The sequence below is a fragment of the Oncorhynchus gorbuscha genome, linkage group LG08 (genome assembly GCF_021184085.1).
Source record: "Oncorhynchus gorbuscha isolate QuinsamMale2020 ecotype Even-year linkage group LG08, OgorEven_v1.0, whole genome shotgun sequence".
NCBI lineage: Eukaryota > Metazoa > Chordata > Actinopteri > Salmoniformes > Salmonidae > Oncorhynchus > Oncorhynchus gorbuscha.
This window is the reverse complement of record NC_060180.1, coordinates 43,238,412-43,310,500: the sequence shown is the minus strand read 5'-3', so window position 1 is coordinate 43,310,500 and position 72,089 is coordinate 43,238,412. Positions and strand designations below refer to the sequence as shown.

General features: G+C 46.3%; 1 long non-coding RNA gene and 1 pseudogene across 1 annotated transcript in view; one reads left to right on the top strand and one right to left on the bottom strand.

Moving 5' to 3' along the window:
• Positions 1-30,314: 30,314 nt before the first annotated feature.
• LOC124040653 lies at positions 30,315-63,482 on the bottom strand (annotated as a pseudogene).
• Positions 63,483-71,287: 7,805 nt separating this feature from the next.
• The window catches only part of LOC124040872, a 2,208-nt gene continuing 1,406 nt past the window's right edge, over positions 71,288-72,089 (top strand). The window contains exons 1-3 of the long non-coding RNA XR_006839813.1: positions 71,288-71,410; positions 71,761-71,841; positions 71,951-72,060. This is a non-coding gene — a long non-coding RNA (uncharacterized LOC124040872). The remainder of the gene's footprint in view (positions 71,411-71,760; positions 71,842-71,950; positions 72,061-72,089) is intronic.

Genomic DNA, 72,089 nt, shown 5'->3' with positions numbered 1-72,089 from the left:
CATATGACCCACTGAAGAGATGAGTCTTCAGTAAAGACTTAAAGGTTGAGACAGAGTTTGCGTCTCTGACATGGGTAGGCAGACCGTTCCATAAAAATGGAGCTCTATAGGAGAAAGCCCTGCCTCCAGCTGTTTGCTTAGAAATTCTAGGGACAATTAGGAGGCCTGCGTCTTGTGACCGTAGCGTACGTGTAGGTATGTACGGCAGGACCAAATCAGAGAGGTAGGTAGGAGCAAGCCCATGTAATGCTTTGTAGGTTAGCAGTAAAACCTTGAAATCAGCCCTTGCTTTGACAGGAAGCCCTTGTAGAGAGGCTAGCACTGGAGTAATATGATCAAATTTTTTGGTTCTAGTCAGGATTCTAGCAGCCGTATTTAGCACTAACTGAAGTTTATTTAGTGCTTTATCCGGGTAGCCGGAAAATAGAGCATTGCAGTAGTCTAACCTAGAAGTGACAAAAGCATGGATTAATTTTTCTGCATCATTTTTGGACAGAAAGTTTCTGATTTTTGCAATGTTACGTAGATGGAAAAAAGCTGTCCTCGAAATGGTCTTGATATGTTCTTCAAAAGAGAGATCAGGGTCCAGAGTAACGCCGAGGTCCTTCACAGTTTTATTTGAGACGACTGTACAACCATTAAGATTAATTGTCAGATTCAACAGAAGATCTCTTTGTTTCTTGGGACCTAGAACAAGCATCTCTGTTTTGTCCGAGTTTAATAGTAGAAAGTTTGCAGCCATCCACTTCCTTATGTCTGAAACACATGCTTCTAGCGAGGGCAATTTTGGGGCTTCACCATGTTTCATTGAAATGTACAGCTGTGTGTCATCCGCATAGCAGTGAAAGTTTACATTATGTTTTCGAATAACATCCCCAAGAGGTAAAATATATAGTGAAAACAATAGTGGTCCTAAAACAGAACCTTGAGGAACACCGAAATGTACAGTTGATTTGTCAGAGGACAAACCATTCACAGAGACAAACTGATATCTTTCCGACAGATAAGACCTAAACCAGGCCAGAACATGTCCGTGTAGACCAATTTGGGTTTCCAATCTCTCCAAAAGAATGTGGTGATCGATGGTACCATACACACAAACCATACACACAAACATACGCACACACTGTCTGTCTCACTACCCAGCCAACAGAGATAGTGACCTTGTCCTTGAGACGTACTCCCTGTTCTCTCCCAAATCTCTAGTCAGGTCGGCACCAAGCTCAGACAGTCTGTGTTTAAAATACCATAAAGACATATTATTTTACCCTAATTCTGACTAGGACTACACATTTATTGATTATGATTTTATACATTCTAATCAATTCCATACAGTTATATGTTTCAGGGTGGAATATTCTAATCATTCAATTAACAGACAATTCTCACCTATCAGGTTCCAAATCAGAGGCAGCTGTCTATCGTTGTCTCTGATTGGGGATCATACTTAGGCAGCCCTTTCCCACCCTAGATTGTGGGATCTTGTTTTTGCATAGTTGCTGTCTAGCCCTGCAGAACTTTACATTCGGTTTTGTATTTTGATGTTTTGTCGGAGTTCAGTATTAAAAATAATTTCCCACCCTGTGCTTTGGTCTCATTCATCCAACTACGGACGTAACAGTATTGTTTACGCTTTTCCAAACTGGCAGATACATTATATTGTAATCTTACAGCACCTGTTAGGCATACCATGTGAATTAGGCCTCATGCAAAATAATTTATACTGTTGCATGACCAAAATACTTATATACAAAAGGCTAATAAATAATCACATTTTTAGCTGACTCTATAGCCACTCCTATCTGTCATATCTTTAATCTGAGCCTAGAGGAAAGTCCTTGTCCTCAGGCCAAGAGCGGTAAAGCAGCCTTTACTGGTTCGAACAGCAGACCAATCAGCTTGCTGCCAGCTCTTAGCAAACTGTTGGTAAAGTTTGTGTTTGACTAAATATAATGATACTTCTCTGTAAACAAATTAACAACAGACTTTCAGAATGCTTATAGAGAAGGGCACTCAACATGTACTTCACTGATACAAATGACTAATAATTGGTTGAATAAATTGATAATAAGAATATTCTGGGAGTTGTACTGTTAGATTTCCGTGCAGCCTTTGATATTATTGACCAAAACCTAGGGAGAACAAGTATTTGATACACTGCCGATTTTGCAGGTTTTCCTACTTACAAATCATGTAGAGGTCTGTCATTTTTATCATAGGTACACTTCAACTGTGAGAGACGGAATCTAAAACCAAAATCCAGATAATCACATTGTATGATTTTTAAGAAATTAATTTGCATTTTATTACATGACATAAGTATTTGATACATCAGAAAAGCAGAACTTAATATTACTGAAACCTTTGTTTCCAATTACAGAGTTAATACGTTTCCTGTAGTTCTTGACCAGGTTTGCACACACTGCAGCAGGGATTTTGGCCCACTCCTCCATACAGACCTTCTCCAGATCCTTCAGGTTTCGGGGCTGTCGCTGGGCAATACGGACTTTCAACTCCCTCCAAAGATTTTTTATTAGGTTCAGGACTGGAGACTGGCTAGGCCACTCCAGGACCTTGAGATGCTTCTTATGGAGCCACTCCTTTGTTGCCCTGGCTGTGTGTTTCAGGTCGTTGTCATGCTGGAAGACCCAGCTACAACCCATCTTCAATGCTCTTACTGAGGGAAGGAGGTTGTTGGACAATATCTTGCGATACATGGCCCCATCCATCCTCCCCTCAATACGGTGCAGTCGTCCTGTCCCCTTTGCAGAAAAGCATCCCCAAAGAATGATGATCCCACCTCCATGCTTCACGGTTGGGATGGCGTTCTTGGGGTTGTACTCATCCTTCTTTTTCCTCCAAACACGGCGAGTGGAGTTTAGACCAAAAAGCTCTATTTTTGTCTCATCAGACCACATGACCTTCTCCCATTCCTCCTCTGGATCATCCAGGTGGTTATTGGCAAACTTCAGACGGGCCTGGACATGCACTGGCTTGAGCAGGGGGAACTTGCATGCGCTGCAGGATTTTAATCCATGACGGCGTAGTGTGTTACTAATGGTTTTCTTTGAGACTGTGGTCCCAGCTCTCTTCAGGTCATTGACCAGGTCCTGCCATGTAGTTCTGGGCTGATCCCTCACCTTCCTCATGATCATTGATGCCCCACGAGGTGAGATCTTGCATGGAGCCCCAGACCGAGGGTGATTGACCGTCATCTTGAACTTCTTCCATTTTCTAATAATTGCGCCAACAATTGTTGCCTTCTCACCAAGCTGCTTGCCTATTGTCCTGTAGCCCCTCCCAGCCTTGTGCAGGTCTACAATTTTATCCCTGATGTCCTTACACAGCCTTCTGGTCTTGGCCATTGTGGAGAGGTTGGAGTCTGTTTGATTGAGTGTGTGGACAGGTGTCTTTTATACAGGTAACGAGTTCAAACAGGTGCAGTTAATACAGGTAATGAGTGGAGAACAGGAGGGCATCTTATAGAAAAACGAACAGGTCTGTGAGAGCCGGAATTCTTATTGGTTGGTAGGTGATCAAATACTTATGTCATGCAATAAAATGCAAATTAATTATTTGAAAACTGTACCTTAGATAAAAAATTACAGACCTCTACATGCTTTGAAAGTAGGAAAATCTGCCAAATCGGCAGTGTGTCAAATACTTGTTCTCCTCACTATATGTGTTTTGGCTTTTCAACCTTTTATAAAAAAAAATATTCACCTTTATTTAACCAGGTAGGCTAGTTGAGAAGAAGTTCTCATTTACAACTGCGACCTGGCCAAGAAATTGAAAAGCAAACAACAACACCGAGTTACACATGGAATAAACAAGAGTACAGTCAATAACACAATAGAAATACAAATAGTCTATATGCAGTCTGTGCAACTGGCGTGAGGAAATAAATAGGCCATAGTAGCAAAGTAATTACAGTTTAGCAAATAAACACTGGAGTGATAAATATCAGACGATGATGTGAAATTAGAAATACTGGTGTGGAAAAAAGCAGATAAGCAAATTAAAACAATATGGGGATGAGGTAGGTAGATTGGGTGGGATATTTACAGATGGACTGAATAGGAACAGCAACGGAGCAGGAATGGAACCTTGATGGAGCTCATCCAAGAGGGAGTGAATGGAACGGTCAAGACACAGCTGCAGCGATCGGTTAGCTGCTCAGATAGCTGAAGTTTATAGTTAGTGAGGGAAATATAAGTCTCCAGCTTCAGCGATTTTTGCAATTCGTTCCAGTCATTGGCAGCAGAGAACTGGAAGGAAAGGCGGCCAAACATGTTGTTGGCTTTGGGGATGACTGCTGGGGTGCGTGCTACGGGTCGGTGTTGTTATCGTGACCAGTGAGCTGAGATAAGGCGGCGGAGCTTTACCTAGCATAGATTTATAGATGACCTGGAGCCAGTGGTTCTGGCAACGAATATGTAGCAAGGGCCAGCCGACATACACCGGCGCCGACAGAGATGGCCACCTCGCTTCGCGTTCCTAGGACACTATGCAGTTTTTTTTTTTTTTACCTGTTATTTCTTACATTAGTACCCCAGGTCATCTTAGGTTTCAGAGCAGCGTCAACTCCCCATCAGTACGACCAAGAATACGGCTTTCGCGAAGCGGATCCTGTGTTCTGCCTTTCACCCAGGACAACGGAATGGATCCCAGCCGGCGACCCCAAAAAACGACTTCGTAAAAGAGTAGCGGGCTTCTGGTCAGACTCCGGAGACGGGCTCATCGTGCACCACTCCCCAGTATACTTCTCGCCAATATCCAGTCTCTTGACAACAAGGTTGATGAAATCTGAGCAAGGGTAGCATTCCAGAGGGATATCAGAGACAGTAACGTTCTTTGCTTCACGGAAACATGGCTCACTGGAGAGACTCTATCGGAGTCGGTGCAGCCAGCTGGTTTCTCCACGCATCGCGCCGACGGAAACAAACATCTTTCTGGTAAGAAGAGGGGCGGGGACGTATGCCTTGTGGCTAACGAGACGTGGTGTGGTCACAAAAGCATACAGGAACTCAAGTCCTTCTGTTCACCTGATTTAGAATTCCTCACAATCAAATGTCGACCGCTTTATCTACCAAGGGACTTCTCTTAGATTATAATCACAGCCGTATATATTCCCCCCCAAGCAGACACATCGATGGCTCTGAACTAACTTTATTTGACTCTTTGCAAACTGGAATCCATACATCCTGAGGCTGCATTCATTGTAGATGGGGATTTTAACAAGGCTAATCTGAAAACAAGACTCCCTAAATTGTATCAGCATATCGATTACACAACCAGGGCTGGCAAAACCTTGGATCATTGCTATTCCAACTTCCGCGACGCATATAAGGCCCTGCCACGCCCTCCTTTCGGAAAAGCTGACCACGACTCAATTTTGTTGATCTCTGCCTACAGACAGAAACTAAAACAAGAAGCTCCGGCGCTGAGGTCTGTTCAACGCTGGTCCGACCAATCTGATTCCACACTCCAAGACTGCTTCCATCATGTGGACTGGGATATGTTTCCTATTGCGTCAGACAACAACATTGACGAATACGCTGATTCGGTGTGCGAGTTCATTAGAACGTGCGTTGAAGATGTCATTCCCATAGCAACGATTAAAACATTCCCAAACCAGAAACAGTGAATTGATGGCAGCATTCACATGAAACTGAAAGCGCGAACCACTGCTTTTAATCAGGGCAAGGTGACTGGAAAGATGACCGAATAGAAACAGTGTAGCTATTCCCTCCGCAAGGCAATCAAACAAGCTAAGCGTCAGTATAGAGACATTTACATTTACATTACATTTAAGTCATTTAGCAGACGCTCTTATCCAGAGCGACTTACAAATTGGTGCATTCACCTTATGACATCCAGTGGAACAGCCACTTTACAATAGTGCATCTAAATATTTTAAGGGGGAGGGGGTGAGAAGGATTACTTTATCCTATCCTAGGTATTCCTTAAAGAGGTGGGGTTTCAGGTGTCTCCGGAAGGTGGTGATTGACTCCTCTGTCCTGGCGTCGTGAGGGAGTTTGTTCCACCATTGGGGAGCCAGAGCAGCGAACACTTTTGACTGGGCTGAGCGGGAACTGTACTTCCTCAGTGGTAGGGAGGCGAGCAGGCCAGAGGTGGATGAACGTAGTGCCCTTGTTTGGGTGTAGGGCCTGATCAGAGCCTGGAGGTACTGAGGTGCCGTTCCCCTCACAGCTCCGTAGGCAAGCACCATGGTCTTGTAGCAGATGCGAGCTTCAACTGGAAGCCAGTGGAGAGAACGGAGGAGCGGGGTGACGTGAGAGAACTTGGGAAGGTTGAACACCAGACGAGCTGCGGCGTTCTGGATGAGTTGTAGGGGTTTAATGGCACAGGCAGGGAGCCCAGCCAACAGCGAGTTGCAGTAATCCAGACGGGAGATGACAAGTGCCTGGATTAGGACCTGTGCCGCTTCCTGTGTGAGGCAGGGTCGTACTCTGCGGATGTTGTAGAGCATGAACCTACAGGAACGGGCCACCGCCTTGATGTTGGTTGAGAACGACAGGGTGTTGTTCTGGATCACGCCAAGGTTCTTAGCGCTCTGGGAGGAGGACACAATGGAGTTGTCAACCGTGATGGCGAGATCATGGAACGGGCAGTCCTTCCCCGGGAGGAAGAGCAGCTCCGTCTTGCCGAGGTTCAGCTTGAGGTGGTGATCCGTCATCCACACTGATATGTCTGCCAGACATGCAGAGATGCGATTCGCCACCTGGTCATCAGAAGGGGGAAAGGAGAAGATTAATTGTGTGTCGTCTGCATAGCAATGATAGGAGAGACCATGTGAGGTTATGACAGAGCCAAGTGACTTGGTGTATAGCGAGAATAGGAGAGGCCTAGAACAGAGCCCTGGGGGACACCAGTGGTGAGAGCGCGTGGTGAGGAGACAGATTCTCTCCACGCCACCTGGTAGGAGCGACCTGACAGGTAGGACGCAATCCAAGCGTGGGCCGCGCCGGAGATGCCCAACTCGGAGAGGGTGGAGAGGAGGACCTGATGGTTCACAGTATCGAAGGCAGCCGATAGATCTAGAAGGATGAGAGCAGAGGAGAGAGAGTTAGCTTTAGCAGTGCGGAGCGCCTCCGTGATACAGAGGAGAGCAGTCTCAGTTAAATGACTAGTCTTGAAACCTGACTGATTTGGATCAAGAAGGTCATTCAGAGAGAGATAGCGGGAGAGCTGGCCAAGGACGGCACGTTCAAGAGTTTTGGATAGAAAAGAAAGAAGGGATACTGGTCTGTAATTGTTGACATCGGAGGGATCGAGTGTAGGTTTTTTCAGAAGGGGTGCAACTCTCGCTCTCTTGAAGACGGAAGGGACGTAGCCAGCAGTCAGGGATGAGTTGATGAGCGAGGTGAGGTAAGGGAGAAGGTCTCCGGAAATGGTCTGGAGAAGAGAGGAGGGGATAGGGTCAAGCGGGCAGGTTGTTGGGCGGCCAGCCGTCACAAGATGCGAGATTTCATCTGGAGAGAGAGGGGAGAAAGAAGTCAGAGCACAGGGTAGGGCAGTGTGAGCAGAACCAGCGGTGTCGTTTGACTTAGCAAACGAGGATCGGATGTCGTCGACCTTCTTTTCAAAATGGTTGACGAAGTCATCTGCAGAGAGGGAGGAGGGGGGGGGGAGGGGAGGAGGATTCAGGAGGGAGGAGAAGGTGGCAAAGAGCTTCCTAGGGTTAGAGGCAGATGCTTGGAATTTAGCGTGGTAGAAAGTGGCTTTAGCAGCAGAGACAGAGGAGGAAAATGTAGAGAGGAGGGAGTGAAAGGATGCCAGGTCCGCAGGGAGGCGAGTTTTCCTCCATTTCCGCTCGGCTGCCCGAAGCCCTGTTCTGTGAGCTCGCAATGAGTCATCGAGCCACGGAGCGGGAGGGGAGGACCGAGCTGGCCTGGAGGATAGGGGACATAGAGAGTCAAAGGATGCAGAGAGGGAGGAGAGGAGGGTTGAGGAGGCAGAATCAGGAGATAGGTTGGAGAAGGTTTGAGCGGAGGGAAGAGATGATAGGATGGAAGAGGAGAGAGTAGCGGGGGAGAGAGAGCGAAGGTTGGGACGGCGCGATACCATCCGAGTAGGGGCAGCGTGGGAGGTGTTGGATGAGAGAGAGAGGGAAAAGGATACAAGGTAGTGGTCGGAGACTTGGAGGGGAGTTGCAATGAGGTTAGTGGAAGAACAGCATCTAGTAAAGATGAGGTCGAGCGTATTGCCTGCCTTGTGAGTAGGGGGTGAAGGTGAGAGGGTGAGGTCAAAAGAGGAGAGGAGTGGAAAGAAGGAGGCAGAGAGGAATGAGTCAAAGGTAGACGTGGGGAGGTTAAAGTCGCCCAGAACTGTGAGAGGTGAGCCGTCCTCAGGAAAGGAGCTTATCAAGGCATCAAGCTCATTGATGAACTCTCCGAGGGAACCTGGAGGGCGATAAATGATAAGGATGTTAAGCTTGAACGGGCTGGTAACTGTGACAGCATGGAATTCAAAGGAGGCGATAGACCGATGGGTAAGGGGAGAAAGAGAGAATGACCACTTGGGAGAGATGAGGATCCCGGTGCCACCACCCCGCTGACCAGAAGCTCTCGGGGTGTGCGAGAACACGTGGGCGGACGAAGAGAGAGCAGTAGGAGTAGCAGTGTTGTCTGTGGTGATCCATGTTTCCGTCAGTGCCAAGAAGTCGAGGGACTGGAGGGAGGCATAGGCTGAGATGAACTCTGCCTTGTTGACCGCAGATCGGCAGTTCCAGAGGCTACCGGAGACCTGGAACTCCACGTGGGTCGTGCGCGCTGGGACCACCAGATTAGGGTGGCCGCGGCCACGCGCGGTGTGGAGCGTTTGTATGGTCTGTGCAGAGAGGAGAGAACAGGGATAGACAGACACATAGTTGACAGGCTACAGAAGAGGCTACGCTAATGCAAAGGAGATTGGAATGACAAGTGGACTACACGTCTCGAAAGTTCAGAAAGTTAAGCTTACGTAGCAAGAATCATATTGACTAAAATGATTAAAATGATACAGTACTGCTGAAGTAGGCTAGCTGGCAGTGGGTGCGTTGTTGACACTACACTAATCAAGTCGTTCCGTTGAGTGTAATAGTTTCTGCAGTGCTGCTATTCGGGGCTAGCTGGCTAGCTAGTAGTGTTGTTTACGTTACGTGTTGGCAATAGCTGGCTTGGCTCTAGTTGCGTTAAAAGAACGACAATAGCTGGCTAGCTAACCTAGAAAATCGCTCTAGACTACACAATTATCTTTGATACAAAGACGGCTATGTAGCTAGCTATGTAGCTTGCTACGATCAAACAAATCAAACCGTTGTACTGTAATGAAATGAAATGAAAATGTGATACTACCTGTGAATGCGACCGGGTTGTGAGTCTATTCGGTAGACGTTGGCTAGCTGTTGGCTAGCTAGCAGAGTCTCCTACGTTAAGGACGACAAATAGCTGGCTAGCTAACCTCGGTAAATTAAGATAATCACTCTAAGACTACACTCTCTAAGACTGCATTGTCGGAACTAGAAGAACAAGCATTTCGCTACACTCGCATTAACTAAGAGGATTTATTAAACAAACCATAGAAAGTTGGTTGCAATTTCAGTTTAATCCACCTGAAAAGACAGAACAAAAAATACAATACATATTGTGGTTAAACTCAAATAACCTAATTTGATTTAATTCGATAACAAAAAAGGTATAATCTTTGTAAATTATATCATAAATAGGACTGGTGGAGATAAGTCACACATGCAGCTAAGAAACACATATGGAAATGTCTTCTCTACCAAAAATTAGAACCAACTAATTGCAGCATTACCGCAAAATTGGAAGAGGCATATAGAAGGGGGAGAAAGTAAGGAACTTGTCTGTCAGCACAGCATTAAAGACCAAAATTGGTCAAAGATAATAGCTCCTCAGTTTCAGTTGTGAATATATGCATATTATTTGTATTGGATAGAACACACTATGAAGTTTCTAAAACTGTTTGAATTATGTCTGTGAGTATAACAGAACTCATATTGCAGGCAAAAACCTGATAAATTCCACTTCCTGTTTGTATTTTCTTCTGGGGGTGGATTTTCAACCAAGCTCTCATTGAAATTACAGCGAGATATGGATGAGTTTTCACTTCCTACGCCTTCCACGAGATGTCAGCAGTCAATAGAACTTCGTCTCATGACTCTAATGTGAAGGGGGGTCGAATGAGACAGGAAATAGTCACCACTGCCACGAGTTGACCATGCTTTCACAATGCACGTTCACAGGGGAAGGACCTGCGTTCCACCGGTCATCTGAAGTCATTCTAATTCTCCGGTTGGAACGTTATTCAAGATATATGTAAACAACATTCTAAAGATTGATTCAGTACATCGTTTGCCATGTTTCTCCTGACGGGAGACTCTAGCTGCTCTGGACAGGCGGGAGACTCTAGGAGCTCTGGACAGGCGGGAGACTCTAGGAGCTCTGGACAGGCGGGAGACTCTAGCAGCTCTGGACAGGCGGGAGACTCTAGCAGCTCTGGACAGGCGGGAGACTCTAGCAGCTCTGGACAGGCGGGAGACTCTAGCAGCTCTGGACAGGCGGGAGACTCTAGCAGCTCTGGACAGGCGGGAGACTCTGGCTCTGGACAGGCGGGAGACTCTAGCAGCTCTGGACAGGCGGGAGACTCTAGCAGCTCTGGACAGGCGGGAGACTCTAGCAGCTCTGGAAGCTCTGGACAGGCGGGAGACTCTAGCAGCTCTGGACAGGCGGGAGACTCTAGCAGCTCTGGACAGGCGGGAGACTCTAGCAGCTCTGGACAGGCGGGAGACTCTAGCAGCTCTGGACAGGCGGGAGACTCTAGCAGCTCTGGACAGGCGGGAGACTCTAGCAGCTCTGGACAGGCGGGAGACTCTAGCAGCTCTGGACAGGCGGGAGACTCTAGCAGCTATGGACAGGCGGGAGACTCTAGCAGCTCTGGACAGGCGGGAGACTAGCAGCTCTGGACAGGCGGGAGACTAGCAGCTCTGGACAGGCGGGAGACTCTAGCAGCTCTTGACAGGCGGGAGACTAGCAGCTCTGGACAGGCGGGAGACTCTAGCAGCTCTAGACAGACGAGGCGCACTGACACAGACAGCTAACACGCTCCGTACATACTACGCCAAATCAACAGCTCTCTCTCCTCCCTCTCCTCCAGTTTTACCAACAACTCCTGGAATGTCTCATAATCTCTCCTCCATTCACTCTCCTCCAATTTGTCCAATAACTCCTCCACACTCTCAGACACCCACCTCAACTTCGCCAATTGCTCTGATTCCATCCTTGGCTCCTCACGGTAAACAGGGGGAGTTGGCTCAGGTCTGACTCCTGACTCTGCCACACTCTCCCTGTGCCCCCACCCAATACATTTTTTGTCTCTCGGGCTTCCATCCGCGCCGCCGTGCTGCCTCCTCATACCAGCGCCTCTCCGCCTTTGCTGCCTCCAGCTCTTCTTTGGGGCAGTGATAATCTCCTGACTGTGCCCAGGGTCCTTTCCCCTATAGGATCTCCTCCCAAGTCCATTTCTTTAAATAGTGCTGCCTCTCCTGCTGCTGCCTCTCCTGCTGCTGCCTGTTTCCACGCCGCTTGGTCCTATTGTGGTGGGTGGTTCTGTAACGGTTTTCTTCCATTGAAGGAGAGGAGGACCAAAATGCAGCGTGGTTAGTGTTCAACATGTTTGATATAGACGATAAATGAGAACACTACAAAATACAAAACAACAAATGTGAAAACCGAAACAGTCCTATCTGGTGCATGAACACAAAGACAGAAGACAACCAGCACAAAACCCAACACAAAACAGGCTACCTAAATATGGTTCCCAATCAGAGACAATGGCAAACACCTGCCTCTGATTGAGAACCATATCAGGCCAAACAACAAACCCAACATAGAAACACAAAACATAGAATGCCCACTCAGCTCACGTCCTGACCAACACTAAAACAAAGAAAACACAAAAGAACTATGGTCAGAACGTGACAGACGCCGGATTTAAAACTTAGCATTTTTTTATTTAAATTATTATACAACATTATTGCAACCAATAGAATGTTATATATATGGGGGATACAACCTCCCAGCTCTGCGGATTTTGCTGCGAGGAGATAGGGTCATCAGATCCATATGTAGCTTGTTTTTACATTTACCTTTACAAACTATTACAGACTACAAAGGGAAGCACAGCCACGAGCTGCCCAGTGACACGAGCCTACCAGACGAGCTAAATCACTTCTATGCTCGCTTCGAGGCAAGCAACACTGAGGCATGCATGAGAGCATCAGCTGTTCCGGACGGCTGTGTGATCACGCTCTCCGTAGCCGATGTGAGTAAGACCTTTAAACAGGTCAACATACACAAGGATGCGGGGCCAGACGGATTACCAGGACGTGTGCTCCGGGCATGTGCTGACCAACTGGCAGGTGTCTTCAATGACATTTTCAACATGTCCCTGATTGAGTCTGTAATACCAACATGTTTCAAGCAGACAACCATAGTCCCCATGCCCAAGAACACAAAGGCAACCTGCCTAAATGACTACAGACCCGTAGCAATCACGTCCGTAGCCATGAAGTGCATTGAAAGGCTAGTAATGGCTCACATAAACATCATTATCACATAAACCCTAGACCCACTCCAATTTGGATACCGCCCAAACAGATCCACAGATGATGCAATCTCTATTGCACTCCACACTGCTCTTTCCCACCTGGATAAAAGGAACACTTACGTGAGAATGCTATTCGTTGACTACAGCTCAGCGTTCAACACCATAGTGCCGTCAAAGCTCATCAATAAGCTAAGGATCCTGGGACTAAACACCTCCCTCTGCAACTGGATCCTGGACTTCCTGACGGGCCGCCCCCAGGGGTTGAGGGTAGGTATCAACACATCTGCCACGCTGACCCTCAGCAAGGGAGCTCCCCAGGGGTGCGTGCTCAGTCCCCTCCTGTACTCCCTGGTCACCCACGACTGCATGGTCAGGCATGACTCCAACATCATCATTAAGTTTGCAGACGACACAACAGTGGAAGGCCTGATCACCGACAACGACGAGACAGCCTATAGGGAGGAAGTCAGAGACCTGGCCGGGTGGTGCAAGAATAACAACCTATCTCTCAACATAACCAAGACAAAGGAGATGATTCTGGACTACAGGTAAAGGAGGACTGAGCACGTCCCCATTCTCATCGACGCGGCTGTAGTGGAGCAGGTTGAGAGCTTCAAATTCCTTGGTGTCCACATCAACAACAAACTAGATTGGTCCAAACACACCAAGACAGTCGTGAAGAGGCCACGACAAAGCCTATTCCCCCCTCAGGAAACTAAAAAGATTTGGCATGGGTCCTGAGATCCTCAAAAGGTTCTACAGCTGCAACATCGAGAGCATCCTGACCGGTTGCATCACTGCCTGGTATGGCAATTGCTCGGCCTCCGACTGCAAGGCACTTCATGGAGTAGTGCGTACGGCCCAGTAAATCACTGAGGCAAAGCTGCCTGCCATCCATGACCTCTACACCAGCCGGTGTCAGAGGAAGGCCCTAAAAACTGTCAAAGACCCCAGCCACCCCAGTCATAGGCTGTTCTCTCCTAACACATGGCAAGCGGTACTGGAGTGCCAAGTCTAGGACAAAAAGGCTTCTCAACAGTTTTTACCCCCAAGCCATAAGACTCCTGAACAGGTAACCAAATGGCTACCCGGACTATTTGCATTGTGTGCTTCCCCCCCCAACCCCTCTTTTATGCTGCTGTTATTCTCTGTTTATCATATATGCATAGTCACTTTAACTATACATTCATGTACATAGTACCTCAATTGGGCCGACCAACCAGTGCTCCCGCACATTGGCTAACCGAGCTATCTGCATTGTGTCCCACCACCCTCCAACCCCTCTTTTTACACTTCTGCTACTCTGTTCATCATACTTGCATAGTCACGATACCTACAAGTACATACTACCTCAATAAGCCTGACTAACAGGTGTCTGTATATAGCCTTGCTACTCTTTTATTCAAATGTCTTTTTACTGTTGTTTTATTGTTTTATTTCTTTATTTACCTACACACACACATACACACACACACATACCTTTTTTTCCGCACCATTGGTTAGAGCCTGTAAGTAAGCATTATACTGTAAGGTCTACCTACAGCTGTTGTATTCGGAGCACGTGACAAATAAACTTTGATTTGATTGGATCATTTCCTGGAATTTTCCTGGAGGTTTAAAGGCACAGTCAACTTAGTGTATGTAAACTTCTGACCCACTGGAATGGTGATACAGTGAACTATAACTATAAATAATCTCACTGTAAACAGTTGTTGGAAAAATGACTTGTGTCATGCACAAAGTAGATATCCTAACCGACTTGCCAAAACTATAGTTTGTTAATTACCAAGAAATGTGTGGAGTGGTTGAAAAGCGAGTTTTAATGACTCCAACCTAAGTGTATGTAAACTTTCAATTTCAACTGTATGTCTAACTGATACATGCACTACATGTTAATGTTTTTAAATGTATGTCAATTGTAAAGGTTTTTTTCTGTTATGTCTTTTTCATTATGTGACGAACCCCAGTAAGACTAGCTGACGCCATTGACATCCGTTATTAATAAATCAAATCAAAAATCTAAACTCTTCTTTGTCTTTTTTCTTCCTCCTCTTTGTCTTCGGTATAATGGAGTTCCCACACATGTAATGTTCATGTCGCCACCTGCTGTAGCAGTTTATTGTCCATTTTGATAACAATTTCACAACAAAAGAGAACAAAACAGTTGATATCTAGTAATAGCCTGTGTATTGATAATTAAAGGAATAAAAAACAATTGGTGCAGTTTGATAAACCTTTTATTAGCTGCGGGCAGCTTGAATAACTGATTCGTTTTATAGAACAGCACCAAATATATGTTTAAGAAAAGGGATCGCAATCTCTGGATTATGACACAATATATTTTTTTATGTGTGTGCACAAAGTATTACAAGTAAATATTTGAATTGCATTGTATACCATCCTCTAACAACCATTATTAAAAGTAGAGTCAGCAAAATGTCATTGCCTCAAGCAGCAATATCTGTGCATGTGTTCAGCTGTTCACAGTGTGGTTGCCAGGTCACCAAAATAGTAGAGAATTTGAGCCTTGCGTTTCACTGCTCTACGTTGTTGTGGAAGTTGACCTACAATGCTGTTTACTTTCTGCATCTACGTCATATCGCTGAGCCTACCTTTAATTCAGATGATCTGTAGTTTATAGATGAGGAACTATAGACTAAGAAGAAAGGTCATAAACAGAGAGCACCATCCCTGACGTACAAATGTGGTTCTACTATACAAAATGAGAACCAAACTAAACACAATCCATACATGCTTTTTTTAAACGATTGGGAAAAAGAAAAACATAGTATTTCCCATTCATTTTGTGGGCAAGTAGACACTCTGCAGCTTCTGCCAACAGTTGATCAGTGCCCTGACGAGTCTTATCTTCTTCTTTCCCTTCGTTCTCTGGGAAGTCACACACTGGGCGGCTCTCTTCTGTCCTCTCACCTAAAAGAAAGCAAAACACTGAAGATCTCATGTCATTACATCGTCATTGACTGATAATACCTCATTCATGTTCATTATGATTATAAAAAATGAAAATGTAAGTGACAAAAAGTCCTGTGTTTAAGAGTGACCTCACCAGGTTAGTGTGTTTGCAGTTCTGTCTGATCAGCTGTTCCATCATCTCCACTGGTTTCTCCATGTCCCCCTGTTGTCTAATGCCCTGCCTGCGGCCCTGGCACAGGAACTGCTGAGTCATACCATGGATGGAGCGCAAAACGTGCTGCACCTGCCATTAACAAGCATTGTATACCTTCAATCAGTCATTCATTCAGCAAATCAAACAACCAAATCAAGTCCTCATTGCAGTATAAGGCAAGGCCATAGGGGTAATTGTTGTCACAGAAGGGCATTAGCTACATCCCCTGTCCATGGTGCTGAAACTTGAGGGTCCCATTCAGTATAGATGGTCTCTCTTTCACACACACACACACACACACACACACACACACACACACACACACACACACACACACACACACACACACACACACACACACACACACACACACACACACACACACACACACACACACACACACACACACACACACACTACCTTTCCTGAGGGACAACGGTCCCTCTCTTTGGATGTGTCAAAATTGCCAGTCAGATTCTGTTCCAATAAAGCAAACAAACTGTTAGACAATAAAATAATATACCGTTCACAAGGCAAACCAGTGGAGGGCAGTCAAAAACAAGTATTCACTGTACAGACACGCCCACTTCTCTGAGTGGAGTGAGGGTGCCAACTGCATACTATTATATGGTGCCTCAAATTATAGACTTATTGAATAAGTCTTGCTCACTTGTACATTTTGCACCTGACATTTTCAGGGACATTATTAAAGGTAGAACAAATTAATATAGATTAAACTGAACTAATGGTTAAGTGTGAGATTAATCCAGTTTGATTTTATGAACAGTAAGCTAACACACTTTGACGTTGTGAAGGTCCACATACCAAATTCTGAAGTTCAACGAAGATGAGTTCTCTGTATGAGCCGAGTATCTCCGAATAGTTGCACCTGTGCTTAGTGTAGGAGACACCCAACAGCAGAAACACCACGACGCTACGGAGCACAGGCCCGTTCACACACTGAAACATTTAGTAGTGCATGAGTTAGGACATACATGGCAGTTATCTTGTTTTAATTCACGTCTTAGTTTAAAGCACAGTTGGGGATGGGGTCCATTCATGTAAATAACATGTAAAAACAACTTCATGGGGTTTTCTCCACCCTAAACTGTTTCATTTTGAACTGTTGATCATGATTAAATATAGACTTATACTTATTACGCACAGTTTACTCACTCTCGTGCGCCCGACACATGTTATTATTGGGCGCACGAGAGTGACTAACCCGTGCACAATAAGTAGGCTATACGTCTGTATTTAATCATGATCAACAGAACAACATGAAACAGTTTAGGGTGGAGAAAAAACGAAACATTAGTTGGTTTTACATTTTATCTACATAAAAAAATCACCTTTATTTAACCAGGCAGGCCAGTTGAGAACAAGTTCTCATTTACAACTGCGACCTGACCAAGATAAAGCAACGCAGTGTGACACAAACAACACAGAGTTACACATGGAATAAACAAACGTACAGCCAATAACACAATATAAAAAAGGAAAGTCTATATACAGTGTGTGCAAATGGCGTGAGGAGGTAAGGCAATAAATAGGCCATAGTAGCGAAGTAATTACAGTTTAACACTGGAGTGATAGATGAGCAGATGGTGATGTGCAAGTAGAGATACTGGTGTGCAAAAGAGCAGTAAAGTAAATAAAAACAATATGGGGGTGAGGTAGGTAGATTGGGTGGGCTATGAATGGATCTCATCCCCAAGTGTGCTTCCCATTAAAGTAAGACAGCACCCATCGTTACGCAGGTATGCATCATATGTCAGAAGGGAATGGCCACCTACCATTTATCATTTTCTATAAGATTTTCTTCAGACGAGCAAATCCCTGTCCTCGGGGGCCAGCAAGAGCGGTGGGAGTTATTCATGGTAGGGCTGCGTACATTGTATCCAAACGGTAAGTCGCCTATGTGGTTGTTTAAATATGGTTTAATGAAAAAAGTCAAAGCGTTGGCAAGCGGACCCAGGATGTGTCGTGGTTTCCCCGAAGATGCGTGGTTACCAACATTGCTGAATCCCTGTTGGCGTCTTTAGTTTCCCTCTCCGTCATGGGTTGCTGGCGGTGGGCTTAGGATTTCACCAAACTCCAGTCCCATCAAGTCGAGAAAAACTTCCGCGATCAATCACATTTTCACTTTCTTTCGGTTTCGTTGGAGAGAAACTATTTGCGCATGGTATCAATGTGGACAGGTTTAGGTAAGATGCACCCCAATCAATGGGGTATGGACACTGTAGAGACCTCGAAATAATTTGGGCAAAGTGTCATGCGTAATAATAGAATAATGCTGACACTGTTGTATTCAAACTGTTGAATTCAAGTCAAAGGATTGTATTCTGAATTTACACTGAGTATACGGAACATTAGGAACACTTCCCAATATTGAGTTGCTTCCCCTTTTGCCCTCAGAACATCCGTAATTCTTCAGGGTTTGGACTCCACAATGTGTCAAAAACGTTCCACAGGGATGCTGGCCCATGTCGACTCCACACTCTTCCCACAGTTGTGTCAAGTTGGCTGCATGTCCGTTGACTGGTGTACCATTCTTGATATACATACGGGAAACAGTTGCAGCCTGGTCTCAGAGCATTTCATATTATTCTGTAAGTAAATCCGAGACACTCCATTTAGTATGTCAGGTATGGTCCTAAGGCTCAGGTCCTGAGAGAGAGAGAGAAAGAAAGAGATAATTAGAGAGAGCATAATTAAATGCACACAGGACACCAGATAAGACAGGAGAAGTACTCCAGATTTAACAAACTGACCCTAGCCCCCCGACACATAAACTACTGCAGCATAAATACTGGAGGCTGAGACAGGAGGGGTCAGGAGACACTGTGCTGTGGCCCCATCCAATGATACCCCCGGACAGGGCCAAACAGGAAAGATATAACCCCACCCACTTCGCCAAAGCACAGCCCCCACACCACTAGAGGGATATCTTCAACCACCAACTTACCATCCTGAGACAAGGCCGAGTATAGCCCACAAAGATCTCTGCCACGGCACAACCCAAGGGTGGGCAACCCAGACAGGAAGATCACATCAGTGACTCAACCCACTCAAGTGACGCACCCCTCCTAGGGACGGCATGAACGAGCACCAGTAAGCCAGTGACTCAGCCCCTGTAATATGGTTAGAGGCAGAGAATCCCAGTGGAAAGAGGGGAACCGGCCAGGCAGAGACAGCAAGGGCGGTTCGTTGCTCCAGAGCCTTTCCGTTCACCTTCACACTCCTGTAACAGACTACACTCAATCATATGACCCAGTGAAGAGATGAGTCTTCAGTAAAGACTTAAAGGTTGAGACCGAGTTTGCGTCTCTCACATGGGTAGGCAGACCATTCCATAAAATTGAGCTCTATAGGAGAAAGCCCTGCCTCCAGCTGTTTGCTTGGAAATTCTAGGGACAATTAGGAGACCTGCGTCTTGTGACGATAGCGTACGTGTAGGTATGTACGGCAGGACCAAATCAGAGAGATAGGTAGGAGCAAGCCCATGTAATGCTTTGTAGGTTAGCAGTAAAACCTTGAAATCAGCCCTTGCCTTGACAGGAAGCCAGTGTAGGGAGGCTAGCACTGGAGTAATATGATCAAATTGTTTGGTTGTAGTCAGGATTCTAGCAGCCGTATTTAGCACTAACTGAAGTTTATTTAGTGCTTTATCCATATAGCCGGAAAGTAGAGCATTGCAGTAGTCTAACCTATAAGTAAAAAAAGCATGGATAAATTATTCTGCATAATTTTTGGACAGAAAGCAACAAAAGGAAGGTGGCTGGTTAGTTTAGCAACCCAAAGGTTGTGTTTGAATCTCGTCAGGACAATTTTGGCTAATTATAAAATGTTCAACTACTTACTACTTTTTAGCTACTTTGCAACTAGTTAGTATGTCAGCTAACCCATCCCCTAACCTTAACCCTTTTAGCTAACCATTCACATGAATCTAAACTTAACCCATTAACCTAACTCCTAAACTTAACCCTAACCCCTAGCCTAGCTAATGTTTGCCACCTAGCTAGAATTCATAACATATCAAACATTTTGCAAATTCATAACATATTGTACATTTTACAAATTCATGAGATATAATACGAATTATAATTCGTAACATTTCATATGAAATAGGTGATGGACAGCCACAAATTAATGAATACCATATGAAACGTAACATGCTGTATCACACTAAATTGAGTGTTTCAGATATAATGTACATACAGCATAATACAAAATGCTCTGAGAGAAGGTTGCACAAACCGTTGAACCATGCACTTACTACCATTCCCAGTTCAAAAGCACTTCAATCTTTTTGTCTTGCCCATTCACCCTCTGAATGGCACACATGTACAATCCATGTCTCAATTGTCCCAAGGCTTAAAGGCCTCCTCATTGCATCTCCCCATGTTCCTGTTGAGTTGGGGTTTTCTGGCTCCAACAACATAACCCTGTTATTGACTGGACCACAAGCTCCATCCATGGGTTGGAGCCCATTTTGCCATTCCCACTGTCTTCAAGCAGCACAGCCTTCCCCAGACTTCTTCCTCGGGACGTCAGCAAGGCTATGGATGTTTCTGTCATTCCCACTGAGTACCATGACCTACAGAGCAGGGTTTTTCTTCGTAGAGAAGAAGGACAAGACCCTGCATCCTTGCATTGACTACTGTAGACTTAATCACATTACTGTAAAAAAATCATTACCCCTTACCACTCCTCTCCTCGGCTTTTGAACCTCTCCAGGAGGACACCATTTTTCCCTAGTTGGACCTTCGAAATGCCAACCACCTGGTTCGGATACGTGAGGGGGGTGAGTGGAAGACAGCCTTCAACACAGCCAGCTGATATTATGAGTATCAGGTCATGCCGTATGGACTCACCAATGCCCCTCCTGTCTTTCAGGCTTTGGTAAACGATGCTCAACCGTTTTGTGTTTGTCTACCTTGACGACCTCCTGGATTTGTCCCGGTCTGCCCAAGAACATGTTCTTGACATCAGGCAGGTCCTTCAGCGCCTCATGGAGAACCAACTTTTCGTGAAAGCTGAGAAGTGTGAGTTCCACCACTCTACAAATGCTTTTCTGGGATATGTCATTGCTGAGGGTAAAGACCAGATGGATACTGGAAAGGTGAAAGCAGTGTTGGTTTGGCTTCAATCTACGTCCAGGGTGCAGTTGCAACATTTCCTAGGATGTGCAAACTTCTACCGTCGTTTCATTCGGGGTTACAGCACCCTGGCGGCTCCCTCTCGGCACTCGCTTCTCCCAAAGTACCGTTTCCAATGGTCTCCTGCTGTCAACAAAGCCTTTGTGGACCTGAAGCATCGGTACACAACTGCAACCATCCTCATCCATCCGGACCCATCGCATCAATATGTGGTTGAGGTGGATGCATCTGATGTTGGAGTGGGGGCCATCCTGTCCCGGCGATCTGCCCAGGACCAAAAGCTTCATCCTTGTGCCTTCCTGTCCCATCGTCTCAATTCTGCAGAGAGGAACTACGACGTAGGCAACCGAGAACTGGAAGGAGCAGAACAGTCATTCTTGGTCTGGACCGACCATAAAAATCTGGAATATCTCCGTACAGCCATGCACCTTAACTCTAGGCAGGCCCGTTGGGCTTTGTTGTTTACCAGATTCAACTTCACCATTTCCTACTCCCCAGGGTCCAAAAATGTGAAGCCTGATACTCTCTCTCGCCTATACAGTTCCTCTGCAACACACTCTTGGTCACCGAAACCATTCTCCCTATCCCATGCCTAGCAGCCACTGTGGACTGGGGTATTGAGACCCTGGTTCACAAGGCACAACCCTCCCAGCCTGGACCTAAAGGGGGCCTGGGTAACTGGCTGTTTGTCCCAAACTCAGTCCACTCCTGGGTCCTGGAATGGGCTCACTCCTCAAGGCGAACCTGTCAGCCCGATTCCCGCCGTACACTAGCATTCCTCCGACAACGTTTCTGGTGGCCCACAATGGTTCCTGACATCTCTGCCTTCGTCGCCGCAAGCATGGTGTGTGCCCAGAACAGGGCTCCACGGTAAGCTCTTTCTGGCCTTCTTCAGCCACTACTGGTTCCTCATCATCCCTGGTCCCATATTTCTCTGGACTTTGTCACTGGGCTTCCCCCGTCTGATAGCAACACAGTCATTCTGACAGTGGTGGATTGGGTTTTCTAAGGCTGCTCATTTCATCCCTTTCCCTAAACTACCCTCTGCCAAGTAAACAGCCCAGCACGTCTTCCGGATCCATGGTCTCCCAGTGGATATGGTTTATGACCGGGGTCCGCAATTCTCATCTCAGTTTTTGGAAGGCATCAGCCAGTCTATGCTCCATCCCCAATCAAACGGCCAGTCGGAGCGAGCTAATCAGGACCTGTAGACCACGTTAAAATTCCTGGTCTCAACCAATCCCACTACCTGGAGCCGTCAACTGGTCTGGGTGGAGTATGCCTGGAACACTCTTCCCTGTTCTGCCACGGGACTCTCCCCTTTTGAGTGCTCCATGGGGTTTCAGCCTCCACTCTTCCCTGAACAAGAGCAGGAGGTCAGCGTACCCTCGGCCCAGATGTTTGTCCGCCACTGTCGACGTACCTGGAGAAGAGCCAGGGCGGCTATTCTCAAGACCAACTCCAGGTATCGTCGACAAGCGGACCATCACTGGTCCCCAGCTCCCTGCTACCACATTGGGCAGAGGGCATGGCTTTCGACTCGGGATCTCTTCGGGTAGAGTCCTGCAAGCTGTCTCCATGTTTCATTGGTCCTTTTCCCACCTCCAGAGTTCTGAGTACCCCCTGCTGTCCATCTTGTGTTACCCCGTACCCTCCTTATTCACCCTAACTTCCATGTGTCGAGGATTAAGCCGGTGTCTCACAGTCCTTTGTTTACTGTTTCCAGGCCCATCCCTCCCCCCGGGTCATCGATGGCCAGACAGCGTATATACGGTGAGACGCCTCCTGAGGGTTCTACCACGGGGTTTCCAGTACCTGGTTGATTGAGAGGGTTATGGCCCAGAGGAGAGGTGCTGGGTCCCTGCTAAAGACATCCTGGACCAGGCCCTCATCGCCGATTTTCACCGCCGACACCCCGGGTCAGCCAGGTATGCGCTCAGGTAGGATGCCAGGTGGCACCCCTAGGGGGGTACTGTCACACCCTGAACTGTTTCACCTGTCCTTGTTATTGTCTCCACCCCCTCCAGGTGTCGCTTGTTTCCCCCAGAGTATTTATCCCTGTGTTTCCTGTCTCTCTGTGACAGTTTGTCTTTTATGTTCGAAATGTATGTTTTCCCATACTCCTGCCTTTGCTATTCTCCTTTTTCTTCCCAGTTTGGACCATTAGGGTGGAGAAAAAAACAAAACATTAGTTGGTTTTACATTTTATCTACATGAATGGGCTATGAATGGATCTCATCCCCAAGTGTGCTTTCCATTAAACTAAGACAGCGCCCATTTCAGAAGGGAATGGCCACCAACCATTTATAATTTTCTATAAGATGTTCTTCAGACGAGCAAATCCCTGTCCTCGGGAGCCAGCCAGAGCAGTGGGAGTTATTCATGGTAGGGCTGTGTACATTGTATCCAAACGGTATGTCGCCTATGTGGTTGTTTAAAAACGGTTTAATGAAAAAAGTCAACACGTTGGCCACCCTGTTCTGGACTCTGTACCCGCCTGCCTGACCACTCTGCCTGCCTTGACCTCGAGCCTGTCTGCCACTCTGTACCTCCTGGACTCTAAACTGGTTTTGATCTTTTTCCTGTCCACGGGTTTTTCTTTATTGTTACTATTTTCTACATTGTAGAATAATGTCTGGCAGACATATCAGTGTGGATGACGGATCACCATCTCAAGCTGAACTTCGGCAAGACGGAGCTGCTCTTCCTCCCGGGGAAGGACTGCCCGTTCCATGATCTCGCCATCACGGTTGACAACTCCATTGTGTCCTCCTCCCAGAGCGCTAAGAACCTTGGCGTGATCCTGGACAACACCCTGTCGTTCTCAACTAACATCAAGGCGGTGGCCCGTTCCTGTAGGTTCATGCTCTACAACATCCGCAGAGTACGACCCTGCCTCACACAGGAAGCGGCGCAGGTCCTAATCCAGGCACTTGTCATCTCCCGTCTGGATTACTGCAACTCGCTGTTGGCTGGGCTCCCTGCCTGTGCCATTAAACCCCTTCAACTCATCCAGAACGCCGCAGCCCGTCTAGTGTTCAACCTTCCCAAGTTCTCTCACGTCACCCCGCTCCTCCGCTCTCTCCACTGGCTTCCAGTTGAAGCTCGCATCCGCTACAAGACCATGGTGCTTGCCTACGGAGCTGTGAGGGGAACGGCACCTCAGTACCTCCAGGCTCTGATCAGGCCCTACACCCAAATAAGGGCACTGCGTTCATCCACCTCTGGCCTGCTCGCCTCCCTACCACTGAGGAAGTACAGTTCCCGCTCAGCCCAGTCAAAACTGTTCGCTGCTCTGGCTCCCCAATGGTGGAACAAACTCCCTCACGACGCCAGGACAGCGGAGTCAATCACCACCTTCCGGAGACACCTGAAACCCCACCTCTTTAAGGAATACCTAGGATAGGATAAAGTAATCCTTCTCACCCCCCCCCCTTAAAATATGTAGATGCACTATTGTAAAGTGGCTGTTCCACTGGATGTCATAAGGTGAATGCACCAATTTGTAAGTCGCTCTGGATAAGAGCGTCTGCTAAATGACTTAAATGTAAATGTAATGAATAATAGTGAAGACATTACAACTATGAAATAACACATATGGAATCATGTAGTAACCAAAAAAGTGTTCAATAAATCAAAATATATTTCATATTTGAGATTCTTCAAAGTAGCCACCCTGTGCCTTGATGAAAGCTTTGCACACTCATGGCATTCTCTCAACCATCTTCATGAGACAGTAATCTGGAATGGATTTCAACAGGTGTGCCTAGCGTGATAGAAAAATGACATACAGTTGAAGTTGGAAGTTTACATACACCTTAGCCAAATACATTTAAACTCAGTTTTTAACAATTCCTGATATTTAATCCAAGTAAAAATGTCCTGCCTCATGAAGCCATATATTTTGTGAAGTGCACCAGTCCCTCCTGCAGCAAAGCACCCCCGCAACATGATGCTGCCACCCCCGTGCTTCATGATTGGGATGGTGTTCTTCAGCTTGCAAGCTTCCCCCTTTTTCCTCCAAACATAACAATCCAAACGTAGCCTTTATGGCCAAATAGCTATATTGTTGTTTCATCAGACCAGAGGATAATTCTCCAAAAAGTACGATCTTTGTCCCTATGTGAAGCTGCAAACCGTAGTCTGGCTTTTTTTATGGTGGTTTTTGAGTGGTGGGTTCTTATTGCTGAGCGGCCTTTCAGATTATGTAGATATAGGACTTGTTTTACTGTGGATATAGATATTTTTCTACCTGTTTCCTCCAGCATCTTCACTGGGTCCTTTGCTGTTGTTCTGGGAATGATTTGCACTTTTTGCAACAAAGTATGTTCATCTATAGGAGACAGAATGTGTTTCCTTCCTGAGTGGTATGGCGGCTGTGTGGTCCCATGGTATTTATACTTGCAAACTATTGTTTGTACAGATGAACATGGTACCTTCAGGCATTTGGAAATTGCTCCCAAGGATGAAACAGACTTGTGGGGGTCTACAATTTTTTTCTGTGGTCTTGGCTGATTTCTTTTGATTTTCCCATGATGTCAAGCGAAGAGGCACTGAGTTTGAAGGTAGGCCTTGAAATACATCCACAGGTACACCTCCAATTGACTCAAATGATGTAAATTAGCCTATCAGAAGCTTCTAAAGTCATGACACAATTTTCTGGAATTTTCCAAACTGTTTAAAGGGACAGTCAACTTAGTGTATGTAAACTTCTGACCCACTGGAATTGTGATACAGTGAATTATAAGTTAAATAATCTGTCTGTAAATTATTGTTGGAAAAATTACTTGTGTCATGCACAAAGTAGATGTCCTAACCCGACTTGCCAAAACTATAGTTTGCTAGCAAGACATTTGTGGAGTGGTTGAGAAATGAGTTTTAATTATTGATACCACCCATCCCGCATCCGGGAGCGTAATCATCGACTGACACTAATTAGCATGACGCAACGGACATAAATATTACTAGAAAATATTCCTATTCATGAAAATCACAAGTGAAACATATTGAAACACAGTTTAGCCTTTTGTTAATCACCCTGTCATCTTAGATTTTCAAAATATGCTTTACATACAAAGCAAGACAAGCATTTGTGTAAGTTTATCGATAGCCTAGCATAGCATTATGTCCAGCTAGCAGCAGGTAACTTGGTCACGAAAATCAGAAAAGCAATCATATTAAATCGTTTACCTTTTGATGAGCTTCGGATGTTTTCACTCACGAGACTCCCAAATGTTCCTTTTTTCCAAAAATATTATTTTATAGACGAAATAGCTCAGTTTGTTCTTCACGTTTGGCTGAGAAATCGACTGGAAATTGTGGTCACGAACACAGAAAAATATTCAAAATTAGCTCCATAATATCGACAGAATCATGGCAAACGTTGTTTATAATCAATCCTTAAGGTGTTTTTCAAATATCTATTCGATAATATATCCACCGGGACAATTGGTTTTTCAGTAGGAGCGAAAGGTAGAATGGCTACCTCTGTATTTTACGCGAGAATCACTCTGAGAGCCATCAGGTGACCACTTACACAATGTAGCCGCTTATGGGTATTCTTCAACATAAAGGCGTAAAACTACGTCACAATGCTGTAGACACCTTGGGAATACGTAGAAAAAGTAATCTGGTTGATAGCCCATTCACTGCTCAATAGGAACGCAGAGCTTTCAAAACATGAGTCACTTCCGGATTGGATTTTTCTTAGGCTTTCGCCTGCAATATCTGTTCTGTTATACTCACAGACAATATTTTTGGAAGTTTCGGAAAATGTAGAGTGTTTTCTAACCTAAGCTGTCAATTATATGCATATTCTAGCATCTTGTCCTGACAAAATATCCCGTTTACTTTGGGAACGTTATTTTTCCCAAAATGCAAATACTGCCCCCTAGTCACAACAGGTTTTAATGACTCCAACCAAGTGTATGTAAACTTCCGACTTCAAGTGTATTTACCTGGTTTATTTGATATTAATGGTTAACAATTGATATTTAACTTATAGTAAGACATTTCTGTCCTGCTAGTGTCTGTCTACACCAAGCTAATCTTGGTGTATGGTCACCAGAGATGGATTGAGCTGACAAATGGGTAAAAGACTACATTACAAGGACAATAATGTGTTTTATTAGAGATAGCTTAGGAGTAGAACAATCCCTCATTGTCTCAACATCATCCTTGCATCTGGGAAACTAAGTCAGGGTGTGATTAAGACAACAACCCACATGCAGATAATGACAGGAGCCAGAGTAGCTTAAGATGCCCCATCTGTATGAGGGGGGTTGAACCAACCATGACTGAGCATTGTTAGTGTCAGCTATATACAGTACTCTGCATTTGTGTAAAGGTTAGGTTACTCGGTCCAACGCTCAATGGATGGGGGTCGGCCAGCCTCCTTATTGCAATAATTAATAGATATTAAATTAAGATGATTGTCTGAAGAAGTGACCACATCTCTCTTATTACTGAATTTCCACGACACTTGTTAAAAGTTAATTTGTGGAATTTCTTTCCTTCTTAATGCATTTGAGCCAATCAGTTGTGTTGTGACAATGTCACGGCTGGCTGAAGGACTGGACCAAGGTGCAGCATGGTAAGTGTACATTTTCTCTTTATTAAAATCGATGCCGACAAAACAAAGAACAAAAGCAAACCGTGAAGCTCTGAACAAAGTCAAAGTCAACTTCAACTTCCCACAAAACAGGTGGGGGAAAAGGGTACCGAAGTATGGTTCTCAATCAGAGACAACGATAGACAGCTGCCTCGGATTCAGAACCACACCCGGCCAAACACATAGAAGATCATAGAACATAGTACATAGAACATAGACTGCCCACCCAAATCACACCCTGACCAAAACAAAATAGACACATACACTTTCTACGGTCTGGGCGTGACAGACAAGGTAGGGGTGGTGTACAGAAGATAGCCCTATTTGGTAAAATGCCAAGTCCGTATCATGGCAAGAACAGCTCAAATAAGCAAAGAAAAATGACAGTCCTTCATTACTGTAAGACATGAAGGTCAGTCAACCCGGACATTTTCAAGAACTTTTAAAGTTTCTTGAAGTGCAGTCGCAAGAACCATCAAGCGCTATAATGAAATTGGCTCTCGCGAGGATCGCCACAGGAAAGGAAGACCAAGAGTTACCTCTGCTGCAGAGGATATGTTCAGCCTCAGAAATTGCAGCCCAAATAAATGCTGCACAGTGTTCAGGTAACAGACACATCTCAACATCAACTGTTCAGAGGAGAATGGGTTAATCAGGTCATCATGGTCTAATTGCTGCAAATAAAACACTACTGACGAAGAGACTTGTTTGGGCCAAGAAACACGATCAGTGTCCACGACCAGTGGACATCTGTCCTTTGGTCTGATGAGTCCAAATTTGAGATTTGTGATTGCAACTGCCTTGTCTTTTTGAGATGCAGAATAGGTGAACAGATGATCTCTGCGTGTGTGGTTCCCGCCGTGAAGCATGGAGCAGGTGTGATGGTGTGGGGGAGCTTTACTGGTGACACTGTCAGTGATTTATTTAGAATTCAGGAAACAGTTAACCAGCTATGCTACCAGAGCATTCTGCAGCGATACGCCATGGTTTGTGGTTAGTGGGACTATAATTTGTTTTTCAACAGGACAATGACCCAACACACTTCCAGGATGTGTAAGGGCTAGTTGACCAAGAAGGAAAGTGATGGAGTGCTGCATCAGATGCCCTGGCCTCCACAATCACCCAACCTCAAACCAAATTAGATGGTTTGGAATGAGTTGGACTGCAGAGTGAAGGAAAAGCAGCCAACAGGTGCTCAGCATATGTGGGAACTCCTTCAAGACTGTTTGACAAACATTCTAGGTGAAGCTGGTGACAGAATGCCAACAGTGTGCAAAGCTGTCATCAAGGCAAAGGGTGGCTAGCAGGACAGAAATGTGTTACTATTAGTTAAATATCAATTGTTAACCATTTATGTAAAATAACCAGGTAAATATGTAATTTTTCTACCACACAAGGCACACCTGTTGAAATGCATGTCAGGTGACTGTCTCATGAAGTTGGTTGAGAGAATGCCAAGAGTGTGCAAAGCTGTCATCAAGGCATAGGGTGGCTACTTTGAAGAATCCCAAATATAAAATATATTTTGATTTGATCAACACTTTTTTGGTTACTACATTATTCCATATGTGTTATTTCATAGTTTTGATGTCTTCACTATTATTCTACAATGTTGATAATAGTGAAAATAAAGAAAAAACCCTTGAATAAGTAGGTGTGTCCAAACCTTTGACTAGTACTGTATGTAGCAGAGTTGAAGAAACTGTTTGGAGTTTGTAGTTGGTAGAGAACCTAAATGACACATTAAGTAAGGGATAGATTCTACTGTGGACTAAAACATGAATACATTCAGAAATGTTTGTTCACAGAATCAGATCTCACATTTGAAAAGGCTGTTGAAATTGCTGAGGCTTTGGAAATGGTGACCAAAGATGCAATAGAGTTGCAAAGTAAAATAAATACTGACCTCTTCACAAACTTCCCTGCACAATTTCACGCAGCAGACAAGAAGAACGGATCACCCTTGGTCATGCACAGTGTTGCTCTATGTTATTCTTGTACTGACTAGCGTGAGTAAATGTGAAGCTCCATCTGACTTACTTCTATTCAGAGTCTTTCTTATCGTATCCATTAGTAATAATCCCTGATGTTTTCTCATGCTCTGTCTCTTGGCTCTCTGCAGCAGACATAATGCGCAATACATGTGGAACATCAAATCACAATATCAAATCACAATACATATAGAATCGTGAGATCCGCAATGCATGTTGTATAGGCACCTAAGTATCGTTATAATATTTTATTGTGAGGTCCCTGGCAATTCCAGCCCTACTACCTGTATGGCGTACATCTCGATCGAGCAAACTAAACATTGTTTTACAGAGGATTTACAGAGGATTAAAAAACAACACAATGGTCAAATTGTCATATTAACAAATGTCTTAACAGAGCTGGTATCAGGTAACTTTGTCTGCTCTAAGCATACCCACGGGTATAAACAGTCTTTAAAAGGCATTCAAAAAAAATATAGCAGCATTTTCTGATTCAATGGAGGACATGACATTTCACAATTCAATAAAAATAAAGTTCAACAAAATGCCCAGGTTTTCTTCTCCTTTTCCCAACGTGCTTTCACACGCTGTAAACATTGCAAATATGCAAATATTCTGTACTGCTCGTGAACCATTGTCAACTCTCGTCACGCCAGGCACGTGTGTGTGTCCAAATAGACTGCTACTCTCTACGACTTTAAAAGATGAGAGAACTTGGGGTGTGTGTCCGTGGTTATTGGACAGAGGGACATGGAGTCAGAAACACAGTTTCCGTCTGTCCAGCCTATGCCTCAGAAGGCGACCTGTGTGAGGATCTTTCCTATCTTCTTCAATCAGTGGAGGACCTGTTTGGACTCAGCACACCACAGCTCCCTGTGACACGGCTCAGTGTTCTCACAGCTCTTATGTACTTCCTCCTGCTGCTCCTACAGCAGACAGAGAGAGAGAGAGTAGAGGTGAGACACGCAAGAACACAGAGCCCGCCAAACACATGCAATTAAACTCAGCACATGCAAGCTCATTCTCATTTTCACACACACACACCACACAAACACCACACACGCACACACATCACAAAGTCACCCACCTCGGTGCCGTGTTGCATCTCAAACTGTAGAAGAGGGCCCAGGTGTCTCCCAGGTCAATCTTCACTGTCCTCAGGAACCACTCTGGCCTTAGTAAGCTTACACTCGCTCCAGAACCCCCCCACACACACATGGGCTGTTTACTCATCAAATTCTGACTAAGATGTTGAGAGAGAAGAGATAGTGGGCATGTGTTGTACTGGTAGAGTGAAAACAAGGAAGAAAGAAGGAGTTGGTAATAGTAAGTATCAGGGTTGGGGTCAACTCCATTTTCATTCCAGTCAATTCAGTTCCAATTCCAATTCTATCCAATGCTTCTCAATTAGGAACATGTGGAATTGCTTTCTGAATTGAATGGAATTTAAATGGAATTGATCCCAACCCTGGTAAGGATAAAGCAAGGAGGAGTTTGTCCTACTGAAGGAATGAAAGCAGAGAGAGGGAGAGTTTGACCTACTGAAGGAATGAAAGCAGAGAGAGGGAGAGTTTGATCTACTGAAGGAATGAAAGCAGAGCGGGGGAAAGTTTGACCTACTGAAGGAATGAAAGCAGAGCGGGGGAGAGTTTGTCCTCCTGAAGGAATGAAAGCAGAGCGGGGGAGAGTTTGTCCTCCTGAAGGAATGAAAGCAGAGAGAGGGAGAGTTTGATCTACTGAAGGAATGAAAGCAGAGAGGGAGAGTTTGACCTACTGAAGGAATGAAAGCAGAGAGGGAGAGTTTGACCTACTGAAGAAATGAAAGCAGAGAGAGGGAGAGTTTGACCTATTGAATGAATGAAAGCAGAGATAGGGAGAGTTTGTCCTCCTGAAGGAATGAAAGCAGAGAGAGGGAGAGTTTGACCTAATGAATGAATGAAAGCAGAGAGAGGGAGAGTTTGACCTACTGAAGGAATGAAAGCAGAGAGGGGGAAAGTTTGTCCTCCTGAAGGACTGAAAGCAGAGAGAGGGAGAGTTTGACCTACTGAAGGAATGAAAGCAGAGAGAGGGAGAGTTTGTCCTCCTGAAGGACTGAAAGCAGAGTGGTGGAGAGTTTGACCTACTGAATGAAAGAAAGCAGAGAGAGGGAGAGTTTGACCTACTGAATGAATGAAAGCAGAGAGAGGGAGAGTTTGACCTACTGAGATAGTACAAAAGGGGAAGGAAGTCATAACTATAACAGTGAAAAGTAGAGGCAAGAGAAGGGGAGATTTTGAGAGAGAAAAATAATGTGTGTTGTTCTTGGCAATGTCGAGCAGGATGTGTTCACACTTCATCAGAGCATCAACTCTCTTCGTCTTCCTCTGTGGCAGGCCATCAAAAAACACTGCCTCAGCCCACAATATACCTACCACACACATAGAGAGAGAGAGAGAGAGAAAGAGAGAGAGAGAGAGAGAGAGAGAGAGAGAGAGAGAGAGAGAGAGAGAGAGAGAGTGAGTGAGAGAGAGAGTTAGAGAGAGACAGAGAGAGAGACAGATGGAGTATATTAATAAAATACAAACAACTTCAACCTTCTGATATCTGACTAAACTAAAAAGAGCAGAGTTAGAGTAAACACAAAGGAATTCTGTGAAGTTATTGTTCATTATATTCCCTTTATTTACATAACTTTGCCATTATTATTATTTTGGGTTGTCTGCTTACAAAGACATTTCACTCAAACAGTGACCAAGCTAACTTGCATTAATACTGATTGGGTAAGACTAAAATGACAGAGAATTGCTCTCCACAACATGTTACCTGCTGGGGCACTCCTGTAGGGCTTTAGCCATCAGTGTGTTGGCGATGTTCTTCAGCCATGTCCTGAACTCCAGTCTCACAAACTCCAACCTGACAACACACACATAGTCTGCTTGAAGGAGTATGTCCGTGGTTGCCATGGTGCCGTTAGGACGACCAAAGCTTAGTGATGAAAAAAACGAAACAAATCGATACAGTTTGATTTTTTACAATATATCATATAATGTTGACAATATCGCAGTAATACTTTTGCTCTGGTTGGCTGTACCTGCATAGCTTGTTCTCCATCTTCGTTATAAATAGTGAGCCAATTTGTTTTCAACACTTATTTCCATGACAGATCCAAAATAATTTTCTAAGGACTCTCTATTGTCTCTCTGCAGCAGACATATGGTGAGCAATATGTTTCCAAAATCCAATGACAATACATGTAGAATCATGAAAATCCCAATACGTCACATCGGCACCCAAGTATCGTGATAATATTGCATCGTGAGGTCTCTGGTAATTACCAGCCCTAGAGCTCTGTAAATATTGTGCATATCTAACCTGTTCGTTCATATGCCTTTCGACTGTGATATACAGTACCAGTCAAACGTTTGAGCACACCTACTCAATCCAGGGTTTTTCTTTATTATTACAACTGTCTACATTGTAGAATAATAGTGAAGACATCAAAACTAGGAAATAACACATGTAGTAACCAAAAAAAGTGTTAAATCAAAATATATTTGAGATTCTTCAAAGTAGCTACTCTTTCCTTGCCTTGATGACAGCTTTGCACACTCATGGCATTCTCTCTCCCGGAAAGGAATGCATTTCAATTATCAGGTGTGCCTTTTTAAAAGTTCATTTGTGGAATTTCTTTCCTTCTTAATCCGTTTCAGCCAATCAGATATGTTGTGACAAGGTAGGGGTGGTATACAGAAGATAGCCCTATTTGGTTAAAAAAACTGATCCATATTATGGCAAGAACAGCTCAAATAAGCAAAAAGAAACAACAGTCCACCATTATTTCAAATTTCAAGAGCTTTGAACGTTTCTTCAAGTGCAGTCACAAAAACCACCAAGTGCTATGATGAAACTGGCTCTCATGAGGACCACCACAGGATAGGAAGACCCAGAGTTACCTCTGCCGCAGAGGATAAGTTCATTAGAGAGTTAACAGCCTCAGAAATTGCAGCCCAAATAAATGCTTCACAGAGTTCAAGTAACAGACACACCTCAACATCAACTGTTCAGAGGAGATTGCGTGAATCAGGCGTTCATGGTGGAATTGCTGCAGAGAAACCACTACTAAAGGACACCAATAAGAAGAAGAGACTTGCTTGAGCCAAGAAACATGAGCAATGGACATTAAACCGGTGGAAATCTGTCCTTTGGATCCAACCGCTGTGTCTTTGTGAGATGCAGAGTAGGTGAACAGATGATCTCTGCATGTGTGGTTCCCACAATGAAGCATGGGGGAGGAGGTGTGATGGTGTGGGGGTGCTTTGCTGATGACACTGTCAATTATTTGTTTAGAATTCAAGGCACACTTTGTCATGTTTTGTCATTGATTATAATGTCTTGTCCCTGTGCTTCCCCTTCTATTCGTTTCCCTCTGCTGGTCTTATTAGGTTCTTTCCCTCTTTCTATCCCTCTCTCTCCCCCTCCCTCTCTCCCTGTCTCGCTCTCTCTCTCTATCGGTCCGTTCCTGCTCCCAGCTGTTCCTCATTCTCCTAACTACCTCATTTACTCTTTCACACCTGTCCCCTATTTTGCCCTCTGATTAGAGTCCCTATTTCTCCCTCTGTTTTCCGCTTCTGTCCTTGTCGGATCCTTGTTTGATGTTTGCTGTTCTGTGTCCTTGTTTCGCCCTGTCGTGTTTCTGCCTTCTTCAGATGCTGCGTGTGAGCAGGTATCTATATCAGCTACGGCCTGCGCCTTCCCGAAGCGACCTGCAGTCTGTGGTCGCGTCTCCAGTTGTTCCCCTCTACTGCCTAGAGGATTTCAGTTTTCCTGTTTGACTTTACCTGAGATTATATCCAGGATTATCGTTTTTGTTATAGACTGGAATAAAGACTCTGTTTCTGTTAAGTCGCTTTTGGGTCCTCATTCACCAGCATAACAGAAGGATCCGACCAAGAATGGACCCAGCGACTACGGATTCTCTCAACACTGCCGTCGAGATCCAGGGAGCAATGCTCGGCAGACACGAGCAGGAATTGTCTGCTGCTCGTCATGCCGTTGAGACCCTGGCCGCTCAGGTCTCCGACCTCTCAGGACAGTTTCAGAGTCTTCGTCTCGTGCCACCAGCTACTTCCTGGTCTTCCGAGTCTCCGGAACCTAGGGTTAATAACCCACCATGTTACTCTGGGCAGCCCACTGAGTGCCGCTCCTTTCTCACCCAGTGTGATATTGTGTTCTCTCTCCAGCCCAACACATACTCAAGAGAGAGAGCTCGGATCGCCTACGTCATATCACTCCTTACTGGTCGGGCTCGGGAGTGGGGCACAGCTATCTGGGAGGCAAGGGCTGAGTGTACTAACGATTATCAGAACTTTAAAGAGGAGATGATACAGTTTTGATCGTTCAGTTTTTGGGAAGGATGCTTCCAGGGCCCTGGCTTCCCTATGTCAAGGTGATCGATCCATAACGGATTACTCTATAGAGTTTCGCACTCTTGCTGCCTCCAGTGACTGGAACGAGCCGGCGTTGCTCGCTCGTTTTCTGGAGGGACTCCACGCTGAGGTTAAAGATGAGATTCTCTCCCGGGAGGTTCCTTCCAGCGTGGATTCTTTGATTGCACTTGCCATCCGCATAGAACGACGGGTAGATCTTCGTCACCGAGCTCGTGGAAGAGAGCTCGCGTTAACGGTGTTCCCCCTCTCCGCATCTCAACCATCTCCTCCCACCGGTTCAGAGACTGAGCCCATGCAGCTGGGAGGTATTCGCATCTCGACTAAGGAGAGGGAACGGAGAATCACCAACCGCCTTTGCCTCTATTGCGGTTCTGCTGGACATTTTGTCATTTCATGTCCAGTAAAAGCCAGAGCTCATCAGTAAGCGGAGGGCTACTGGTGAGCGCTACTACTCAGGTCTCTCCATCAAGATCCTGTACTACCTTGTCGGTCCATCTACGCTGGACCGGTTCGGCAGCTTCCTGCAGTGCCTTGATAGACTCTGGGGCTGAGGGTTGTTTTATGGACGAAGCATGGGCTCGGAAACATGACATTCCTCTCAGACAGTTAGGGGAGCCCACGCCCATGTTCGCCTTAGATGGTAGTCTTCTCCCCAGTATCAGATGTGAGACACTACCTTTAACCCTCACAGTATCTGGTAACCACAGTGAGACCATTTCCTTTTTGATTTTTCGTTCACCTTTTACACCTGTTGTTTTGGGTCATCCCTGGCTAGTATGTCATAATCCTTCTATTAATTGGTCTAGTAATTCTATCCTATCCTGGAACGTTTCTTGTCATGTGAAGTGTTTAATGTCTGCTATCCCTCCTGTTTCTTCTGTCCCCTCTTCTCAGGAGGAACCTGGTGATTTGACAGGAGTGCCGGAGGAATATCATGATCTGCGCACGGTCTTCAGTCGGTCCAGAGCCAACTCCCTTCCTCCTCACCGGTCGTATGATTGTTGTATTGATCTCCTTCCGGGGACCACTCCCCCTCGGGGTAGACTATACTCTCTGTCGGCTCCCGAACGTAAGGCTCTCAAGGATTATCTGTCTGTTTCTCTCGACGCCGGTACCGTGGTGCCTTCTTCCTCTCCCGCCGGAGCGGGGTTTTTTTTTGTTAAGAAGAAGGACGGTACCCTGCGCCCCTGCGTGGATTATAGAGGGCTGAATGACATAACGGTTAAGAATCGTTATCCGCTTCCCCTTATGTCGTCAGCCTTCGAGATTCTGCAGGGAGCCAGGTTCTTTACTAAGTTGGACCTTCGTAACGCTTACCATCTCGTGCGCATCAGAGAGGGGGACGAGTGGAAAACGGCGTTTAACACTCCGTTAGGGCATTTTGAATACCGGGTTCTGCCGTTCGGTCTCGCTAATGCTCCAGCTGTCTTTCAGGCATTAGTTAATGATGTACTGAGAGACATGTTGAACATCTTTGTTTTCGTATACCTTGACGATATCCTGATTTTTTCACCGTCACTCGAGATTCATGTTCAGCACGTTCGACGTGTACTCCAGCACCTTTTAGAGAATTGTCTCTATGTGAAGGCTGAGAAGTGCGCCTTTCATGTCTCCTCTGTCACATTTCTCGGTTCTGTTATTTCCGCTGAAGGCATTCAGATGGATCCCGCTAAGGTCCAAGCTGTCAGCGATTGGCCCGTTCCTAAGTCACGTGTCGAGTTGCAGCGCTTTCTCGGTTTCGCTAATTTCTATCGGCGTTTCATTCGTAATTTCGGTCAAGTGGCTGCCCCTCTCACAGCTCTTACTTCTGTCAAGACGTGCTTTAAGTGGTCCGGTTCCGCCCAGGGAGCTTTTGATCTCCTCAAGAAGCGTTTTACATCCGCTCCTATCCTTGTTACTCCTGACGTCACTAAACAATTCATTGTCGAGGTTGACGCTTCAGAGGTGGGCGTGGGAGCCATTCTGTCCCAGCGCTTCCATTCTGACGATAAGGTCCATCCTTGCGCTTATTTTTCTCATCGCCTGTCGCCATCGGAACGCAACTATGATGTGGGTAACCGCGAACTGCTCGCCATCCGCTTAGCCCTAGGCGAATGGCGACAGTGGTTGGAGGGGGCGACCGTCCCTTTTGTCGTTTGGACTGACCATAAGAACCTTGAGTACATCCGTTCTGCCAAACGACTCAATGCACGTCAAGCTCGTTGGGCGTTGTTTTTCGCTCGTTTCGAGTTCGTGATTTCTTATCGCCCGGGAAATAAGAACACCAAGCCTGATGCCTTATCCCGTCTCTTTAGTTCTTCTGTAGCTTCTACCGACTCCGAGGGGATTCTCCCTGAAGAGCGTGTTGTCGGGTTGACTGTCTGGGGAATTGAGAGACAGGTAAAGCAAGCACTCACTCACACTGTGTCGCCGCGCGCTTGTCCTAGTAACCTTCTTTTCGTTCCTGTCTCTACTCGTCTGGCTGTTCTTCAGTGGGCTCACTCTGCCAAGTTAGCTAGCCACCCCGGCGTTCGGGGTACGCTTGCTTCTATTCGCCAGCGGTTTTGGTGGCCTACTCAGGAGCGTGACACGCGCCGTTTCGTGGCTGCTTGTTCGGTCAGTCAGGTAACTCTCCTCCTGCCGGTCGTCTCAGACCGCTTCCCATTCCTTCTCGACCATGGTCTCACATCGCCTTAGACTTTATTACCGGTCTGCCTTCGTCTGCGGGGAAGACTGTGATTCTTACGGTTGTCGATAGGTTCTCTAAGGCGGCACATTTCATTCCCCTCGCTAAGCTTCCTTCCGCTAAGGAGACGGCACAAATCATCATTGAGAATGTGTTCAGAATTCATGGCCTCCCGTTAGACGCCGTTTCAGACAGAGGCCCGCAATTCACGTCACAGTTTTGGAGGGAGTTCTGTCGTTTGATTGGTGCTTCCGTCAGTCTCTCTTCCGGTTTTCATCCCCAGTCTAACGGTCAAGCAGAAAGGGCCAATCAGACGATTGGTCGCATATTACGCAGCCTTTCTTTTCGAAACCCTGCGTCTTGGGCAGAACAGCTCCCCTGGGCAGAATACGCTCACAACTCGCTTCCTTCGTCTGCTACCGGGCTATCTCCGTTTCAGAGTAGTCTTGGGTACCAGCCTCCTCTGTTCTCGTCCCAGGTCGCCGAGTCCAGCGTTCCCTCCGCTCAGGCTTTTGTCCAACGTTGTGAGCGCACCTGGAGGAGGGTCAGGTCTGCACTTTGCCGTTACAGGACGCAGACTGTGAGAGCCGCCAATAAACGTAGGATTAAGAGTCCTAGGTATTGTCGCGGTCAGAGAGTGTGGCTTTCCACTCGTAACCTTCCCCTTACGACAGCTTCTCGCAAGTTGACTCCGCGGTTCATTGGTCCGTTCCGTGTCTCTCAGGTCGTCAATCCTGTCCCTGTGCGACTGCTTCTTCCGCGACATCTTCGTCGCGTCCACCCTGTCTTCCATGTCTCCTGTGTCAAGCCTTTTCTTCGCGCCCCCGTTCGTCTTCCCTCCCCCCCCGTCCTTGTCGAGGGCGCACCTATTTACAAGGTATGGAAGATCATGGACATGCGTTCTCGGGGACGTGGTCACCAGTACTTAGTGGATTGGGAGGGTTTATGGTCCTGTGGAGAGGAGTTGGGTTCCATCTCAGGACGTGCTGGACCGTTCGTTGATTGATGATTTCCTCCGTTGCCGCCAGGGTTCCTCCTCGAGTGCGCCAGGAGGCGCTCGGTGAGTGGGGGGGGTACTGTCATTTTTTGTCATTGATTATCATGTCTTGTCCCTGTGCTTCCCCTTCTATTCGTTTCCCTCTGCTGGTCTTATTAGGTTCTTTCCCTCTTTCTATCCCTCTCTCTCCCCCTCCCTCTCTCCCTCTCTCGCTCTCTCTCTCTATCGTTCCGTTCCTGCTCCCAGCTGTTCCTCATTCTCCTAACTACCTCATTTACTCTTTCACACCTGTCCCCTATTTTGCCCTCTGATTAGAGTCCCTATTTCTCCCTCTGTTTTCCGCTTCTGTCCTTGTCGGATCCTTGTTTGATGTTTGCTGTTCTGTGTCCTTGTTCCGCCCTGTCGTGTTTCTGCCTTCTTCAGATGCTGCGTGTGAGCAGGTATCTATATCAGCTACGGCCTGCGCCTTCCCGAAGCGACCTGCAGTCTGTGGTCGCGTCTCCAGTTGTTCCCCTCTACTGCCTAGAGGATTTCAGTTTTCCTGTTTGACTTTACCTGAGATTATATCCAGGATTATCGTTTTTGTTATAGACTGGAATAAAGACTCTGTTTCTGTTAAGTCGCTTTTGGGTCCTCATTCACCAGCATAACACACTTAACCATCATGGGTACCACAGCATTCATTCCATCTGCTTTGCCCTTAGTGGGACTATCATTTGTTTTTCAACAGGACAATGACCCAAAACACACCTCCAGTCTGTGTTAGGGTATTTGACAAAGAAGGAGAGTGATGGAGTTGCTGCATCACATTACCTGGCCTCCACAATCACCTGACGTCAACCCAACTGAAATGGTTTGGGTTTGGGTTGAGTTTGACCGTAGAGTGAAAGAAAAGCAACCAACAAGGGCTCAGGATATGTGGGAACTCCTGCAAGACTGTTGGAAAAGCATTACAGATGAATTTGTTTGAGAGAATGCCAAGAGTGTGCTTTGCTGTCGTCAAGGCAAAGGGTGGCTAGTTTGAATAATCTCAAATATAATATATATATTTTCATCCATGGCTAATTTCTGAAAGGGCCAATGTTAGCCACTGGAGGACAAATACACAACGACATGCAACAATTCAAGTTGTTTCTGTCAATGACGTATTTCTTCGTGATAGGAGTGAAGCCAAATCCAAACTGGCTTCCCTTCACACTTTTTTTTGGTTCACTCAGTTTACCGCAACATTGACTGGCTAATATTTTATATTTTTCTTTTATCAAGGGAGGCCAAATGCTCCAATGCATTCAATGCTCCAGGCGACAACAATGTCATACTCTTTATGACCAGACCACATCAGATTGATACACATACAGAGACAGAGGAGCACTGTTTTGCTGGCTCGGATGCTTTCTCCGGTGACATATACTGTATTTAGCCTCTTGCAAATTGAAGGACAATTATGACAACACAGAGAATGACATATTTTCATTATAACATTTATTTGAATGAGTAAGTTAGTTTTATTTCATTCTTCTAGCAGACGATATAGTCCGGACAAAAGCCAGTTGATAGTTCTCAGGTTCTGAAGTTGCTAGCCAAACAGGATAGTCATTAGTTCTATTGGGTTGTTTTTGACCTGGTTGTTCACTCTATTCATTCTACAATATTTACAATATTGCTATGCTAAACCAATCATTGGTATGTAACTAGCTATCAGTGGTAAAATGATGACGAGAGATGAGACAAGAACTTTAAGAAATAATGATTTAATAAATAATTTATACTAGGGTAGGGGGCAGCATTCGGAATTTTGGATGAAAAGCATGCCCAAATTAAATGGCCTGCTACTCGGGCCCAGAAGTTATGATATGCATATGCATATGCATAGATTTGGATAGGAAACACTCTAAAGTTTCCAACACTGTTAAAATAGTGTTTGTGAGTATAACAGAACTGATTTGGCAGGCGAAAATCTGAGAGAAATCCATTCAGGAATTTAATTCAATGCCATTACAATATCCATTGACATAGGACTCGATTTGCAGTTCCTATGCCTTCCACTAGATGTCAACAGTCTTTAGAAATGGTTTCAGGCTTGTAATTCTGATAAATGAGAGAGTAAGACCAGTCTGAATGAGTGGACCCTGACGTGTCACAGAGCTTTTTCATGCTCAATAGCGAGAGAGTGCATTTCTTGTTTACCTTTTATATTGACGACGTTATTGTCCGGTTGAAATATGATAGATCATTTAGGCTAAAAACAACCTGAGGATTGAATATAAACATCATTTGACATGTTTCTAAGAACTTTACTGATACAATTTGGATTTTTTTGTCTGCCTGTTTTGACTGCGTTTGAGCCTGTGGATTGCTGAAGAAAACGTGTGAATAAAACTGAGGTTTTTGGATATAAAGAGACTTTATTGAACAAAAGGAACATTCTGAGTGCCACCATATGAAGATCATCAAAGGTAAGGGATTATTTTTATCTCTGTTTCTGAGTATTATAACACTTCTGCTTGGCTGGTTACTGTCTGGAATAATTTGTCAACTGGGCTATGTTCTGGGCTAGGTATGTTCTGGGCCAGGTATGCTTTCGCCGAAAAGCATTTTATAAATCTGACATCGTGGTTGGATTAACAAGGATTTCATTTCTGGTTGTAGGCCTCTCTGGCCTTCTCTCCCCTACTCTCCCCTCCTCACCCCCTGATTGTAGGCCTCCTCTCCCTTTCTCTCCCCCTGGTTGTAGGCCTCTCTGGCCTTCTCTCCCCCTGGCTGTATGCCTCCCTGACCTTCTCTCCACTCTCTCCCCCTGGTTGTAGTCCTCCTTGACCTTCTCTCCCCTCCTCTCCCCCTGGTTGTAGGCGTCTCTGGCCTTCTCTACCCTCCTCTCCCCCTCTTCTTCCCCTGGTTGTAGGCCTCTCTGGCCTTCTCTCCCCTCCTTCCACCCTGGTTGTAGGCCTCTCTCCCCTCCTCTCCCCTGGTTGTAGTCCTACCTAGCCTTCTCTCCACTTCTCTCCCCCTTGTTGTAGGCCTCTCAACCCTTCTCTCCCCCTCCTCTCCCCCAGGTTGTAGGCATCTCGGGCCTTCTCTTCCCTTTTCTCCCCTCCTCTCTCCCTGGTTGTAGACCTCTCTCCCCTTCTCTCCCCCTGGTTGTAGACCTCTCTCACCTTCTCTCCCCTCCTCTCCCCCTGGTTGTAGACCTCCTCTCCCCTCGTCTACCCCTGGTTGTAGGCCTCTCTGGCCTTCTCTCCCCTCCTCTCCTCCTGGTAGTAGGCCTACCTAGCCTTCTCTCCACTTCTCTCCCCCTGGTTGTAGCCCTCTCACCCCTTCTCTCCCCCACCTCTCCCCCTGGTTGTAGGCCTACCTAGCCTTCTCCTCTACACCTGTTTGTAGGCTTCTCTGGCCTTCTCTCCCCTCCTCTCCCCTCACGTTGTAGGCCTCCTCTCCCCTCCTCTACACCTGGTTGTAGGCTTCTCTGGCCTTCTCTCCCCTCCTCTCCCCCTGGTTGTAGGACTCCTCTCCCCTCGTCTACCGCTGGTTGTAGGACTCTCTGGCCTTCTCTCCCCTCCTCTCCTCCTGGTAGTAGGCCTACCTAGCCTTCTCTCCACTTCTCTCCCCCTGGTTGTAGCCCTCTCACCCCTTCTCTCCCCCACCTCTCCCCCTGGTTGTAGACCTACCTAGCCTTCTCTCCACTTCTCTCCCCCTGGTTGTAGCCCTCTCACCCCTTCTCTCCCCCTCCTCTCTCCCAGGTTGTAGGCCTCTCTGGCCTTCTCTCCCCTCCTCTCCCCTCACGTTGTAGGCCTCCTCTCCCCTCCTCTACACCTGGTTGTAGGCTTCTCTGGCCTTCTCTCCCCTCCTCTCCCCCTGGTTGTAGGACTCCTCTCCCCTCCTCTACCCCTGGTTGTAGGCCTCTCTGGCCTTCTTGCCCCTCCTCTCCCCCTGGTTGTAGGCCTCTCTCCCCTCCTCTCACCTTGGTGTAGTCCTCTCCGGCATTCTCTCCCCTCTTCTCCCCCTGGTTGTAGGCCTCTCTGGCCTTCTCTCCCCTTCTCTCCCCCTGGTTGTAGGCCTCTCTGGCCTAACTCTCCCCCTGGTTGTAGGCCTAGCTGGCCTGTGCTCCCCCTTCTCTCCCCCTGGTTGTAGGCCTCTCTGGCCTAACTCTCCCCCTGGTTGTAGGCCTAGCTGGCCTGTGCTCCCCCTCCTCTCCCCCTGGTTGTAGGCCTCCCTGGCCGCCTCTCTACTCCTCTCCCCCACGTTGTAGACCTTAATTCCCCCGCCTCTGCCCCCATGTTGTAGGCCTCCTGTTCCCTCCTCTACACCTGTTTGTAGGCTTCTCTGGCCTTCTCTCCCCTCGTCTCCCCTCCTCTCCCCTGGTTGTAGGCCTCCCTGGCCTTCTCTCCCCTCCTCTCCCCTGGTTGTAGGTCTCTCTCATTTCCTCTCCCCTGGTTGTAGGCCTCTCTGGCATTCTCTCCCCTCTTCTCCCCCTGGTTGTAAGTCTCTCTGGCCTTCTCTCACCTCCTCTCGCCCTGGTCGTAGGCCTCTCTGGCCTTCTCTCCCCTCCTTTTCTCCTCCTCTCCCCCTCATTGTAGGCCTCTCAGTCCTTCTCTCCCGTCTCTCCCCTCCTCTCACCTCCTCTACCCCTGGTTGTCGGCCTCTCAGGCCTTGTCTCCCCCTGGTTGTAGGCCTCCCTGGCCTTCTCTCCCCTCTCTCCCCCTGGTTGTAGGTCTCCTCTCCCCTCCTCTAACCCTGGTTGTAGGCCTCTCTGGCCTTCTCTCCCCTTTTCTCCCCTCCTCTCCCCCTGGTTGTATGCTTCTCTGTCCTTCTCTCCCCTTCTCTCCACTCCTCTCCCCCTGGTTGTACGCCTCCCTGGCCTTCTCTCCCCTCCTCTCCCCCTGGTTGTAGGCCTCCTCTCCACTCCTCTCCCCTAGTTGTAGTCCTCTCTAGCCTTCTCTCCCCTCCTTCCACCCTGGTTGTAGGCCTCTCTCCCCTCCTCTCCCCCTGGTTGTAGTCCTCTCAGGCCTTCTGTCCCCTTCTCGCCCCTTCTCTCCCCTCCTCTCCCCCTAGTTGTAGGCCTACCTAGCCTTCTCTCCACTTCTCTCCCCCTTGTTGTAGGCCTCTAACCCCTTCTCTCCCCTTCCTCTCCCCCAGGTTGTAGGCATTTCGGGCCTTCTCTTCCCTTCTCTCCCCTCCTCTCTCCCTGGTTGTAGACCTCTCTCCCCTTCTCCCCCCCTGGTTGTAGACCTCTCTCACCTTCTCTCCACTCCACTCCCCCTGGTTGTAGGCCTCCTTGACCTTATCTCCCATCCTCTCCCCCTGGTTATAGGCCTCCTCTCCACTCCTCTACCCCTGATTGTAGTCCTCTCTGGCATTCTCTCCCCTCCTCTCCTCTCCTCTGACCCTGGTTGTAGGCCTACCTAGCCTTCTCTCCACTTCTCTCCCCCTGGTTGTAGGCCTCTCACCCCTTCTCTCCCCCTCCTCTCCCCCAGGTTGTAGGCCTCTCTGGCCTTCTCTCCCCTCCTCTCCCCTCCTCACCTCCTGGTTGTAGGCCTCTCTCCCTCCTCTCCCCCTCCTCTCCCCCTGGTTGTAGGCCTCTCTGCCCTTCTCTCCCCCTGGTTGTAGGCCTCTCTGGCCTAACTCTCCCCCTGGTTGTAGGCCTAGCTGGCCTGTGCTCCCCCTCCTCTCCCCTGGTTGTAGGCCTCCCTGGCCGCCTCTCTACTCCTCTCCCCCACGTTGTAGACCTTAATTCCCCCGCCTCTGCCCCCATGTTGTAGGCCTCCTGTTCCCTCCTCTACACCTGTTTCTAGGCTTCTCTGGCCTTCTCTCCCCTCCTCTCCCCTCCTCTCCCCCTGGTTGTAGATCTCTCTGGCCTTCTCTCCCCTCCTCTCCCCCTGGTTGTAGGCCTCTCTGGCCTTCTCTCCCCTCCTCTCCCCCTGGTTGTAGACCTCGCTCCCCATTTCTCCTCTCCTCTCCCTCTGGTTGTAGGCCTCTCTTCCCTCCTCTCCCCCTGGTCGTACGCCTCTCTGGCCTTCTCTCCCCTCCTCTCCCCCTGGTTGTAGGCCTCTCTCCCCTCCTCTCCCCTGGTTGTAGGCCTCCCCTTCTCTCCCCTCCTCTCCCCCTGGTTGTAGGCCTCTCTGGTCTTCTCTCCCCCTGGTAGTAGGCCTCTCTGGCCTTCTCTCTCCATCTCTTCCCTCCTCTCCCCCTGGTTGTAGGCCTCTCTGGCCTTCTCTCCCTTTCTCTCCCCTCCTCTCCCCCTGGTTGTAGGCCTCTCTCCCCTCCTCTCCCCCTGGTTGTATGCCTCTCTGACCTTCTCTCCCCTTCTCTCACCTCCTCTCGCCCTGGTCGTAGGCATCTCTGGCCTTCTCTCCCCTCATCTGACACCTTGTTGTAGGCCTCTCTGGCCTTCTCTCCCCTCCTTTCCTCCTCCTCTCCCCCTCATTGTAGGCCTCTCAGGCCTTCTCTCCCATCTCTCCCCTCCTCTCACCTCCTCTACCCCTGGTTGTCGGCCTCTCAGGCCTTGTCTCCCCCTGGTTGTAGGCCTCCCTGGCCTTCTCTCCCCTCTCTCCCCCTGGTTGTAGGTCTCCTCTCCCCTCCTCTAACCCTGGTTGTAGGCCTCTCTGGCCTTCTCTCCCCTTCTCTCCACTCCTCTCCCCCTGGTTGTACGCCTCCCTGGCCTTCTCTCCCCTCCTCTCCCCCTGGTTGTAGGCCTCCTCTCCACTCCTCTACCCCTAGTTGTAGTCCTCTCTAGCCTTCTCTCCCCTCCTTCCACCCTGGTTGTAGGCCTCTCTCCACTCCTCTCCCCCTGGTTGTAGTCCTCTCAGGCCTTCTGTCCCCTTCTCGCCCCTTCTCTCCCCTCCTCTCCCCCTTGTTGTAGGCCTCTCACCCCTTCTCTCCCCTTCCTCTCCCTCAGGTTGTAGGCATTTCGGGCCTTCTCTTCCCTTCTCTCCCCTCCTCTCTCCCTGGTTGTAGACCTCTCTCCCCTTCTCTCCCCCTGGTTGTAGACCTCTCTCACCTTCTCTCCACTCCACTCCCCCTGGTTGTAGTCCCTGCCTCACACAGGAAGCGGCGCAGGTCCTAATCCAGGCACTTGTCATCTCCCGTCTGGATTACTGCAACTCGCTGTTGGCTGGGCTCCCTGCCTGTGCCATTAAACCCCTTCAACTCATCCAGAACGCCGCAGCCCGTCTGGTGTTCAACCTTCCCAAGTTCTCTCACGTCACCCCGCTCCTCCGTTCTCTCCACTGGCTTCCAGTTGAAGCTCGCATCCGCTACAAGACCATGGTGCTTGCCTACGGAGCTGTGAGGGGAACGGCACCTCAGTACCTCCAGGCTCTGATCAGGCCCTACACCCAAACAAGGGCACTGCGTTCATCCACCTCTGGCCTGCTCGCCTCCCTACCACTGAGGAAGTACAGCTCCCGCTCAGCCCAGTCAAAACTGTTCGCTGCCCTGGCCCCCCAATGGTGGAACAAACTCCCTCACGATGCCAGGACAGCGGAGTCAATCACCACCTTCCGGAGACACCTGAAACCCCACCTCTTTAAGGAATACCTAGGATAGGATAAGTAATCCCTCTCACCCCCCCTTAAGTTTTAGATGCACTATTGTAAAGTGACTGTTCCACTGGATGTCATAAGGTGAATGGACCAATTTGTAAGTCGCTCTGGATAAGAGCGTCTGCTAAATGACTTAAATGTAAATGTTAAATGTTTGTAGGCCTCCTTGACCTTATCTCCCCTCCTCTCCCCCTGGTTATAGGCCTCCTCTCCACTCCTCTACCCCTGATTGTAGTCCTCTCTGGCATTCTCTCCCCTCCTCTCCTCTCCTCTGACCCTGGTTGTAGGCCTACCTAGCCTTCTCTCCACTTCTCTCCCCCTGGTTGTAGGCCTCTCACCCCTTCTCTCCCCCTACTCTCCCCCAGGTTGTAGGCCTCTCTGGCCTTCTCTCCCCTCCTCTCCCCTCCTCACCTCCTGGTTGTAGGCCTCTCTCCCCTCCTCTCCCCTCCTCTCCCCTGGTTGTAGGCCTCTCTGCCCTTCTCTCCCCTTCTCTCCCCTCCTCTCCCCCTGGTTGTAGGCCTCTCTGGCCTTCTCTATCCTTCTCTCCCCTCCTCTCCCCCTGGTTGTAGGCCTCTCTCCCCTCCTCTCCCCCTGGTTGTACGCCTCTCTGGCCTTATCTCCCCTTCTCTCCCATCCTCTCCCCCTGGTTGTAGGCCTCTCTGGCCTTCTCTCCCCTTCTCTCCCCTCCTCTCCCCTGGTTTTAGGCCTCTCTCCCCTCCTCTCCCCCTGGTTGTACGCCTCTCTGGCCTTCTCTCCCCTTTTCTCCCCTCCTCTCCCCTGGTTGTCGGCCTCTCTGGCCTTCTCTCTCCTTCTCTCACCTCCGCTCCCCTGGTTGTCGACCTCTCAGGCCTTCTCTCCCCTCCTCTCCCCCTCCTCTCCCCCTGGTTGTAGGCCTCTCTCCTTCCTCTCCCCCTGGTTTTAGTCCTCTTTGGCATTCTCTCCCCTCCTCTCCCCCTGGTTGTGGTTCTCTCTGGCCTTCTCTCCCCTCCTCTCCCCTCCTCTACCCCTGGTTGTAGGTCTCTCTGGCCTTCTCTCCCCTCCTCTCCCCTCCTCTCCCCCTGGTTGTAGATCTCTCTGGCCTTCTCTCCCCTCCTCTCCCCCTGGTTGTAGCCCTCTCTGGCCTTCTCTCCCCTCCTCTCCCCCTGGTTGTAGACCTCGCTCCCCATTTCTCCTCTCCTCTCCCCCTGGTTGTAGGCCTCTCTTCCCTCCTCTCCCCCTGGTCGTACGCCTCTCTGGCCTTCTCTCCCCTCCTCTCCCCCTGGTTGTAGGCCTCTCTCCCCTCCTCTCCCCTGGTTGTAGGCCTCCCCTTCTCTCCCCTCCTCTCCCCCTGGTTGTAGGCCTCTCTGGTCTTCTCTCCCCCTTGTAGTAGGCCTCTCTGGCCTTCTCTCCACATCTCTTCCCTCCTCTCCCCCTGGTTGTAGGCCTCTCTGGCCTTCTCTCCCTTTCTCTCCCCTCCTCTCCCCCTGGTTGTAGGCCTCTCTCCCCTCCTCTCCCCCTGGTTGTACGCCTCACTGGCCTTCTCTCCCCTTCTCTCCAATCCTCTCCCCCTGGTTGTCGGCCTCTCTGGCCTTCTCTCCCCTTCTCTCACCTCCTCTCCCCTGGTTGTAGGCCTCTCTGGCCTTATCTCCCCTTCTCTCCCCTCCTCTCCCCCTGGTTGTAGGCCTCTCTCCCCTCCTCTCCCCCTGGTTGTACGCCTCTCTGGCCTTCTCTCCCCTTCTCTCCCCTCCTCTCCCCCTCGTTGTAGGCCTCTCTGGCCTTATCTCTCCCTGGTTTTAGGCCTCTCTGGCCTTCTCTCCCCTTCTCTCCCCTCCTCTCCCCTGGTTGTCGGCCTCTCTGGCCTTCTCTCTCCTTCTCTCCCCCTGGTTGTAGGCCTCTCTGGCCTTCTCTCCCCCTCCTCTCCCCCTGGTTGTAGGCCTCTCTCCCCTCCTCTCCCCCTGGTTGTAGGCCTCTCTGGCCTTCTCTCCCTTCCTCTCCCCTGGTTGTAGGCCTCTCTGGCCTTCTCTCCCCTTCTCTCCCCTCCTCTCCCCCTGGTTGTAGGCCTCTCTCCCCTCCTCTCCCCCTGGTTGTATGCCTCTCTGGCCTACTCTCCCCTTCTCTCCCCTCTTCTCCCCCTGGTTGTCGGCCTCTCTGGCCTTATCTCCCCCTGGTTGTAGGCCTCTCTGGCCTTCTCTCCCCTTCTCTTCCCTCCTCTCCCCTGGTTGTAGGCCTCTCTGGCCTTCTCTCCCCTCCTCTCCCCCTGGTTGTAGGCCTCTCTTCCCTCCTCTCCCCCTGGTTGTAGGCCTCTCTGACCTTCTCTCCCCTTCTCTCCCCTCCTCTCCCCCTGGTTTTCGGCCTCTCTGGCCTTCTCTCCCCTTCTCTCACCTCCTCTCCCCTGGTTGTAGGCCTCTCAGGCCTTTTCTCCCCTCCTCTCCCCCTGGTTGTCGACCTCTCAGGCCTTCTCTCCCCTCCTCTCTCCCCTCCTCTCCCCCTGGTTGTACGCCTCTCTGGCCTTATCTCCCCCTGGTTGTAGGCCTCTCTGGCCTTCTCTTCCCTTCTCTCCCCTCCTCTCCCCTGGTTGTCGTCCTCTCTGGCCTTCTCTCCCCTTCTCTCACCTCCTCTCCCCCTGGTTGTAGGCCTCTCAGGCCTTTTCTCCCCTCCTCTCCCCTGGTTGTCGACCTCTCAGGCCTTCTCTCCCCTCCTCTCCCCCTCCTCTCCCCCTGGTTGTAGGCCTTTCTCCCTTCCTCTCCCCCTGGTTTTAGTCCTCTCTGGCATTCTCTCCCCTCCTCTCTCCCTCCTCTCCCCCTGGTTGTACGCCTTTCTGACCTTCTCTCCCCTTCTCTCCCCTCCTCTCCCCCTGGTTGTAGGCCTCTCTGGCCTTATCTCCCCCTGGTTGTAGGCCTCTCTGGCCTTCTCTCCCCTTCTCTCCCCTTCTCTCCCCCTGGTTGTCGGCCTCTCTGGCCTTCTCTCCCCTTCTCTCACCTCCTCTCCCCCTGGTTGTAGGCCTCTCAGGCCTTTTCTCCCCTCCTCTCCCCCTGGTTGTCGACCTCTCAGGCCTTCTCTCCCCTCCTCTCCCCCTCCTCTCCCCCTGGTTGTAGGCCTCTCTCCCTTCCTCTCCCCCTGGTTTTAGTCCTCTCTGGCATTCTCTCCCCTCCTCCCCCTGGTTGTGGGTCTCTCTGGCCTTCTTTCCCCTCCTCTCCCCTCCTCTACCCCTGGTTGTAGGTCTCTCTGGCCTTCTCTCCCCTCCTCTCCCCCTGGTTGTAGGTCTCTCTGGCCTTCTCTCCCCTCCTCTCCCCCTGGTTGTAGGCCTCTCTCCCCTCCTCTCCCCCTGGTCGTAGGCCTCTCTGGCCATCTCTCCCCTCTCCCTGGTTGTTTGCCTCTCTCCCCTTCTCTCCTCTCCCCCTGGTTGTAGGCCTCTCTCCCCTCCTCTCCCCCTGGTCGTACGCCTCTCTGGCCTTCTCTCCCCTCCTCTCCCCCTGGTTGTAGGCCTCTCTCCCTCCTCTCCCCCCTGGTCGGAGGCCTCTCTGGCCATCTCTCCCCTCCCCTGGTTGTTTGCCTCTCTCCCCTTCTCTTCTCTCCCCCTGGTTGTAGGCCTCTCTCCCCTCCTCTCCCCCTGGTCGTAGGCCTCTCTGGCCATCTCTCCCCTCCCCCTGGTTGTTTGCCTCTCTCCCCTTCTCTCCTCTCCCCTTGGTTGTAGGCCTCTCTCCCCTCCTCTCCCCCTGGTTGTAGGCCTTTCTGGCCTTCTCGTTGTGCTCAGACTGTTCCTCCTTAGTGTTTCAAGGCCTTGTTATATGTTTTAATGTTCCCCAACACCCACTCCAGCCTCACTTCATAAACACCAACATAGGGACAAACACACACACACACTTTACATTCACTTTTCATCTTAGTTCTTACATTAGAACACTCTTATCGTCAGAAACAACATTTCATTGTGAATAAAAGCATGCAAAGAAATAACATCAAACAAAAGTAGGCAGTGTAAAGACAACCATTGTTAAAAAGTAATTCAACTTTCTCGCGCGGTGTCCCTCGACAATATTCCGCTGAAATGGCAGCGCACGAAATGCCAAAATATTTTTGGGAAATATGTAACTTTCACACATTAAGAAGTCCATTACAGCAAATTAAAGATAAACATCTTGTTAATCTACCCACCATGTCCGATTTCAAAAATGCTTTACAGCTAAAGCACAACATATGATTATGTTAGGTCAGAGCCAAGTCACAAAAACACACACAGCCATTTTTCCAGCCAAAGATAGAAGTCAAAATAAGCAGAAATATACATAAAATGAATCACTAAGCTTTGATGATCTTCATCAGATGACACTCATAGGACTTCATGTTACACAATACATGTATGTGTTGTTCGATAATGTGCGTATTTCTATAAAAAAATCTCAGTTTACATTGGCGCGTAACTTGCAGTAATGTTTTGATTCCAAAACATCTGCTGATTTTGTTATTCAAAGAATTAAAGATCGACATCTCCTTAAAACTTCTTGTGACTCTCAAACCCGGATCCGGGAGCGTAATCATAGCCTCAAACTAATTAGCATATCGCAGCAGACATAAGTCTTCCTACAATATCTTCCTATTCATGAAAATCACAAATGAAATATATTGAGACACAGTTTAGCATTTTGTTAATCACACTGTCATCTCAGATTTTCAAAATATGCTTTACAGCCAATGCTAGACAAGCATTTGTGTAAGTTTATCATGGCATAAGGCTATGCTAGGCTCTGCCTGCAGCAGGCAACATTTTCACGAAAATAAGAAAAGCAATCAAATTAAATAATTTACCTTTGAAGAACTTCGGATGTTTTCACTCAGGAGACTCCCAGTTAGATAGCAAATGTTCCATTTTTCAAAAGAATATTATTTTTGTAGGCGAAAAAGCTCCCGTTTGTTCGTCATGTTTGGCTGAGAAATCGACCGGAAAATGCGGTCACTACAACGACAAACTTTTTTCAAAATTAGCTCCATAATATCGACAGAAACATGGCAAATGTTGTTTAGAATCAATCCTCAAGGTGTTTTTCACATATCTATTCGATAATATATCCGTCGGGACAATTGGTTTCTCATAAGAAGCGATTGGAAAAATGGCTACTTGTGTACTTTACGCAAGATTTTCTGCTGGAGCCATCATGTGACCACTTGCTCAATGTGGTCCCTTATGGCTATTCTTCAACATAAATGCGTAAAAAGACGCACAATGCTGTAGACACCTTGGGGAATACGTAGAAAATGTAAGCTCATTCGTAGCTTATTCACAGCCATATAAGGAGTCATTGGCATGAAGCGGTTTTAAAAAATGTGGCACTTCCTGATTGGATTTTTATCTCAGGCCTTCCTACATTCTAAAAGCTTTAACAAGAGCAAGGTATTGTGTTTAATTTGAATACAGTTTAACAGTTTGTAAAAGCAGAATATTTCAGGTCATCCTTCGCCTGCAACATCAGTTCTGTTGCACTCACAGACAATATCTTTGCAGTTTTGGAAACGTCAGAGTGTTTTCTATCCAAAGCTGTCAATTATATGCATAGTCGAGCATCTTGTTGTGACAAAATATCCCGTTTAAATCACAGACCACTGACTCAAAGAGGTCTCATGAGCCCCTCCTTTATAGTAGAATCCTCATTCAAGTTTCAAAAGACGGTTGACATCTAGTGGAAGCCATAGGAAGTGCAACCTCATCCATATCTCAATGTGTAGGCCAAGCTTTGAAAAACTACAAACCTCAGATGTCCCACTTCCTAGTTGGATTTTTCTCAGGTTTTCGCCTGCCATATGAGTTCTGTTATACTCACAGACATCATTCAAACAGTTTTTGAAACTTCAGAGTGTTTTCTATCTAATACTACTAATATTATGCATATATTAGCATCTGGGACATAGTAGGAGGAAGTTCACTAAGGACACACTATTCATCCAAAAGTGAAGATGCTGCCCCTATGCTGCCCCTATCCCAAAAAGGTTCATGTCATGTTTCAAAGTTGCAAGTGCTAACATCCTCAGGCATAGCCTCAGTTCTTGACAGTTTCTGCTGACTACAGCAGCGAAACTCGGTTTTTCTTGCCAAACAAGGGCATTGATCGATTTCCTGGTAACAGAGAGCACTATGGTGGTTTCTTATCTAGTTATGAATCTAGCAAGCCTGGGCATGGATTTATGGAGAAGACTGCTACTGTATAACGCCCCATTAACTTCACATAATACTTCCTCTCTGAGGTCAGGTTCATCTCACCAATTCCTGCTGTTCTGCCTGACGAAGAGGCAACCCCTACACACCTAACACAGCCACCAGCTTCCAGATTGAAATTGACCTTTTATAGTAAATGACTGAGCAAACTGTGTATGCGGTTATAGGCCTACAGCATATTATTTAGATCTCCCAGTGGGCCCTTCTGATAAGCCAAATTATCCCCTTGGGGCCCTCAATCTCTTCTTTAACTCCCCACCGCCACTGATGTTGTGCAAACTAAGATGGATGACTAAGGGGACTCACTCTGATTAACCTTGCTGTATCAATAGTGGAGTCTTGGCTAAGGCTAACAGTTAAAGGTTATAGTTACATATAGTGGAGTAGCAGGACATTCCCTCCCTCCCACTCAACTCAAATCCCTGTCATCTCTCACACATGTGAATATGCACACACCATCTTTTATATCTTCCATCACACACCCAACCACATTTGGGACTCACCCTGGAAGTAGGAGCACTGCTACAACCTTGGCCAGTAGCCGACGGTCTTCATTTTCATTATTGTCAGACTCCAGCTTCACAGCAGCCAACCATATCTCTTCACTGTTAGGGTTAGCCTGGACACAAAGGGAGAAATGTGTTTTGCTTGTATCAAATCTTGGTTTGCACTTTGCTGTGTACCCTATTGTTAAGAAAGAAAGATAACATTGGAATAAGCATGTTTACTCAAGCTAGCAAGCTCATTGTTCCTCTCTCACCTGGAGGGCAAGAGCCAGAATGCTGCAAGCAGCAGGCAGTTCTCAGCCAGCCACTTGGACTACGTCCCCAACAGCCACAGGATAGTGAGCCACCACCCTCTGCAGCCTCCAGAGACTCCCTGGGATGGGGGGTAACAAGGATGGATGGAGGAGAAGTAAGAGGGTGAGGTATGGAGAGATAGAAAGGAGGTGAAATGAGAGGGAGATGTGGGGAAAGATAGAGGGAGGGGTGACGAAAGGGGGAAGAGGGGGAAGAGGGAGAGATTTAATAAGTAATTGAGAGTGTAAGAGAGGCTTTGAAAAAGTGATTGATCACAACTAACCAAATGGGATCATTAAGAGGGTGAATATAATCACTATTGTACATTAAGACAAGACGGACTCCTAGATAAGCGACCAATCAATTTATTTGGCTTCTATTGAGTCACCTGCCAAAATAAATTGCCACAGTGAAGATATCCACTCTGAAATATTCTAGTTTACAATGCACGTAGTCATTTGATTCAACTTCTGCTTTCACACACACACACACACACACACACACACACACACACACACACACACACACACACACACACACACACACACACACACACACACACACACACACACACACACACACACACACACACACACACACACACACACACACACACACACACACACACACACACACACACACACACGCACGCACGCACACACACCTGGTGCCATGGTTCTATTCGAAGTAAGATGACCTGAGTCACACACTCATTTTTCTGAGGAACGTTTGCATGGCGTGGGCATAGATGGCACGGGCACACTCCAGTACCCATGGGACACACACTGAAACACAACAACAGTCACATTACACACACCAACACCCCGTGGGAGACACTGAAATAAAAACAAATTACAAATAATGTATCAAACCGTGGATATACCAAATGTTCCTGATGTAATTAGGGGTGTTGGGCATTTGGTACATTTGGGTAGTGAGAGGTTACAGGTATATGGTCATCATTCTTACACTCTCTGCGTCCTCCATCCAGGTGTGTTTACAGCTCTCCTCGATGCCGATACCAATTATCGCCCGGGTCACCGCCTGGCACGTTGCCTGCCTTGTCACACTCAACCCAAGAATACATTACTTGATGGTAATAGTGCTCACTGTTGAGCCTAGTGAAGGAGAGAGAGAACTTGTGACCCGTGCCTAGTACAGTCGTGCAGGCCAGTGGAATGGTGGAGCCACTTGAGTGAAGAGGCCTACAAAACAACAGAATGAATCATGTGGAAACATCATGTCCCCATCCTATTACAATCACAAGCATTAAATCATCTCCGATTTATGGACGTTTAAATAGACGTTATAGACGTTTAAATCAGCTGTGCTGGGGGAAATTATGACATGATCTTTTCTCTTTTGAGATGGATCAAGCCAGGGTTTGATCGTGCTCTGCAGTGCCATCTCCTTGTGCTTAATGTTTCCCCCTGTGCACTCCAATAAACTGTAACTCCCATCCCTGTGCCAGAGAACAGTAGATGGCCACTCTACATCCACTTTACTTTAGAGCCATGAAAAGTCAGAAGGAAAAGAATAATACGTTTTAAAAAAGGATAGGAATTAGAAAGATAATTGCGGTCAAATGCTTAGTTGCGAAACAGTGAGTGCAAGTTGAGGTGAATTGCACTGAACAGCACAGAGATCAGTAAGACATCAGTCACTGACCTGCACACACACGCAGGTCAGTGTTTAAGTGCAGTCTGCTGCTGCTTGTTATGTGCTGCAGAGATAAAATAAGATAGAGAAAACAGTTGTGCCATATTACTCTGGCATGCCAGCACCTTGGAAGAGAGGGAGTGGCCGTAGTATCATTTTACATAGTGGAGTCAAGGGCAACGCAGAAAACATTTGGGTAAAAAGTGAAGAGAATTAGACTGAATTAGAGGTTTTGTAAATGCTGGGTTGGAGCAGAATGCTTTTGGATTATGGCTGCTCAAGACTGTTTGGTTTATTCAGTGGGTCACAGGAAAATACCAAGAGCTGGAAGTGGACCACACAGAACTTTGGAGCACACCTGTGTTTCCTGCTCTAGATTCTCACCACTATACCCTGTTCTCTTCTCCACCATTTGTGTTCTCTTTGGTCTCCTCCAACTTGGCGGCAGTGATAGACACGTCTAGCTAGACACGTCTAGCGTTCTCATACATTCCAACCGTGCCAGCCACAGCTCCAGAGCAGTCTTCCACAGATACATTCTCCAGAGCTGTTACACACGTACTGTGTACCATGTGTATCCTGTGCCAAACAGGCAGGCCAGTGAAATGCAAGTGCCACTTGAGTGAAGAGGCCTATAAAATAAAACTACAGATCTATATGGATCTAGAGGTGTGGGGGCTGTGCTTTGGCAAAGTGGGTGGGGTTATATCCTTCCTGTTTGGCCCTGTCCGGGGGTGTCCTCGGATGGGGCCACAGTGTCTCCTGACCCCTCCTGTCGCAGCCTCCAGTATTTATGCTGCAGTAGTTTGTGTCGGGGGGCTAGGGTCAGTTTGTTATATCTGGAGTACTTCTCCTGTCCTATTCGGTGTCCTGTGTGAATCTAAGTGTGCGTTCTCTAATTCTCTCCTTCTTTCTTTCTCAATCTCGGAGGACCTGAGCCCTAGGACCATGCCCCAGGACTACCTGACATGATGGCTCCTTGCTGTCCCCAGTCCACCTGGCCATGCTGCTGCTCCAGTTTCAACTGACCTGAGCCCTAGGACCATGCCCCAGGACTACCTGATATGATGACTCCTTGCTGTCCCCAGTCCACCTGGCCATGCTGCTGCTCCAGTTTCAACTGTTCTGCCTTACTATTATTTGACCATGCTGGTCATTTATGAACATTTGAACATCTTGGCCATGTTCTGTTATAATCTCCACCCGGAACAGCCAGAAGAGGACTGGCCACCCTACATATGCTCTCTCTAATTCTCTCTTTCTTTCTCTCTCTCGGAGGACCTGAGCCCAAGGACCGTGCCCCAGGACGACCTGACATGATGACTCCTTGCTGTCCCCAGTCCACCTGACTGTGCTGCTGCTCCAGTTTCAACTGTTCTGCCTTGTTATTATTCGACCATGCTGGTCATTTATGAACATTTGAACATCTTGGCCATGTTCTGTTATAATCTCCACCCGGCACAGCCAGAAGAGGACTGGCCACCCCACATAGCCTGGTTCCTCTCTAGGTCGCTTCCTAGGTTTTGGCCTTTCTAGGGAGTTTTTCCTAGCCACCGTGCTTCTACACCTGCATTGCTTGCTGTTTTAGGCTGGGTTTCTGTACAGCACTTTGAGATATCAGCTGATGTACGAAGGGCTATATAAATACATTTGATTTGATTTGATTGATATGGATACACCATGTCCCCAGTCTTCTTACAAAACACGACCAGGGCTCCTCTACCATTTAAAGACGGATCTCTTCAATCATCTCTGATTTATGAGTGGGTAGACCTTTAAATAGACTGTGCTGGGGGACATTATGATATGACCTTCTCTCTTTTAAGCTGGATCAAGTCAGTGTTTATTTCAGCTCTGCAGTGTCTACTCCCTGTACTCAACTTGACACACATCACTGCAGCAACACTTTATTTCGTAATGTAATCATGGCAATTGCCATGCTAATATCAACACATTGCCTAATAGCCTGGAGAGGCACACTGTGATGGAGAAATATTTTTTTCTTTCTTTGGTGAAATACAGTCAGACAGACAGAGGGCAGCCCAGACATGTATGTAGGCTGCGAACACCTTCATAGGATGCATAACATCCATCTCTGTCACAGAGGAATGCTGCTGGGAACTGCACTGTGTAATGGATCAGGGCTTACACGGCATTGACACCATGACAGGGTGTACATAGGGGGGGCATCAAACACTACATGTGTCATTTGGGATAAGAAACTAATTGAACTAGAGCGTTGGTTTGTGGAACTATTTATTTCCCTCTTCTCTCAGTCTTCCTTTCCTTCTATCGATAGTCCAAGCTCAACAGCAGACAATAAGCTCTCAGTCGCATTGCAGAATTAGACGCTTTTCCACCTTTCTCCAAACAACATATTTCAAAGTTACAAAATCAAGTGCCTATTACTGGGATTGAACGCACAAACCTTCGGGGCCGGAGCTTATGGCTTACGCCCATCAGCCATCCCCATCCACAATGCCCGAGCAAAACCCAAGAATACAGTACTTGATGGTAATAGTGCTCACTGAATGGGTTAAGAGATGCTCTGGTACTTTACGGTTGTAAAGTTGTTCATTCAGAATGGGTTAAGAGATTCTCTGGTACTTTACGGTTGTAAAGTCATTCATTCAGAATAGGTTAAGAGATTCTCTGGTACTTTATGGTTGTAAAGTCGTTAATTCAGAATGGGTTAAGAGATTCTCTGGTACTTTACGGTTGTAAAGTTGTTAATTCAGAATGGGTTAAGAGATTCTCTGGTACTTTTGTATACTTTTTAGCCTGTAGTTCTGAAAGTAGTGCTCATATATGCACAAAAATTGCATATTTTGTGCATATACATGCATCACATCATCGTTCTCTTACTCTGCTGTGTGTTCATCTAGCTGGCGGTCACTCAAATGGCAGGGGGCTGAAGTTCATTGGCTGAAACTCAAATTGCTAGGGGGCTGGCCCACATGGAGAAAAATGTAGGGAAAATTGCAGCACACAGCTTCCAGAAGACAGTCACTTTCAAACTAGGGATTTTGTGGCTAATTGAGTGTGAACTACACATTGACACATCCAGTCCAAAGCTGGAGGTTTGAAAAATACTTACACTGTTGCCCAAGTTCCAGGCGACTAAAATCCTGTCTTTAAGGATTAAGGTTTTCGATAGGGCTAAAACAAGAAATACAGCTTCATGGTTTAAGTTGAGCTATTTATTAAGACTCGCCTTGATACCTCACCGATGCTGCAGTGGTCTAAGAAGCAGGCTCCTGCTCCACAGACCATTGGTTAAATCTGGGCACTCATCATGAGCTGTTTTTTATTGTTGCCTCTAGTGGTTTTGATGCCAAATTTGACTTGAATCTGGAGTGATCTCTCTGGACAGGTGTGAGAAACTGGTTTGCATCATTGTAGCGTCGTCAGGGCACAGACAGTCACTCACCCTTCCTGAGGACACGTTTCTTGGCCCTGACATCGGTCTCCAGCACAGCTCTGATGTAGATGCGTACAGACGTGGGGAGGTGACACAACGCCTAGGCCACCACGGCCTTGGCCGTATCCCCTAGCTCCAGCCTGGCAGACTCCAGCCACACATCCTCACTCTGGGGACAAAAAACACACACATTAATCTCACACACACAGCCTGGACCATCACTGCCTTGGTTGAGTCAAGTCATGTTTATTTGTCATATGCACATGATACACATGGTACACATTACAATTAAATGCTTACTTGGAGGTTCACTCTTGACAATGCTGCTGATTCACCTGGTTGTAGCCTAGCAGTCACATCAATTATTGCCGCCACCAATGAGGTAAAGCAGTTTGAGGTACAGTATATCATAAACCTGTAGTACTTTGCACATTCCAGACAGCCAGAGAGGCCTAGATCGATAATCTAACGCAGGGTAGTCAGGCCAGCCCACCCCTAATGTCTGTAGATCTAACCAGACCAGCACTGACACTGACTGGTGGAGAAACTGAAGGCCTCATTTAATCTCATACATCAACCAAAATATACAGATACACACCATGGGAAGCCAGAAGTCTATTTCAAAAAGCTACTATACATTGTGTGCGTGCGCATGTTACCTTGGGGCACATATCGATGCCCTTCATGATGAGGTCAATTGTAGTTTACCAGTCACCTCCTCTAACCTGGCCAATGTGATCCACACAAACACACACAAAAAGACAGTCAACAATACAGACAGAGATACAGATACGCAACAAATGTGTGTCCAAATGTGTGTGTGTGTGCTTATTCTCTGGGGCTACTCCCCTGATGTCTCCTCCGTGTGTGGGGATCATAGAGTTGAGGTCAGTGAGGTAACCTTTAGGATCCACCACCGTCTGTCCACTCACTGAGTCAGACACCTGAGAGGGGAGAGATGGAGAGAAGATCAGCACAAATACACATACCAGGAAAAGTGGTACTGGCATGCTTACTGGAAACTTTTGATACCATCTGATAGCATTTGATAGCAGCTGACCAGTCCCTACCATAGCATATAGGTTGGTGCATAACAGTGAAACTAGACACAAGCTTTTAAGTGAGTAGGTCTAAGTGGTGTGTTACGTGGCTGAGCCTCATGTCCATCAACTACCTCCATCAAAACATGAAATACAGCTGGGTGAGCATTCTATGTTGTGTGTCTGGTTTGTCTATTTCTATGTTAGGCATGATATGGTTCTCAATCAGAGGCAGGTGTTAGTCATTGTCTCTGATTGGGAACCATATTTAGGTAGCCTGTTTTGTGTTGGGGTTTGTGGGTGATTGTTCCTGTCTGTGTGGCACCAGGTAGGACTGGTTTGGTTTTTCACGGTTCTTGTTTTGTAGACTGTTGTACTTTCATCTTTATTAAAGATGCACAAAACTAACCACGCTGCATTTTGGTCCGCCTCTCTTTCCCCAGAAGAAAACCATTACACCCTCTGCCTTTTACTTAGTACATTCTTGCAAACAGCAACAGAGGTGACCTCTTTATGCATGAATAAGGACTGATTGCTGATTGAACAATTGTGCAAAGAAGTTAGGCACATGTGCAGACGAGGTTCACATTCATGAGAGTAATTTGTATCAGCTGTGACCAAATGTTACATTTTGTTTGTCATGATTTACTCAACTGAGTTTTGCGTCTTGTAGAGTTTTATTTACTGTTTTGCTAAAATGTGTGTATGAAAGCAATGAGAAGTGACTTACAGTTTTGCAAAATATAATACTGTGCTCATTAGGTTATGATTGAGATCAAGTGGATGCCAGTTTTAATTAAGTGTCTTGTCTATCATGAAAATTTAAAATCCCTTAGAATGAATATGTTGCCATTCTAGGGTCAGTCACTACTCATAAAACATACAGTGCCTTGTGAAAGTATTCGGCCCCCTTGAACTTTGCAACCTTTTGCCACATTTCAGGCTTCAAACAAAGATTTAAAACTTTTTGTGAAGAATCAACAACAAGTGGGACACAATCATGAAGTTGAATGGCATTTATTGGATATTTCAAACTTTAACAAAAACTGAAATTGGGTGTGCAAAATTATTCAGCCCCCTTAAGTTAATACTTTGTAGCGCCACCTTTTTCTGCGACTACAGATATAAGTCGCTTGGTATGTCTATCAGTTTTGCACATTGAGAGACTGAAATGTTTTCCCATTCCTCCTTGCAAAACAGCTCGAGCTCAGTGAGGTTGGATGGAGAGCATTTGTGAACAGCAGTTTTCAGTTCTTTCCACAGATTCTCGATTGGATTCAGGTCTGGACTTTGACTTGGCCATTCTAACACCTGGATATGTTTATTTTTGAACCATTCCATTGTAGATTTTGCTATGTTTTGGATCATTGTCTTGTTGGAAGACAAATCTCCGTCCCAGTCTCAGGTCTTTTGCAGACTCCATCAGGATTTCTTCCAGAATGGTCCTGTATTTGGCTCCATCCATCTTCCCATCAATTTTAACAGTCTTCCCTGTCCCTGCTGAAGAGAAGCAGGCCCAAACCATGATGCTGCCACCACCATGTTTGACAGTGGGGATGGCGTGTTCAGGGTGATGAGCTGTGTTGCTTTTACGCCAAACATAATGTTTTGCATTGTTGCCAAAAAGTTCCATTTTGGTTTCATCTGACCAGAGCACCTTCTTCCACATGTTTGGTGTGTCTCCCAGGTGGCTTGTGGCAAACTTGAAACTACACTTTTTTTATGGATATCTTTAAGAAATGGCTTTCTTCTTGCCACTCTTCCATAAAGGCCAGATTTGTGCAATATACGACTGTCCATAGGACAACAATCAGTCTCCCACCTCAGCTGTAGATCTCTGTAGTTCATCCAGAGTGATCATGGGCCTCTTGGCTGCAGCTCTGATCAGTCTTCTCCTTGTATGAGCTGAATGTTTAGAGGGACGGCCAGGTCTTGGTAGATTTGCAGTGGTCTGATACTCCTTCCATTTTAATATTATCGCTTGCACAGTGCTCCTTGGGATGTTTAAAGCTTGGGAAATCTTTTTGTATCCAAATCCGGCTTTAAACTTCTTCACAACAGTATCTCGGACCTGCCTGGTGTGTTCCTTGTTCTTCATGATGCTCTCTGCGCTTTTAACGGACCTCTGAGACTATCACAGTGCAGGTGCATTTATACGGAGACTTGATTACACACAGGTGGATTGTATTTATCATCATTAGTCATTTAGGTGAACATTGGATCATTCAGAGATCCTCACTGAACTTCTGGAGAGTTTGCTGCACTGAAAGTAAAGGGGCTGAATAATTTTGCACGCCCAATTTTTCAGTTTGATTTGTTAAAAAAAGTTTGAAATATCCAATAAATGTCGTTCCACTTAATGATTGTGTCCCACTTGTTGTTGATTCTTCACAAAAAAAATACAGTTTTATATCTTTGTTTGAAGCCTGAAATGTAGCAAAAGGTCGCAAAGTTCAAAGGGGCCGAATACTTTCGCAAGGCACTGTATTTAGAACTTTTAATATTCAGAACATTTAAATACCGTAAAATACCACAATACTGCCAAAAATAAGAAAAATATTGTGATATATTTTATCCATCTTGCCCAGCCCCAATGTGTTTGTTTGTGTGTACTAACCCCCCTGCAGTGGGTCCACGTGGTGTGCTTGTCTCCTGTGGTCAGGTGTTTGAAGAACAAGCTGTCTGGTATAGAGGTAAGTTTCTCATCGCGAGGGTTCCTCTGACGCTTGTTCCTGGCATTGTCAACCACTGGGATACTCAGCAATTCCTCCTCTGGCATTCCTGACAGCTTCCTCTACAGAGATAGAGAGAGGGAGGGAGTTGGCAGCACAGTATGTCACAGCTTGCCACAAAAATGTAATCTTTTCCCATGAATTATAAGTAATAGCCAATTGAACCGAGTGCAGGCTTAACTGAATGACAGCAGAGACAGATTACAATATGGAATTTTATTGAATAGTTTGGCTGTCAAGGGTTACTAGGAGGGGTGAGTCAGGCGACGACGACCGCCGAGCACCGCCCGAACAGGCAAGGAAAAGGGATCGGTGGTGGCTTGTAGACCGGCGACGACGACCGCCGAGCACCACCCGAACAGGCAGGGGAGCCACCTTCGGTGGGAGTTGTGACATAGATCTTGTCTCTGATGAATGGTCCTCAGAGCAAGATGTTGATGACAGGTTGCCCTATGCTGGGAGAATGGGGATCCGATGATGGGACTTCAGTTGGTGGTGGTGAGAGGTCGTTGGAAGGATGTTGAAAGGAAAGTGATTATTGCACAAGTGCCTACTATGCTGATGAGGTACCATAGATACCTGCGATGCTGATGAGGTACCATAGATACCTGCGATGCTGATGAGGTACCATTATGACAATACCTGAGACAGTGATGTTCTCGAGCCCACCCCTCCTGAGACAGTGACGTTCTCGAGCCCACCCATACTGACAGTGATGTTCTTGAGTTCATCCTTCCTGAGTCAGAATGTTCTTGAGCCCACCCCTCCTGAGACAGTGATGTTCTTGAGCCCCCCCTCCTGTGACAGTGATGTTCTTGAGCCCACCCTTCCTGAGACAGTGATGTTCTTGAGCCCACCGCTCCTGAGACAGTGATGTTCTTGAGCCCACCGCTCCTGAGACAGTGATGTTCTTGAGCCCACCGCTCCTGAGACAGTGATGTTCTTGAGCCCACCCTTCCTGAGACAGTGATGTTCTTGAGCCCACCCTTCCTGAGACAGTGATGTTCTTGAGCCCACCCTTCCTGAGACAGTGATGTTCTTGAGCCCACCCTTCCTGAGACAGTGATGTTCTTGAGCCCACCCTTCCTGAGACAGTGATGTTCTTGAGCCCACCCTTCCTGAGACAGTGATGTTCTTGAGCCCACCCTTCCTGAGACAGTGATGTTCTTGAGCCCACCCTTCCTGAGACAGTGATGTTCTTGAGCCCACCCTTCCTGAGACAGTGATGTTCTTGAGCCCACCCTCCTGTGACAGTGATGTTCTTGAGCCCACCCTCCTGTGACAGTGATGTTCTTGAGCCCACCCTCCTGTGACAGTGATGTTCTTGAGCCCACCCTCCTGTGACAGTGATGTTCTTGAGCCCACCCTCCTGTGACAGTGATGTTCTTGAGCCCACCCTCCTGTGACAGTGATGTTCTTGAGCCCCACATGTCCCGTGACAGTGATGTTCTTGAGCCCCCCCTCCTGTGACAGTGATGTTCTTGAGCCCCACATGTCCCGTGACAGTGATGTTCTTGAACCCACCCTTCCCGTGACAGTGATGTTCTTGAGACCACCCTTCCCGTTACAGTGATGTTCTTGAGCCCACCCCTCCCGTGACAGTGATGTTCTTGAACCCACCCTTAATATGACAGTGATGTTCTTGAGCCCACCCTTCCTGGGAAAGTGATGTTCTTGAGCCCACCCCTCCTGAGATAGTGGTGTTCTTGAGCCCACCCTTCCTGTGACAGTGACGATCTTGAGCCCACCCTTCCCGTGACAGTGATGTTCTTGAGCCCACCCTTCCCGTGACAGTGATGTTTTTGAGCCCACCCTTCCCGAGACAGTGTTCTTGAGCCCACCCCTCCAAAGACAGTGATGTTTTTGAGCCCACCCTTCCTGATGCTTCAATTAATAACGATACACCATCATAAACAGTTTCCCACATGCTTTTTATTGAATAATTGTATTTTGCTATTCAAATAACTTTTTTAAATTAGCCAATTTCTAGTGTTTGTTAAATTGGCAGATAATGTTATCCAAATTAAGAAAATTTACATTATTTAAAAATAAGTTAACAAAATGTAAGGTGGTTCACATGTATGGACTCTCAAAATAAAGTTGCACACTCATTTATAAACTCTCAGTAATTGATTGGGTATTTACCAACGTTTCAGCATCACTGCCTTCAGGGTGTGGCCCATCAGCTTCATGGTTTGTATTTAAGGGTTATTTTATGGATCCATATAATAACATTCCTTAATATTATTACTCGCGTCTTGCTACTCAGTAAATGTTACTTCAGTTAGGATTACTCAGGTATAGAAACCATTTACTTAATCTGATCAACACCATCAAAACGGGTTTATAGCGCTCTTGTGCCTCTCCGTGGTCACCTGACTGTACTACTTGCCTATTGCTACATTCTCGACTGCTTCAGAGCTACACATCAAAGCTGCTTTAGCAATTAACTAGGCCCAGCCCGGTGGTCAGCAACTCAGTAAATCGCCATACAGCTGACACGATTTGATTTCATCAATCATGTTGACTTCAATTTGGTTGTCCAAAATACTATCAGTTTGCACTGCGTATTTGCTGATGAATGCCCTCATCTCTGGCCAGTCAATTGGTTAAATTAGATGTTTTTTTTCATCTGTTAATCACTTCCAATAGATCTGAAAATTATACAATGATATAATAACCATGAATTTAACCAACTGTTTGTTTATAATGAGGGACGTCCCACGTTTAACCTGGACATATAAACAGTAGGAATTTGCGCTGGCTTCATCCATGTCTGCATGAGAGAGAAATGAAACATCTGCACTTCGCCTGTGTGGAGAAAAGTTTGGCGGGCATCCGTTAAACAGTCATTCAACTTTGTCCAGCCTTACTATGAAACCCATTACATGTTTTTTACAGTGAAAAGAATGTGACCCTATGGAAATCAAATGACTGTCCAACTGATTTGTTATGGCGCTGATCTGCTTTCTGTATAATTATCAACTTGATTTTGCAATCGTTGAAGGTTATTGAGCAAACATGACATCTTTGGTAATTTGACATTTGTTTGATTGCTGTTACAAAGTTTGCATGATTCGACACTGCTATACTAAGGGTGTGCTCTGTGCGTCATGAGAGCACTCTGTGTTGAGATTAGGTTTAGGTGGTAAACCGTATACTGGGGTACATGTTAAATAGCCAGGGATGGTTTTTCAATACCATCAATACCGTTGAAACTATTTCTTTGAAATGTTTCAATACTTTTTAATATTTGTTGCTACAGTGGGGTACCATCACCAAAATGACATTCTGAAATCGACACCAACGAGCGATGGAGAGGAACCAGAATCACTGCCCGGCCATCCCGAGTTCATTGGACCAGTCAATTTCGCATTTCTGCAGTATTTTTGAGCATGTCAAATTCGTGATGGTAAATGACCATTGAAACCTATTGCAAATGGACAGCCGCGCACCTGGTGATTGGAATGGGTTACCAGGAGCACATTTCTAAAATGGGGTAGCAAGGGGTCCACGGTTGGGTAGGGAGCACCCCCCCACCCCTGGTCATTTTGGACGCTTTTCAAAAAATCAAACAGTCCCACTTCTCCCTGATCATACATGACAAATAGACTATCTAGGTTGATTCATCGTTTAACATAGTGCTATATATCATTTGGGATGTATAAATGCCTTTTGGACATGGTTCACTGACTTTTGGGTTTGTAAATCGACTTCCTATGATCATACATAGCAAATGGACATAACATTCTGATTTGGCACTTTCAAACTTTAATATTGCATTTGGACATTTCTTATGGCATTTGGCAACAAATAAAATTTGACTATCGACTTTTGACTTCCTATGAAATCATATTTGCAAATGGACAAAACATATGCCATTTGGACAAGTAAAAAAAATGATGATGATAATACAATTTGATAAAAGTATGTTCATGCAGTTCTTATTCATGTGTAATTGACAAAAAAATCTAAATAATTTTGAAAAAGGGTCCAGAAAACCCTTTTTTAAGGGGGCAAAGGTTCACATTTTTTCACATTTTCAAAATTTTACTCTTGGGTCTTGACTTGTGTTACATTTGCAATATGAAAAATTACGGTTTAGCGCACTCGCCATCTATTGGATTTTTGCAGTGTTACACTTGACATTTGGTATATGACATTTGCAATCAACTTTGAATGAAACTACGTCCAATTGTGTGGCATTGTCCATCGTGTATATGTGTCGTACGGTGCCAATATGATCCCATTCATTTTTGTCCATTTCAAGGGGGTGTTTCCTTACATCCCACCTTTCATGTGTCCAGAGTACAACCCATGTCTCACACAGCCCTTTGTCATTTCCCCATTATCCCCTGTATATTTATACCTGTGTTCTGTCTGTTGCCAGTTTGTCTTGTTTTGCCAAGTCAACCAGTGTTTTTTGTCTCAGCTGCTGCTTCTCCCCAGACTCTCGTTTTTTCAGCCTCCTGGTTTTGACCCTTGCCTGTCCTGTCTCTGAGCCCACCTGCCTGACCCAACCCTGAGCCTGCCTGCCGTTCTGTACCTTTCCCCAACAACTCTGGATTTCGACCACTGCCTGCCTTGACCTATTGTTTGCCTGCCCTGTTGCTGTAATATACATTGTTTCTCCGACAGTCTGCATCTGGGTCTTACCTTCAAACCGGATACATTCCATTTTTTAAATATTTTTACTATTTTCTACATTATGGAATAATAGTGAAGACATCAAAACTCTGAAATCTTGTTGTAACCAAAAAAGTAATAAACAAATCAAAATATATATCAGATTCTTCAATGGAGTCAGCCTTTGCCTTGACAGCTTTGCACTCTTGGTATTCCCTCAACCAGCTTCACCTGGAATGTTTTTCTATCTAAATCACTGACAGTGTCACCAGCAAAGCACCCCCACAACATCACAACTACTCCTCCATGCTTCATGGTGGGAAACACACATGCAGAGATTATTCGTTCACCTACTCTGTCTCTCAAAGACACTGCGGTTGGAACCAAAAATCTCAGTTTAATATCCATTGCTCATGTTTCTTGACCCAAGTCTCTTCTTCTTAAATGTGTCCTTTAGTAGTGTTTTGTTTGCAGCAATTCGACCATGAAGGTCTGATTCACGCAATCTCCTCTGAACAGTTGATGTTGAGATGTGTCTGTTACTTGAACTCGGTCAAGCATTTATTTGAGCTGCAATCGGAGTTGGTAACTCTAATGAACTTATCCTTTGCAGCAGAGGTAACTCTGGGTCTTCCTTTCCTGTGGTGGTCCTCATGAGAGCCAGTATCATCATAGCTCTTGATGGTTTTTACAACTCCACTTGAGGAATCTTTCAAAGTTCTTGATTAATTTAACAACAGCCAGTGAAAATGCAGGGCGCTAAATTCAAACAGAAATCTCATAATTAAAATTCCTCAATCATACAAGTATTAGACACCATTTTAAAGATAAACGTATTGTTAATCGCACCAGTGTCCGATTTCAAAAAGGCCTTATGACGAAAGCACACCATCTGATTATGTTAGGTCAGCGTCAAGTCACAGAAAAACACAGCCATTTTCCTGCCAAAGAGAGGAGTCACAAAAAGCAGAAATAGAGATTAAATTAATCACTAACCTTTGATCTTCATCAGATGGCACTCATAGGACTTCATGTTACACAATAAATGTATGTTTTGTTCGATAAAGTTCATATTTATATCCCAACAACTCAGTTTACATTGGCGTGTTATGTTCAGTAATGTTTTGCCTCCAAAACATCTGAGTTTGCAGAGAGCCACATCAATTTACAGGAATACTCATCATAAACGTTGATAAAAGATACAGGTGTTATGCATAATTAAAGATATACTTCTCCTTAATTCAACCTCTGTGTCAGATTTCAAAAATCTTTATGGCAAAAAAACACCATGTGATAATCTGAGTACAGCGCTCAGCCACCATACAGATACCCGCCATGGGGCGGCAGGGTAGCCTAGTGGTTAGAGCGTTGGACTAGTAACCGAAAGGTTCATATCCCCGAGCTGACAAAGTACAAATCTGTTGTTCTGCCCCTGAACAGGCAGTTAACCCACTGTTCCTAGGCCGTCATTGAAAATAAGAATTTGTTCTTAACTGACTTGCCTAGTTAAATAAAGGTAAAATAAAATAAATAAATAAAAATGTTGAGTCAACAAAAGTCAGAAATAGCATTATAAATATTCACTTACCTTTGATCTTTATCGGAATGCACTCCCAGGAATCCCAGTTCCACAATAAATGTTCCTTTTGTTCTACAAAGTTCAAAAAGTTATATTACAGTTTGTAGAAACATGTCAAACGATGTATAGAATCAATCTTTAGGATGTTTCAACCGGACAGTTCTTTAGTCTTTAGAAATTAAAAGGAACAGAGCTCGGCTCACGGCTGCGCGCGTGACAAGGCTTTCAACCAGACCACTGGTTCAAAGAGCTCTTATTCGCTCCCCTTTCGTAGTAGAAGCTTGAAACAACGTTCTAAAGACTGTTTACATCTAGTGGATGCCTTAGGAAGTATGACACCATAGTCACTGTATATTGGACAGGCAATCACGTGAAAAACGAAAAACCTCAGATTTCCCACTTCCTGGTTGGATGTTTCTCAGGTTTTCGCCTGTTCTGGTATACTCAGACATCATTCTAACAGTTTTAGAAACATCAGAGTGTTTTCTAACCAAATATACTAATAATATGCATATCTTAGCTTCCGGGCCTGAGCTTTTCATCCGAACGTGGAAACAGCACCTCCCAGCCATAATAAGTTAATGTAATGATGGACTGTCGTTTCTCTTTGCTTATTTGAGCTGTTCTTGTCATAATATGGACTTGATATTTTACCAAATAGGGCTATCGTCTGTATACCACCCCTACCTTGTCACAACATAACTGATTTGCTGAAACGCATTAAGAAGGAAATACATTCCACAAATTATTTTTTAATAAGGCACACCTGTTAATTGAATTACATTCCTCATGAAGCTGGTTGAGAGAATGCCAAGAGTTTGCAAATATGTCATGAAGGCAGAGGGTGGCTACTTTGAAGAAACTCAAATATGATTGTTTAACACTTCTTTGCTTACTACATGATTAAGTGTTATTTCATAGTTTTGATGTCTTCACTATTATTCCACAATGTAGGAAATAGTAAAAATATAAAGCAACCCTGGAATGAGTAGGTGTTTCTAAACTTTTGACTGGTAATGTAGATATTGTTTGCTATGGCTAAACAGGTCTATAACAAAGTTCATCCCCTGGATATCAAAGCATTATCTAACTTAATATAATTACCTAGCTAAGAAAGTCAAAAGACAATCAGGTGATTAAGTCTGACAGCTCCCCCATTGAAAGTGACATAATGTTTTTCCAGGTGGTTGGGTTAATGTCATTCCCCTCCCCCGGTATATATACTGTACTGTACTGAACTACCCTCCTGTACTGAACTGAATTATACTCTACTCAAGTTTATTCTACTGGATCTTGTTTTTCCTCATTTAAACAGTTTTTGGTCTGGTCATGGTTTTGATACACTTGTCCTTTTTCTGGGTCTCAAAGTCTTGGTCTGGATCTAAATGCTTTTGTCTTGACTTAATCTCTGGTACTGGCACCAATTTTATACTTTTGAATTCATATGGGACGAGTGCACACTTCAGGAAACATTGTTGCATTGAGGTGCTTGGCCAGCAGGGGTCTCCATTCCCTCCAAGACTTGAAATGTCAGGCATAACCTCACTCAATTAGGCTTACAGCGGCAATGATGTTTAAGATATTAACTTAATTTACAATGCATTTAACAATCTTGGTCTATAGATGCTGTACACTAAGTTTCAGAGATTGATTTTGTGGTATCCGGGGGGATGGTTAAAAATGTTGAAACATTTACACCATGTTCAGAATGCCAGATGATCCATCATGATGACATCATCGGTCCTAGAGGCAAATTTATTCCTTGGGTAGAGAGGAACCTTTGTGCTGTACTGAGCTATATTGTACTAAGCTTTACTATAATGTACTGAACTTTATTCTACCTTACTGTAATATACTGTACTGTAGTTCATTCTTCCAAGGTAATATAGAGAATAGAGACGTTTATCCCATTTATACCCCAGTTGCCAAAGAAAACAATACTAAAACACACATTTCCCAGTAGGAAAAAAAGCATTGATATTTGAATTTTTATAAGTGAATCCATACTTTCTCACCTTTTGGTTGGTCTGTTTCGCAAGCATTCCTGGGAAGTCTCTTGATGTTGCGCCTCTTGGTTTAGAAACTGAAGTCATCTGTGTCATCAACACCAAACTTTGGGAAACTGACACGCTACTATCTTATCATATAATGCAATGGGCTCATCTAGCTACTCCAGCAAACATGCTATATATTATTTTCGGATGTTCAGAGGACACTGCATGAATCAGGCCTTCATGGTCGAATTGCTGCAAAGAAATCAGTACTAAAGGACACCAATAAGAAGAAGATACTTTCTTGGGCCAAGAAACACGACAGTAGACCAGTGGAATTCTGTCATTTGGTCTGATGAGTCCAGATTTGAGGTTTTGGGTTCCAAACTTTGTGTCTTTGTGAGACACAGAGTAGGTGAACAGATGATCTCTGTATGTTTGGTTCCCACTGTGAAGCATGGAAGAGGGGGTGTGATGGTGTGGGCATCAGATGCCCTGGCCTCCACAATCACAGACCTCAACCCAATTGAGACGGTTTGAAATTAGTAGGGCCGCAGAGTTAAGGAAAAGCAACAAACAAGTGCTCAGCATATGTGGGAACTCTTTCAAGACTGAAAAGTATTCCTCATGAAGCTGGTTGAAAGCATGCCAAGAGTGTGCAAAGCTGTCATTAATAAGGTGGCTACGTTGACATCAAATATGAAATATATTTTGATTAGTTTAACACTTTTTTGCTTACTACATGATTCCATGTGTTATTTCATAGTTTTCATGTCTTCACTATTATTCTACAATGTTGAAAATAGTAAAAATAAAGAAAAACCCTTGAAGGAGTAAGTGTTTCCAAACCTTTCACTGGTACTGTATATACTTATGAATTTGTTTATGAATTATAATCAGTCAGTCCATGATATAGCCTAGCGGATATAGCCTAAGTTGACTCATTGCCATAATGCTGGATTAGCCTACTTGCTTGAATACTGACGAATTTCCCAATACCATCATGTATTCTTGTAGGCTGACTATGCTAGCCTAGTTTACATTAGGTTTGCAATGTTCTACTGATTGCTCTTGTGGTAGTGTGATACATTCATCCTGCTGGTTTCAGATGTCTACAAATACCCATAAGGGAGAGGAAGTCCCGCTTGCAGACCACAGGAGTTTGGCCTGCCGATGTGGGCAACAGGCCAGCTCTGAGGCAGAGGTGGTATGATCTCTTTCAGCAGGTTTGTCTTATGACAAGAGATAATGACATTTGAACTTTGTGTTCATCTAGAAAACGTGCTGTGTTACTATAATACTGGTCATTAAATGTAGGCCTTTACTACTAATGAACATCAACTTTATTATAATAGTTGGCATCAAATTGTCATTTCAACATAACATAGAGAGTATGATCAGTGTCAAAGGCCCAAGCTGTGATCTTGTCAACCAATCACAACAGGTTAAGGAAAGTTCCAGAGAGTGCTAGAGTTCATTACCCCTTGACTCCTGGTTTCTGCTTGAGACTGCTGTAAAATGGGGAAGTCACCAGCAGGGGACTTCCTAACACAGGCTTCCTTCTATATTGTTACAGATAGAGAATTTTGCAATAAATGTCCGTGGACAACTCTGCTTGGGGGGGCTTCAGCGATGCATGGATTTCACCCCCAGATAGGTACAATGAATAAAGCTTACAGGCTAAAACATGTATTTTCATTTCTTATTTACTGAAATTGGATAACATACTTTAGTGGTGTCTCTGTATTCCCCCTCCCAAAAAGCAGGTTTCTCTACCAGTAGACATTTTGAGCCAGCACCTACAGCTCCGCCAGCGCCTGTGTCTTTGTCTGCTGTTCAGACTCCTCCATGGAGGAAGGCGTTGAACTTGTCGATGGTAAATATGACATGTTTTATCACATTATT